Source organism: Eurosta solidaginis, chromosome X (genome assembly GCF_040869045.1).
Source record: "Eurosta solidaginis isolate ZX-2024a chromosome X, ASM4086904v1, whole genome shotgun sequence".
Classification (NCBI taxonomy): domain Eukaryota; kingdom Metazoa; phylum Arthropoda; class Insecta; order Diptera; family Tephritidae; genus Eurosta; species Eurosta solidaginis.
Window position 1 is genome coordinate 176,252,558 of NC_090324.1, and position 72,089 is coordinate 176,324,646.

Here is a 72,089-nt window from a genome sequence, read left to right on the forward strand (position 1 = left end):
AGGCGGCAACCCTAAATGGCAACCTTACACAAAAATGTCCCTATTGTAATGCGGAGTGAAATACCTTTCGTTTGATACCCATGCAATTTTTTTTTATTTCGAATAGGTGGCAACCCTAAATGGCAACCCTAATCAAAAATGTCCCTATTTTAATGCGGAGTGAAATACTTTTCGTTTGATACCCATATCGGCATATGTCATGCAATTTTTTTTGTTTCGAATAGGTGGCAACCCTACTCAAAAATGTTCCTATTGTAATGCAGAGTGAAATACCTTTCGTTTGATACCCATATCGGCATATCTCATGCAATTTTTTTATTTCGGATAGGTGGCAACCCTAAGTGGCAACCCTACTCAAAGATGCCCCTATTGTAATGCGAAGTGAAATACCTTTCCTTTGATACCCATATCGGTATATACCATGCAATTTTTTTTTAATTTCGAATAGGTGGCAACCCTAAATGGCAACCTTACACAAAAATGTCACTATTGTAATGCGAACTGAAATACCTTTCATTTGATACCCATATCGGCATATATCATACAATTTTTTTTTATTTCGAATAGGTGGCAACCTTAAATGGCAACCCTACTCAAAAATGTCCTTATTGTAATGCTTAGAGAAATACATTTCGTTTGATACAAATATCGGCATATCTCATGCAATTTTTGTTTAATTTCGAATAATGGAAACCCTACTCAAAATGTCACTAATGTAATGCGGGGTGAAAAACCCTTCCGTTTTTAATTCGAATAGGAGGCAACCCTAAATGCCAACCCTACTCAAAAATGTCCCTATTGTGCGGAGTGAAATACCTTTCGTTTGATACCCATATCGGTATATATCATGCAATTTTTTTTTAATTCGAATAGAAGGAACCTTAAATGCCAACCCTACTCAAGAATGTCCCTATTGTGCGGAGTGAAATACCTTTCGTTTGATACCCATATCGGCATATCTCATGGAATTTTTTTTAATTCGAATAGAAGGCAACCCTAAATGCCAACCCTACTCAAAAATGTCCCTATTGTGCAGAGTGAAATACCTTTCATTTGATACCAATATCGGCATATCTCATGCAATTTTTTTTAATTTCGAATGGGTGGTAACCCAAGATGGCATCGCTACTCAAAAATGTCCGCGGAGTGAAATACCTTTCGTTTGATACCCATATCGGCATATATCATGCAATTTTTTTTATTTCGAAAAGGTGGCAACCCTAAATGGCAACCCTACTCAAAAATATCCTTATTGTAATGCTTATAGAAATACCTTTCGTTTGATACAAATATCGGCATATCTCATGCAATTTTTGTTTAATTTCGAATAATGGAAACCCTACTCAAAATGTCACTAATGTAATGCGGAGTGAAATACCTTTCGTTTGATACCCATATCGGCATATCTCATGCAATTTTTTTTTAATTCAAATAGAAGGCAACCCTAAATGCCAACCCCACTCAAAAATGTCCCTATTGTGCGGAGTGAAATACCTTTCGTTTGATACCCATATCGGTATATATCATGCAATTTTTTTTAATTTCGAATGGGTGGCAACCCTAAATGGCAACCCTATTCAAAAATGTTCTTATTGTAATGCGAAGTGAAATACCTTTCGTTTGATACCCATATTGGCATATCTCATGGAATTTTTTTTTTAATTTGGAATCGGTGGCAACCCTAAATGGCAACCCTATTCAAAAATGTCCCTACTATAATGCGGGGTGAAACACCATTCATTTGATATCCATATCGGCATATCTCATGCAATTTTTTTTAATTTCGAATGGGTGGCAACCCAAGATGGCATCCCTACTCAAAAATGTCCGCGGAGTGAAATACCTTTCGTTTGATATCCATATCGGCATATATCCTGCAATTTTTTTATTTCGAATAGGCGGCAACCCTACTCAAAGATGCCCCTATTGTAATGCGGAGTGAAATAGCTTTCGTTTGATACCCACATCGGCATATACCATGCAATTTTTTTTTTTAATTTCGAACAGGCGGCAACCCGAAATGGCAACCTTACACAAAAATGTCGGAGTGAAATACCTTTCGTTTGATACCCATGCAATTTTTTTTAATTTCGAATAGGTGGCAACCCTAAATGGCAACCCTAATCAAAAATGTCCCTATTGTAATGCGGAGTGAAATATTTTTCGTTTGATACCCATATCGGCATATTTCATGCAATTTTTTTTATTTCGAATAGGTGGCAACCCTAAATGACAACCTTACCCAAAAATGTCCCTATTGTAAAGCAGAGTGAAATATATTTCGTTTGATACCCATATCGGCATATCTCATGCGATTTTTTTTTATTTCTAATAGGTGGCAACCCTAAATGGCAACCCTACTCAAAGATGCCCCTATTGTAATTCGGAGTGAAATACCTTTCGTTTGATACCCATAACGGTATATATCATGCCATTTTTTTTTAATTTCGAATAGGTGGCAACCCTAAATGACAACCTTACCCAAAAATGTCCCTATTGTAAAGCAGAGTGAAATATCTTTCGTTTGATACCCATATCGGCATATCTCATGCGATTTTTTTTTATTTCTAATAGGTGGCAACCCTAAATGGCAACCCTACTCAAAGATGCCCCTATTGTAATTCGGAGTGAAATACCTTTCGTTTGATACCCATAACGGTATATATCATGCCATTTTTTTTTAATTTCGAATAGGTGGCAACCCTAAATGGCAACCTTACCCAAAAATGTCCCTATTGTAAAGCAGAGTGAAATACCTTTCGTTTGATACAAATACCGGCATATCTCATGCAATTTTTTTTCAATTTCGAATAGGTGGGAACCCTACTCAAAAATGTCACTATTGTAATGCGGAGTGAAATACCTTACGTTTGATACCCATATCGGCATATATCATGCAATTTTTTTTTAATTTCGAATAGGTGGGAACCCTACTCAAAAATGTCACTGTTGTAATGCGGAGTGAAATACCTTTCGTTAGATACCCATATCGGCATATATCATGCAATTTTTTTTTTATTTCGATAGGTGGCAACCCTAAATTGCAACCCTACTCAAAAATGTCCTTATTGTAATGCGGAGAGAAATACCTTTCGTTTGATACAAATATCGCCATATCTTATGCAATTTTTTTTGAATTTCGAATAGGTGGCCACCCTACTCAAAAATGTCACTATTGTAATGCAGAGTGAAATACCTTTCGTTGGTACAAATATCGGCATATCTCATGCAATTTTTTTTAAATTTCGAATAGGTGGGAACCCTACTCAAAAATGTCACTATTGTAATGCGGAGTGAAATACCTTACGTTTGATACCCATATCGACATATCTCATGCAATTTTTTTTATTTCGAATAGGTGGCAACCCTACTCAAAGATGCCCCTATTGTAATGCGGAGTGAAATACCATTCGTTTGATATCCATATCGGCATATATCCTGCAATTTTTTTATTTCGAATAGGCGGCAAGCCTACTCAAAGATGCCCCTATTGTAATGCGGAGTGAAATACCTTTCGTTTGATACCCACATCGGCATATACCATGCAATTTTTTTTTTTAATTTCGAACAGGCGGCAACCCGAAATGGCAACCTTACACAAAAATGTCGGAGTGAAATACCTTTCGTTTGATACCCATGCAATTTTTTTTAATTTCGAATAGGTGGCAACCCTAAATGGCAACCCTAATCAAAATTGTCCCTATTGTAATGCGGAGTGAAATATTTTTCGTTTGATACCCATATCGGCATATGTCATGCAATTTTTTTTATTTCGAATAGGTGGCAACCCTAAATGGCAACCCTACTCAAAAATGTTCCTATTGTAATGCGGAGTGAAATACCTTTCGTTTGATACCCATATCGGCATATCTCATGCAATTTTTTGTGAAGTGAAATACCTTGCGTTTGATTACAATATCAGCATATATCATGCAATTTTTTTTAATTTCGAATAGGTGGGAACCCTACTCAAAAATGTCACTAATGTAATGCGGAGTGAAATACCTTTCGTTTGATACCCATGAAATACCTTTCGTTAGATACCCATATCGGCATATATCATGCAATTTTTTTTTATTTCGATAGGTGGCAACCCTAAATCGCAACCCTACTCAAAAATGTCCTTATTGTAATGCAGAGAGAAATACCTTTCGTTTGATACAAATATCGCCATATCTCATGCAATTTTTTTTGAATTTCGAATAGGTGGCCACCCTACTCAAAAATGACACTATTGTAACGCAGAGTGAAATACCTTTCATTTGATACAAATATCGGCATATCTCATGCAATTTTTTTAATTTCGAATAGGTGGAAACCCTACTCAAAAATGTCACTATTGTAATGCGGAGTGAATTACCATACGTTTGATACCCATATCGACATATCTCATGCAATTTTTTTATTTCGAATAGGTGGCAACCCTACTCAAAGATGTCCATATTGTAATGCGGAGTGAAATACCTTTCGTTTGATATCCATATCGGCATATATCATGCAATTTTTTTAATTTCGAATAGGTGGCAACCCTAAATGGCAACCCTACTCAAAGATGCCCCTATTGTAATGCGGAGTGAAATACCTTTCGTTTGATACCCACATCGGTATATACCATGCAATTTTTTTTAAATTTCGAACAGGCGGCAACCCTAAATGGCAACCTTACACAAAAATGTCCCTATTGTAATGCGGAGTGAAATACCTTTCGTTTGATACCCATGCAATTTTTTTTTATTTCGAATAGGTGGCAACCCTAAATGGCAACCCTAATCAAAAATGTCCCTATTTTAATGCGGAGTGAAATACTTTTCGTTTGATACCCATATCGGCATATGTCATGCAATTTTTTTTGTTTCGAATAGGTGGCAACCCTACTCAAAAATGTTCCTATTGTAATGCAGAGTGAAATACCTTTCGTTTGATACCCATATCGGCATATCTCATGCAATTTTTTTATTTCGGATAGGTGGCAACCCTAAGTGGCAACCCTACTCAAAGATGCCCCTATTGTAATGCGAAGTGAAATACCTTTCCTTTGATACCCATATCGGTATATACCATGCAATTTTTTTTTAATTTCGAATAGGTGGCAACCCTAAATGGCAACCTTACACAAAAATGTCACTATTGTAATGCGAACTGAAATACCTTTCATTTGATACCCATATCGGCATATATCATACAATTTTTTTTTATTTCGAATAGGTGGCAACCTTAAATGGCAACCCTACTCAAAAATGTCCTTATTGTAATGCTTAGAGAAATACATTTCGTTTGATACAAATATCGGCATATCTCATGCAATTTTTGTTTAATTTCGAATAATGGAAACCCTACTCAAAATGTCACTAATGTAATGCGGGGTGAAAAACCCTTCCGTTTTTAATTCGAATAGGAGGCAACCCTAAATGCCAACCCTACTCAAAAATGTCCCTATTGTGCGGAGTGAAATACCTTTCGTTTGATACCCATATCGGTATATATCATGCAATTTTTTTTTAATTCGAATAGAAGGAACCTTAAATGCCAACCCTACTCAAGAATGTCCCTATTGTGCGGAGTGAAATACCTTTCGTTTGATACCCATATCGGCATATCTCATGGAATTTTTTTTAATTCGAATAGAAGGCAACCCTAAATGCCAACCCTACTCAAAAATGTCCCTATTGTGCAGAGTGAAATACCTTTCATTTGATACCAATATCGGCATATCTCATGCAATTTTTTTTAATTTCGAATGGGTGGTAACCCAAGATGGCATCGCTACTCAAAAATGTCCGCGGAGTGAAATACCTTTCGTTTGATACCCATATCGGCATATATCATGCAATTTTTTTTATTTCGAAAAGGTGGCAACCCTAAATGGCAACCCTACTCAAAAATATCCTTATTGTAATGCTTATAGAAATACCTTTCGTTTGATACAAATATCGGCATATCTCATGCAATTTTTGTTTAATTTCGAATAATGGAAACCCTACTCAAAATGTCACTAATGTAATGCGGAGTGAAATACCTTTCGTTTGATACCCATATCGGCATATCTCATGCAATTTTTTTTTAATTCAAATAGAAGGCAACCCTAAATGCCAACCCCACTCAAAAATGTCCCTATTGTGCGGAGTGAAATACCTTTCGTTTGATACCCATATCGGTATATATCATGCAATTTTTTTTAATTTCGAATGGGTGGCAACCCTAAATGGCAACCCTATTCAAAAATGTTCTTATTGTAATGCGAAGTGAAATACCTTTCGTTTGATACCCATATTGGCATATCTCATGGAATTTTTTTTTTAATTTGGAATCGGTGGCAACCCTAAATGGCAACCCTATTCAAAAATGTCCCTACTATAATGCGGGGTGAAACACCATTCATTTGATATCCATATCGGCATATCTCATGCAATTTTTTTTAATTTCGAATGGGTGGCAACCCAAGATGGCATCCCTACTCAAAAATGTCCGCGGAGTGAAATACCTTTCGTTTGATATCCATATCGGCATATATCCTGCAATTTTTTTATTTCGAATAGGCGGCAACCCTACTCAAAGATGCCCCTATTGTAATGCGGAGTGAAATAGCTTTCGTTTGATACCCACATCGGCATATACCATGCAATTTTTTTTTTTAATTTCGAACAGGCGGCAACCCGAAATGGCAACCTTACACAAAAATGTCGGAGTGAAATACCTTTCGTTTGATACCCATGCAATTTTTTTTAATTTCGAATAGGTGGCAACCCTAAATGGCAACCCTAATCAAAAATGTCCCTATTGTAATGCGGAGTGAAATATTTTTCGTTTGATACCCATATCGGCATATTTCATGCAATTTTTTTTATTTCGAATAGGTGGCAACCCTACTCAAAAATGTTCCTATTGTAATGCGGAGTGAAATACCTTTCGTTTGATACCCATATCGGCATATCTCATGCAATTTTTTGTGAAGTGAAATACCTTGCGTTTGATTACAATATCAGCATATATCATGCAATTTTTTTTAATTTCGAATAGGTGGGAACCCTACTCAAAACTGTCACTAATGTAATGCGGAGTGAAATACCTTTCGTTTGATACCCATGAAATACCTTTCGTTAGATACCCATATCGGCATATATCATGCAATTTTTTTTTTATTTCGATAGGTGGCAACCCTTAATCGCAACCCTACTCAAAAATGTCCTTATTGTAATGCAGAGAGAAATACCTTTCGTTTGATACAAATATCGCCATATCTCATGCAATTTTTTTTGAATTTCGAATAGGTGGCCACCCTACTCAAAAATTACACTATTGTAACGCAGAGTGAAATACCTTTCATTTGATACAAATATCGGCATATCTCATGCAATTTTTTTTAATTTCGAATAGGTGGGAACCCTACTCAAAAATGTCACTATTGTAATGCGGAGTGAAATACCATACGTTTGAAACCCATATCGACATATCTCATGCAATTTTTTTATTTCGAATAGGTGGCAACCCTACTCAAAGATGTCCATATTGTAATGCGGAGTGAAATACCTTTCGTTTGATATCCATATCGGCATATATCATGCAATTTTTTTTATTTCGAATAGGTGGCAACTCTAAATGGCAACCCTACTCAAAGATGCCCCTATTGTAATGCGGAGTGAAATACCTTTCGTTTGATACCCACATCGGTATATACCATGCAATTTTTTTTTAATTTCGAACAGGCGGCAACCCTAAATGGCAACCTTACACAAAAATGTCCCTATTGTAATGCGGAGTGAAATACCTTTCGTTTGATACCCATGCAATTTTTTTTTATTTCGAATAGGTGGCAACCCTAAATGGCTACCCTAATCAAAAATGTCCCTATTGTAATGCGGAGTGAAATACTTTTCGTTTGATACCCATATCGGCATATGTCATGCAATTTTTTTTATTTCGAATAGGTGGCAACCCTAAATGGCAACCCTACTCAAAAATGTTCCTATTGTAATGCGGAGTGAAATACCTTTCGTTTGATACCCATATCGGCATATCTCATGCAATTTTTTGTGAAGTGAAATACCTTGCGTTTGATTACAATATCAGCATATATCATGCAATTTTTTTTAATTTCGAATAGGTGGGAACCCTACTCAAAAATGTCACTAATGTAATGCGGAGTGAAATACCTTTCGTTTGATACCCATGAAATACCTTTCGTTAGATATCCATATCGGCATATATCATGCAATTTTTTTTTCGATAGGTGGCAACCCTAAATCGCAGACCTACTCAAAAATGTCCTTATTGTAATGCGGAGAGAAATACCTTTCGTTTGATACAAATATCGCCATATCTCATGCAATTTTTTTTGAATTTCGAATAGGTGGCCACCCTACTCAAAAATGACACTATTGTAACGCAGAGTGAAACACCTTTCATTTGATACAAATATCGGCATATCTCATGTAATTTTTTTTAATTTCGAATAGGTGGGAACCCTACTCAAAAATGTCACTATTGTAATGCGGAGTGAAATACCATACGTTTGATACCCATATCGACATATCTCATGCAATGTTTTTATTTGGAATAGGTGGCAACCCTACTCAAAGATGTCCCTATTGTAATGCGGAGTGTAATACCTTTCGTTTGATACCCATATCGGTATATATCATGCAATTTTTTTAAATTTCGAATAGGTGGCAACCAAAAATGGCAACCTTACACAAAAATGTCCCTATTGTAATGCGTAGTGAAATACCTTTCGTTTGATACCCATATCGGCATATATCATGCAATTTTTTTTTTATTTAGAATAGGTGGCAATCCTAAATCGCAACCCTACTCAAAAATGTCCTTATTGTAATGCGGAGAGAAATACCTTTCGTTTGATACAAATATCTGCATATCTCATGCAATTTTTTTTGAATTTCGAATAGGTGGCCACCCTACTCAAAAATGTCAATATTGTAATGCAGAGTGAAATACCTTTCGTTTGATACTAATATAGGCATATCATGCAATTTTTTTTAAATTTGGAATAGGTTGCAACCCTAAATGGCAACCCTACTCAAAAATTTCCCTATTGTAATGCGGAGTGGAATACCCTTCGTTTGATACCCATATCGGCATATCTCATGCAATTTTTTTTACTTCGAATAGGTGGCAACCCTAAATGACAACCCCACTCAAAGATGTCCCTGTTGTAATGAGGAGTGAAATATCTTTAGTTAGATACCCATATTGGCATATATCATGCAATTTTTTTATTTCGAATAGGTGGCAACCCTAAATGGCAACCCTACCCAAAAATATCCTTTTTGTAATGTTATAGAAATACCTTTCGTTTGATACAAATATCGGCATATCTCATGCAATTTTTTTTTTAATTTCGAATAGGTGGAAACCCTACTCAAAAATGTCACTATTGTAATGCGGGGTGAAATACCTTTCGCTTGATATCCATATCGGCATATTTATTTTATTTTTTATTTATTTATTTATTATTTAAAGTCGACGACAAACTATGGTCGACTGCATAATATAAAAGATATATAAATATACAACTCAAAAGATAAAATTTAAGATATATCGAGCTTTCAACAATGTTATATTACAAACAAAGAAATATTAATGAACATTACTATTTAATTTCAGAATATAATAATAATAAGAAATATGAGCAGAAATAAGATCTTATGCCGAAATCTTATACTGGCGGAATGCATCAGATTCCGCTCAGCATGATTTCGGAATGCAGTGGATTCCAATCTCCCTGTTGGAATGCAACAAGGTTCCAATCAGCATGTCATGGGAATCCGGCAGTGCTAAGAGTAGTGTAATGAGGATACGCCATCACAAGGCATAAAAAAGTAACATGACCTGTGTTGTTGGAATGCACCGGATTCCAATCAGCTCGATGCCTGACCCATAAGATTATACTGCCGGAATGCATACGATTCCGGTCAGTGACTCTTGAAAAAGCATGTTTTTTACGTTGTTGGAATGCACCAGATTCCAATCAACACAGTACTGTCTTGTTCCTTCATAATGAGACATGTTGATAAATGTTCCTCCATCCTTAAGCGAGATAGTTCCTGTTTTTTTATCGAAGAATAAAATGCCGGCAAATTAAATTAGCTTGTATCTCTTAAATTAGATAGGCAAGTATTGCATTACGTATAGTGGGAAAAGTACATTCAAGACTGATGCAGCTATACAAGTCATTGTAGTGCGCGCACCAGATAAGAAGAGGATTATTTTTAGCAAAGTTTCGTCGACAAAGGGGTAAATAGAAAGGAACGTAGTGTCTGGATACTCTAGGGGGAACCGCAAAAAACAAGCGGCTGAGGAGGTCCGCGGAATCAATTTCTCCAATAATGAGCTTATGGATGAACAATACCCCCAGTAATATTCTCCGATTTTCCAGAGTGGGCAAGTTAATAAGAAGAAGTCTACTTCTGTATGGAGGAAGGTGGAGACTTGAGTCCCAATTAAGGCCGCGCAATGCAAATATCAAAAATTGCTTTTGAACTGACTCAAGACGCTTTATATGCTTTTGAGAAACAGGGGACCAAACGCATGAGCAATACTCGAGTAATGGACGAACCAGCGATGTGTAAAGAACCTTAGTGAGGTACGGATCATCGAACTCTTTAGCCAACGCTTTGTTGGCTATAGATGAAATATGCATGTTAAAATTCAATTTCGGATCAAAAAGGACACCTAGATCATTTGCAATAGATATACGCTCCAAAGGCGTACCATCTATTACATAAGATTTCAATGCTGGCTTCACTCGGTGAAATGTCATATGCTTACATTTAGAGCAATTTAAAGCTAATAAATTTGTTGTGCACCAACATTGGAACGAGTCCAAGTCGGCCTGAAGAAGATCCAAGGAACTCAAATCGGTGGGACAGTAAGTGAAGCAAAGTTTTACATCATCCGCATACATTATAGTATGGGAATATAATATTGTCTGTGGCAAGTCATTAATGAAAAGGGCAAAGAGCAAAGGGCCTAGATGACTTCCCTGGGGTACGCCGGAGGAAACTCCGAACGATTCCGACAGATTCCACTTAAACAGGACTTTTTGGGTCCGGTTAGAAAGATAGCTTTTCAGCCACATTAATAGGTGAAACGGAAAGCCCAGTAAATCAAGCTTATGAATAAGCAACTCGTGGTTGACGGTATCAAATGCTTTGCTGAAGTCCGTGTAGATGACATCCGTTTGCTTGTTCGCTAAAAACCCTTCCATAACTATAGAGGTGAATACAAGCAAATTTGTAGTGGTTGACCTTTGACGAATAAAACCGTGTTGGCATGGAGATAAAAGACTAGAACACTGATATTGCAGTTGATTGGTGACAATCTGTTCAAAGACTTTAGGAATGACTGAAAGTTTAGCAATACCCCTGTAGTTTTCAACTTTTGACCTACTACCTTTTTTATGCAGGGGTATAATAAAAGACTGTTTCCAAAGTGCCGGGAATGACGCAGATCCCAGAGATAGCTCAAATAATTTTAAAATAGGCTCATACATGTTTTCGGCGCAGTACCTAAGCACGCAGCTAGGAACACCGTCCGGTCCCGGAGAAAAGGTGGGCTTCAAAGATTGAAGACTCTGAAGAACAATATTACCATCAATAGCAGGATTCCTAATGTAATTCGAGCTATCTAAGCGATAGGGATATTGTCCAGAATGAAAACCACAGGATGAATACGTGGACTTAAAGAACTCAGAAAATAGTTCAGCAACGTCGTCATCAGTGCAAGCTTTTTTACCTCCAAAGGTTAATGAAGAAGGATACCCAGAAGTTTTCCGCTTTGAATTTACGAAACTGTAAAACTTTTTTGGATTTCTAAAAAAATGGGCTTTACAACAACTCAAGTAATTTTTATAACAAAGCTGATTAAGGCGGTGAAATTTAGAACGAGCTATTAGATATTTAGAGAGGTCAGCAGATGCTCCAGATTTCTTGAACCTCTTATAAAGCCTAGATTTGATGTTATTAAGTCTGATGAGTTGCCTTGAAAACCAAGGGGGCTTATTCGAACATAGGGTATAGCGAGTAGGAATGCAGGTATCAAAGAAGCTATCAAGCGTACTGTAAAATATAGAGATAGCCGAATCGACATCAGTGCAAGCATAGAGATCCGACCAATCATGGGAAGCCAACAGATCATTGAGCATAATGAAATTCGCTTTGTAGAAGCATCTAGATCGGGGACGAGACTGTACTTGAATCCTACGGGGTAGGCTGATGTCAAGTGATATCTCTAGCGTAGGGTGAAGAGGGTCTTCTGGAAGGGATAAAGGTGGTATTTGCGTAAGGGCAGTACCCACCGAGCCATCCACAAATACTAAATCCAGCATTTTATTTCCACTATTTGGAACATTGTTAATCTGTAAAAGAGATGAGTCTAACAAGCAATTGAGAAACTCATGTTGAGCAGTGGGAGTTAAAAAGTTTGAATCACTTATATTAACCCAACTAACTTTTGGCAAGTTAAAGTCACCAACAACAACAAGTCGATCGTTATCTCCCAACTGCGAATGCAAATCACAGATGGCCGAGCTATGACTAGCATAAACATCCATATCCGAACGAGGTGGTATATACGAACAGCAAACAATTACGCTATAGCTACCGAATGAAAGCCTAACTGCTATGAATTCGATATGGGATATATTGTCCAGCGAAATCAACTCAGACGATAGGTTAGATTCAACAGCAATAAGGACACCTCCCGCTCTAGAGATGCGATCACGCCGATAAACAGCATATTTATTTGAAAAAACCTCAGAATTGTAATTATCAGGCTTTAGCCAGGTCTCCGTAAAAGCTACAACTTGTGCAGAAAAGTTGAAAGAATTAAGGAAGAATGGAACAAGTTTTGATCGTAAACCACGAACATTTTGATAATTAATGAGAAGACGGGACAGATCAGCAATTACCTTTGTGTTGTTATTACTGTGTTCGTCAAACCGTTTTTTGGCTGTAATAAAACAGGTTCGGCCCTCGCCTTTCTGGTGAACAAGTGAACCACAGTATGCTTGGGCCAAAAAGAGGAATCAAGTACCTTATCGAAATATTCATCTGAAAGGGATATTTTAAATGAGGAGATGTCTCTCTCATATTTAAAGTTAAATTTATACACATTGATGTTACTAGTGGGTGCAACACCAAGTTTAGAGCAAACGTAATGAGCAATGTCATTTTCGGTAAGCGAGGCGTGTAATCGGGACACAAATACAGCCCTACGAGGTGGCACGGCAGTCACCTGCAAAGGAGTAGCGGATAGCGCACCAGAGAGCTGGGAAGGTGCGGCCGTTATAGCGTTGGTTATCGAGCCCGTACTATTTTTTTCAGGTACACTTGTATCGCTAGCAACAACCCCAGTATCGGTAACTGTTATTGTTGGAGCTAAAAATACCGGTGGAGGTGTAGGATGAATTGGGGAGTCCAGCGAAATCAACATTGGTGACGTAGAACAAACAGCCGCAAAGGTACCACTATTAGTTCGTGCATCGTTTAATTTGCCAGAGATCGTCTCACTGGAAGTCTCGACACAACCTTCTGGAGATTCTTGTGGAGATTTCTGAGCTGCATTGTTCATAACGTCTTTGGTTAGCCTGTTCGTATTAGTCAACGCGGTTGAAGGGACATTCGTAGGAGGACAGCTTTGCCCCTGACTCGAAGACAAGTTGGAGTCATTGTTGGTCATACATTTCTTTCGTTTTGGGGATTCAGATATCACTTTCAATTTTTTAAAGTGAGCTTCCATCGTTTTGAATCTTTCGTTAAGGTCACGAAACCCAATAAAAATGTTGTTGAACTCTTTCTGAGTTTGCCTCACAAAAGCTCGCATGTCATTTTCTACGGAACGACAATCATGACATGTCCAGTTCAGTCCAATTTTGCTGGATATTAGGTCAACCACCCGACCACCTATGTGAGAGAAACCGGCACAGATAACATGAGCCATATTATCACAGAGCCAACAACAAACATAAGTATCACCACGGGCAATTTTCTTTTGATTGGTGCACTTCTTGACACAGCAATCCAACATAATTGCAAAGTTAAACAAACCCAAAAGAAAAATAGGCAAAAGAAACTATAAGTATAAGATAAATTGAACAGCTGTTCAAAAATTATGGGCAAGAGTTATTTTGGAGCACTGGATGCAAATCGCAAGACAGCGTATAGCTAGCAGCGAACACAACACAAAGCAAAAAGGGCACACAATGACTTGCTAATAGCAGCTACCAACAAAAAGGTATGCAGTTATCACAAATTTTTGTGAAAATCTATGATATATGAACACACAGACTGAATGTTTAAATTGCACAAAAAGCCACTATGTATATTGCACTGTGTAAAGATTTAATACGAAATTAAACTTTTAAACTGTTTTCTATTCTATGAATAAATATTTATAAAAGATAAAACTTGTTTACAAAGTAAAAAGAATAACAATTCGAAGAGCGATCAAAAACACGTCCGCGCACGGCAAGGTTACCAGATCAAATAAAATATGCATACCTCATGCAATTTTTTTTTAATTCCGATAGAAGGCAACCCTAAATGCCAACCCTACTCAAAAATGTCCCTATTGTAATGCGGAGTGAAATACCTTTCGTTTGATACCCATATCGACATACATATCTCATGCAATTTTTTTATTTCGAAAAGGTGGCAACCCTAAATGGCAACCCTGCTCGAAGATGTCCCTATTGTAATGCGGAGTGAAATACCTTTCGTTTGATACCCATATCGGCATATATCATGCAATTTTTTTAAATTTCGAATAAGTGGTAACCCTAAATGGCAACCCTACTCAAAAATGTCCCTATTGTAATGCGGAGTGAAATACTTTTCGTTTGATACCTATATCGGCACATCTCATGCATTTTTTTTTAATTTCGAATAGGTGGCAACTCTAAATGGCAACCGTACTCAAAAATATCCTTATTGTAATGCGGAGTGAAATATCTTTCGTTTCATACCCATATCGGTATATCTCATGCGATTTTTTTTATTTCAAATAGGTGGCAACCCTAAATGGCAACCCTACTCAAAGATGCCCATATTGTAATTCGAAGTGAAATACCTTTCGTTTGATACAAATATCAGCATATCTCATGCAATTTTTTCTCAATTTCGAATAGGTGGGAACCCTATTCAAAAATGTCACTATTGTAATGCGAAGTGAAATACCTTGCGTTTGATAACAATATCAGCATATATCATGCAATTTTTTTTTAATTTCGAATAGGTGGGAACCCTACTCAAAAATGTAACTATTGTAATGCGGAGTGAAATACATTTCGTTTGATACCCATGAAATACCTTTCGTTAGATACCCATATCGGCATATATCATGCAATTTTTTTTTATTTCGATAGGTGGCAAGCCTAAATCGCAACCCTACTCAAAAATGTCTTTATTTTAATGCGGAGAGAAATACCTTTCGTTTGATACAAATATCGCCATATCTCATGCAATTTTTTTTGAATTTCGAATAGGTGGCCACCCTACTCAAACATGACACTATTGTAACGCAGAGTGAAATACCTTTCATTTGATGCAAATATCGGCATATCTCATATAATTTTTTTTTAATTTCGAATAGGTGGGAACCCTACTCAAAAATGTCACTATTGTAATGCGGAGTGAAATACCATACGTTTAATACCCATATCGACATATCTCATGCAATTTTTTTATTTCGAATAGGTGGCAATCCTACTCAAAGATGTCCCTATAGTAATGCGGAGTGAAATACCTTTCGTTTGATATCCATATCGGCATATATCATGCAATTTTTTTTATTTCGAATAGGTGGCAACCCTAAATGGCAACCCTACTCAAAGATGCCCCTATTGTAATGCGGAGTGAAATACCTTTCGTTTGATACCCACATCGGTATATACCATGCAATTTTTTTTTTAATTTCGAACAGGTGGCAACCCTAAATAGCAACCTTACACAAAAATGTCCCTATTGTAATGCGGAGTGAAATACCTTTCGTTTGATACCCATGCAATTTTTTTTTATTTCGAATAGGTGGCAACCCTAAATGGCAACCCTAATAAAAAATGTCCCTATTGTAATGCGGAGTGAATTATTTTTCGTTTGATACCCATATGTCATGCAATTTTTTTTATTTAGAATAGGTGGCAACCCTAAATGGCAACCCTACTCAAAAATGTTCCTATTGTAATGCGGAGTGAAATACCTTTCGTTTGATACCCATATCGGCATATCTCATGCAAAATTTTTTTATTTCGAATAGGTGGCAACCCTAAGTGGCAACCGTACTCAAAGATGCCCCTATTGTAATGCGAAGTGAAATACCTTTCCTTTGATACCTATATCGGTATATATCATACAATTTTTTTTAATTTCGAATAGGTGGCAACCCTAAATGGCAACCTTACACAAAAATGTCACTATTGTAATGCGAACTGAAATACCTTTCATTTGATACCCATATCGGCATATCTCATGCAATTTTTTTTTAATTTCGAATCGGTGGCAATCCTAAATGGCAACCCTACTCAAAAATGTCCCTATTGTAATGTGAAGTGAAATACCTTTCCTTTGATACCCATATCGACATATCTCATGCAATTTTTTTATTTCGAATAGGTGGCAACCCTAAATGGCAACCCTACCCAAAGATGTCCCTATTGTAATGCGGACTGAAATACTTTTCGTTTGATACCCATATCGGCATATATCATGCAATTTTTTTTAATTTCGAATAGGTGGTAACCCTAAATGGCAACCCTACTCAAAGATGCCCCTATTTTAATGCGGAGTGAAATACCTTTCGTTTGATACCCATATCGACATATATCATGCAATTTTTTTTATTTCGAATAGGTGGCAACCCTAAATGGCAACCCTGCTCAAAGATATCCCTATTGTAATGCGGAGTGAAATACCTTTCGTTTGATACCCATATCGGCAAATCTCATGCAATTTTTTTTTCATTTCGAATATTTGGCAACCCTAAATGGCAACCCTACTCAAAAATTTCCCTAATGCAATGCGGAGTGAAATACTTTTCGTTTGATACCTATATCGGCATATCTCATGCAATTTTTTTTTATTTCGAATAGGTGGCAACTCTAAATGGCAACCGTACTTAAAAATATCCCTGTTGTAATGCGGAGTGAAATAACTTTCGTTTGATACCCATATCGGCATATCTCATGCGATTTTTTTTTATTTCGAATAGGTGGCAACCCTAAATAGCAACCCTACTCAAAGATGCCCCTAATGTAATGCGGAGTGAAATACCTTTCGTTTGATACCCATATCGGTATATATCATGCAATTTTTTAAAATTTCGAATAGGTGGCAACCCTAAATGGCAACCTTACACAAAAATGTCCCTATTGTAATGCGGAGTGAAATACCTTTCGTTTGATACCCATATCAGCATTTATCATGCAATTTTTTTTTATTTAGAATAGGTGGCAACCCTAAATCGCAACCCTACTCAAAAATGTCCTTATTGTAATGCAGAGAGAAATACCTTTCGTTTGATACAAATATCGGCATATCTCATGCAATTTTTTTTGAATTTCGAATAGGTTGTCACCCTACTCAAAAATGTCAATATTGTAATGCAGAGTGAAATACATTTCGTTTGATACTAATATAGGCATATCATGGAATTTTTTTTAAATTTGGAATAGGTTGCAACCCTAAACGGCAACCCTATTCAAAAATTTCCCTATTGTAATGCGGAGTGAAATACCTTTCGTTTGATACCCATATTGGCATATATCATGCAATTTTTTTATTTCGAATAGGTGGCAACCCTAAATTGCAACCCTACTCAAAAATGTCCTTATTGTAATACGGAGAGAAATACCTTTCGTTTGATACACATGTCGGCATATCTCATGCATTTTTTTTTAATTTCGAATAGGTTGAAACCCTACTCAAAAATGTCACTATTGTAATGCGGTGTGAAATACCTTTCGCTTGATACCCATATCGGCATATCTCATGCAATTTTTTTTTAATTCGAATAGAGGGCAACCCTAAATGCCAACCCTACTCAAAAATATCCCTATTGTAATGCGGAGTGAAATACCTTTCGTTTGATACCCATATCGACATACATATCTCATGCAATTTTTTTTATTTCGAATAGGTGGGAACCCTAAATGGTAACCCTGCTCGAAGATGTCCCTATTGTAATGCGGAGTGAAATACCTTTCGTTTGATATCCATATCGGCATATATCATGCAATTTTTTTATTTCGAATAGGTGGCAACCCTAAATGGCAACCCTACTCAAAAATGTCCTTATTGTAATACGGAGAGAAATACCTTTCGTTTGATACACATGTCGGCATATCTAATGCAATTTTTTTTTAACTTCGAATAGGTCGCAAATGTCACTATTGTAATGCGGAGTGAAATACCTCTTGTTTGACACCCATATCGCATATCTCATGCAACTTTTTTTTAATTTCGAGGTGGTGGCAACCCTAAAAGGCAACCCTATTCAAAAATGTCCCTATTGTAATTCGGAGTGAAACACCTTTCGTTTGATACCCATATCGGCATATATCATGCAATTTTTTTTTATTTGGAATATTTGGCAACCCTACTCCAAAATGTCCTTATTGTAATGCTTAGAGAAATACATTTCGTTTGATACAAATATCGGCATATCTCATGCAATTTTTGTTTAATTTCGAATAATGGAAACCCTACTCAAAATATCACTAATGTAATGCGGAGTGAAATACCTTTCGTTTGATACCCATATCGGCATATCTCATGCAATTTTTTTTTAATTCGAATAGGAGGCAACCCTAAATGCCAACCCTACTCAAAAATGTCCCTATTGTGCGGAGTGAAATACCTTTCGTTTGATACCCATATCGGTATATATCATGCAATTTTTTTTAATTCGAATAGAAGGAACCCTAAATGCCAACCCTACTCAAGAATGTCCCTATTGTGCGGAGTGAAATACCTTTCGTTTGATACCCATATCGGCATATCTCATGCAATTTTTTTTTAATTCGAATAGAAGGCAACCCTAAATGCCAACCCTACTCAAAAATGTTCCTATTGTGCGGAGTGAAATACCTTTCATTTGATACCCATATCGGCATATCTCATGCAATTTTTTTTAAATTCGAATAGAAGGCAACCCTAAATGCCAACCCTACTCAAAAATGTTCCTATTGTGCGGAGTGAAATACCTTTCATTTGATACCCATATCGGCATATCTCATGCAATTTTTTTTAATTTCGAATGGGTGGTAACCCAAGATGGCATCCCTACTCAAAAATGTCCGCGGAGTGAAATACCTTTCGTTTGGTACCTATATCGGCATATCTCATGCAATTTTTTTTAATTTCGAATCGGTGGCAATCCTAAATGGCAACCCTACTCAAAAATGTCCCTATTGGAATGCGAAGTGAAAACTTTTCGTTTGATACCCATATCGAAATATATTATGCAATTGTTTTATTTCGAATAGGTGGCAACCCTAAATGGCAACCCTACTCAAAGATGTCCCTATTGTAATGAAGAGTGAAATACCTTTCGTTTGATACCCATATCGGCATATATCATGCAATTTTTTAAATTTCGAATAGGTGGCAACCCTAAATGGCAACCATACTCAAAAATGTCCCTATTGAAATGCGATGTGAAATACCTTCCGTTTGATACCCATATCGGCATTTCTCATGCAATTTTGTTTTTCATTTCGAATAGGTGGCAACTCTAAATGGCACCCGTACTCAAAAATATCCCTATTGTAATGTGGAGTGAAATATCTTTCGTTTGATACCCATATCGGCATATCTCATGCGATTTTTTTTATTTCGAATAGGTGGCAACCCTAAATGGCAACCCTACTCAAAGATGCCCCTATTGTAATTCGGAGTGAAATACCTTTCGTTTGATACCCATAATGGTATATATCATGGCATTTTTTTAATTTCGAATAGGTGGCAATCCTAAATGGCAACCTTACACAAAAATGTCCCTATTGTAATGCAGAGTGAAATAACTTTCGTTTGATACCCATGAAATACCTTTCGTTAGATACCCATATCGGCATATATCATGCAATTTTTTTTTATTTCGAATAGGTGGCAACCCTAAATCGCAACCCTACTCAAAAATGTCCTTATTGTAATGCGGAGAGAAATACCTTTCGTTTGATACCTATGAAATACCTTTCGTTAGATACCCATATCGCCATATCTCATGCAATTTTTTTTGAATTTCGAATAGGTGGCCACCCTACTCAAAAATGTCCCTATTGTAATGCGGAGTGAAATACCTTTCATTTGATACCCATATCGGCATATCTCATGCAATTTTTTTTTAATTTCGAATGGGTGGCAACCCAAGATGGCATCCCTCCTCAAAAATGTCCGCGGAGTGCAATACCTTCCGTTTGATACCCATATCGGCATATCTCATGCAATTTTTTTTAATTTCCGATGGGTCTAACCCTACTCAAAAATGTCACTATTGTAATGCAGAGTGAAACACCTTTCGTTTGATACAAATATCGGCATATCTCATGCAATTTTTTTAAATTTCGAATAGGTGGGAACCCTACTCAAAAATGTCACTATTGTAATGCGGAGTGGAATACCTTACGTTTGATACCCATATCGACATATCTCATGCAATTTTTTTTTAATTTCGAATGGGTGGCAACCCAAGATGGCATCCCTACTCAAAAATGTCCGCGGAGTGAAATACCTTTCGTTTGATACCCATATCGGCATATCTCATGCAATTTTTTTTAATTTCGAATGGGTCTAACCCTACTCAAAAATGTCCCTATTGTAATGCGGAGTGAAACACCTTTCGCTTGATACCCCTATCGGCATATCTCATGCAACTTTTTTTATTTCGAATGGGTGGCAACCCCAAATGGCAACCCTATTCAAAAATGTCCCTATTGTAATGCGGAGTGAAACACCTTTCATTTGATACCCATATCGGCATATCTCATGCAATTTTTTTAAATTTCGAATAGGTGGGAACCCTAAATGGCAACCCTACACAAAAATGTCCCTATTGTAATGCGGAGTGAAATACTTTTCGTTTGATACCTATAACGGCACATCTCATACAATTTTTTTAAATTTAATTTCGAATAGGTGGCAACTCTAAATGGCAACCGTACTCAAAAATATCCCTATTGTAATGCGGAGTGAAATATCTTTCGTTTGATACCTATAACGGTATATATCATGGCATTTTTTTAATTTCGAATAGGTGGCAATCCTAAATGGCAACCTTACACAAAAATGTCCCTATTGTAATGCAGAGTGAAATGCCTTTCGTTTGATACAAATATCGGCATATCTCATGCAATTTTTTTCAATTTCGAATGGGTGGGAACCCTACTCAAAAATGACACTATTGTAATGCGGAGTGAAATACCTTACGTTTGATACCCATATCGGCATATATCATGCAATTTTTTTTTTAATTTCGAATAGGTGGGAACCCTACTCAAAAATGTCACTATTGTAATGCGGAGTGAAATAACTTTCGTTTGATACCCATGAAATACCTTTCGTTAGATACCCATATCGCCATATCTCATGCAATTTTTTTTGAATTTCGAATAGGTGGCCACCCTATTCAAAAATGTCCCTATTGTAATGCGGAGTGAAACACCATTCGCTTGATACCCCTATCGGCATATCTCATGGAATTTTTTTTTAATTTCGAATCGGTGGCAATCCTAAATGGCAACCCTACTCAAAAATGTCCCTATTGTAATGCGGAGTGAAATACCTTTCATTTGATACCCATGAAATACCTTTCGTTAGATACCCATATCGGCATATATCATGCAATTTTTTTTTTATTTCGAATAGGTGGCAACCCTAAATCGCAACCCTACTCAAAAATGTCCTTATTGTAATGCGGAGAGAAATACCTTTCGTTTGATACCTATGAAATACCTTTCGTTAGATACCCATATCGCCATATCTCATGCAATTTTTTTTGAATTTCGAATAGGTGGCCACCCTATTCAAAAATGTCCCTATTGTAATGCGGAGTGAAACACCATTCGCTTGATACCCCTATCGGCATATCTCATGCAATTTTTTTTTAATTTCGAATCGGTGGCAATCCTAAATGGCAACCCTACTCAAAAATGTCCCTATTGTAATGCGGAGTGAAATACCTTTCATTTGATACCCATATCGGCATATCTCATGCAATTTTTTATTAATTTCGAATGGGTGGCAACCCAAAATGGCATCCCTACTCAAAAAGGTCCGCGGAGTGAAATACCTTTCGTTTGATACCCATATCGGCATATATCATGCAATTTTTTTTAATTTCGAATGGGTCTAACCCTACTCAAAAATGTCCCTATTGTAATGCGGAGTGAAACACCTTTCATTTGATACCCATATCGGCATATCTCATGCAACTTTTTTTATTTCGAATGGGTGGCAACCCTAAATGGCAACCCTATTCAAAAATGTCCCTATTGTAATGCGGAGTGAAACACCTTTCATTTGATACCCATATCGGCATATCTCATGCAATTTTTTTAAATTTCGAATAGGTGGGAACCCTAAATGGCAACCCTACACAAAAATGTCCCTATTGTAATGCGGAGTGAAATACTTTTCGTTTGATACCTATATCGGCACATCTCATACAATTTTTTTTAAATTTCGAATAGGTGGCAACTCTAAATGGCAACCGTACTCAAAAATATCCCTATTGTAATGCGGGGTGAAATATCTTTCGTTTGATACCCATATCGGCATATCTCATGCGATTTTTTTTATTTCGAATTGGTGGCAACCCTAAATGGCAACCCTACTCAAAGATGCCCCTATGGTAATTCGTAGTGAAATACCTTTCGTTTGATACCCAAACGGTATGTATCATGCCATTTTTTTTTAATTTCGAATAGGTGGCAACCCTAAATGGCAACCTTACCCAAAAATGTCCCTATTGTAATGCAGAGTGAAATACCTTTCGTTTGATACAAATATCGGCATATCTCATTTAATTTTTTCTCAATTTCGAATAGGTGGGAACCCTATTCTAAAATGTCACTATTTTAATGCGGAGTGAAATACCTTTCATTTGATACCCATATCGGCATATCTCATGCAATTTTTTTAATTTCGAATAGGTGGGAACCCTAAATCGTAACCCTACTCAAAAATGTCCTTATTGTAATGCGGAGAGAAATACCTTTCGTTTGATACAAATATCGCCATATCTCATGCAATTTTTTTTGAATTTCGAATAGGTGGGCACCCTACTCAAAAATGTCACTATTGTAATGCAGAGTGAAATACCTTTCGTTTGATACAAATATCGGCATATCTCATGCAATTTTTTTTTAATTTCGAATAGGTGGGAACCCTATTCAAAAATGTCACTATTGTAATGCGGAGTGAAATATCTTACGTTTGATACCCATATCGACATATCTCATGCAATTTTTTTTATTTCGAATAGGTGGCAACCCTACTCAAAGATGTCCCTATTGTAATGCGGAGTGAAATACCTTTCGTTTGATATCCATATCGGTATATATCATGCAATTTTTTTTTTATTTCGAATAGGTGGCAACCCTAAATGGCAACCCTACTCAAAGATGCCCCTATTGTAATGCGGAGTGAAATACTTTTCGTTCGATACCCACATCGGTATATACCATGCAATTTTTTTTTATTTCGAATAGGTGGCAACCCTAAGTGGCAACCCTAACCAAAAATGTCCCTATTGTAATGCGGAGTGAAATATTTTTCATTTGATACCCATATCGGCATATGTCATGCAATTTTTATACTCAGTTGAGCAGAGCTCACAGAGTATATTAAGTTTGATTGGATAACGGTTGGTTGTACATATATAAAGGAATCGAGATAGATATAGACTTCCATATATCAAAATAATCAGGATCGAAAAAAAATTTGATTGAGCCATGTCCGTCCGTCCGTCCGTCCGTCCGTCCGTCCGTTAACACGATAACTTGAGTAAATTTTGAGGTATCTTGATGAAATTTGGTATGTAGGTTCCTGAGCGCTCATCTCAGATCGCTATTTAAAATGAACGATATCGGACTATAACCACGCCCACTTTTTCGATATCGAAAATTTCGAAAAACCGAAAAAGTGCGATAATTCATTACAAAAGACAGATAAAGAGACGAAACTTGGTAGATGGGTTGAGGTTATGACGCAGAATAGAAAATTAGTAAGATGTTGGACAATGGGCGTGGCACCGCCCACTTTAACAAGAAGGTAATTTAAAAGTTTTGCAAGCTGTAATTTGGCAGTCGTTGAAGATATCATGATGAAATTTGGCAGGAACGTTACTACTATTACTGTATATGTGCTAAATAAAAATTACCAAAATTGGATGAAGAACACGCCCACTTTTTAAAAAAAAATTTTTTTAAATTCAAATTTTAACAAAAAATTTAATATCTTTACTGTATATAAGTAAATTAAGTCAAAATTCAACTCCAGTAATGATATGATGCAACAAAATACAAAAATAAAAGAAAATTTCAAAATGGGCGTGGCTCCGCCCATTTTCATTTAGTTTGTCTAGAATACTTTTATTGCCATAAGTCGAACAAAAATTTACCAATTCTTCTCAAATTTGGTAGGAGCATAGATTCTATCACGGTAACTGTTCTCTGTGAAAATGGGCGAAATCGGTGGAAGCCACGCCCAGTTTTTATACACAGTCCACCGTCTGTCCTTCCGCTCGACCGTTAACACAATAACTTGAGCAAAATCCGATATATCTTTACTAAACTTAGCCCACGTACTTATCTGAACTCACTTTATCTTGGTATAAAAAATGGCCGAAATCCGACCATAACCACGCCCACTTTATCGATATCGAAAATTACGAAAAATGAAAAAAATGCCATAATTCTATACCAAATACAAAAAAAGGGATGAAACATGGTAACTGGATTGGTTTATTGACGCAAAATATAACTTTGGAAAAAACTTTGTAAAATGGGTGTGACACCTACCATATTAAGTAGAAGGAAATGAAAAAGTTCTACAAGGCGAAATCAACAGCCCTTGGACTATTGGCAGGAATACTGTTAGTGGTATTGCATAGATAAATAAATTAAGAGTCCCGACAGATGTATTTCTGGATCACCTGGTAAAAATTTGGTCGATATCGCGAGAACGCCTTCACATATACATCTAAGGGCCACTCGCTTTTAAAACCCTCATTAATACCTTTAATTTGATATCCATATCGTACAAACACATACTAGAGTCACCCTGTCCCACCCTAATGGCGATATCTCGAAAAGCCGTCCACCTATAGACCTAATGCCCACTCCCTCTTAAAATGCTCAGTAACACCTTTCGTTTGATACCCATATCGTACAAACATTCTAGAGTCACCCCTGGCCCACCCTAATGGCGATATCTCGAAAAGGCGTCCACCTATAGACCTAATGTCCACTCCCTCTTAAAATGCTCAGTAACACCTTTCGTTTGATACCCATATCGTACAAACATTCTAGAGTCACCCCTGGCCCACCCTAATGGCGATATCTCGAAAAGGCGTCCACCTATAGACCTAATGCCCACTCCCTCTTAAAATGCTCAGTAACACCTTTCGTTTGATACCCATATCGTACAAACATTCTAGAGTCACACCTGGCCCACCCTAATGGCGATATCTCGAAAAGGCGTCCACCTATAGACCTAATGCCCACTCCCTCTTAAAATGCTCAGTAACACCTTTCGTTTGATACCCATATCGTAAAAACATTCTAGAGTCACCCCTGGCCCACCCTAATGGCGATATCTCGAAAGGGCGTCCACCTATAGACCTAATGCCCACTCCCTCTTAAAATGCTCAGTAACACCTTTCGTTTGATGCCCATATCGTACAAACACATTCTAGAGTCACCCCTGGCCCACCCTAATGACGATATCTCGAAAAGGCGTCCACCTATAGACCTCATGCCCACTCCCTCTTAAAATGCTCAGTAACACCCTTCGTTTGATACCTATATCGTACAAATATTCTAGAGTGTCCCTTGGTCCACCTTTATGGCGATATCTCGAAAAGCGTCCACCTATAGAACTAAGGATTACTCCCTTTTAAAATACTCATTACCATCTTTCATTTGATACCCATATCATACAAACACATTCTAGAGTCACCCCTGGCCCACCCTAATGGCAACATTTCGAAAAGGCGTCCACCTATAGACCTAATGCCCACTCCCTCTTAAAATGCTCAGTAACACTTTTCGTTTGATACCCATATCGTACAAACATTCTAGAGTCACCCCTGGCCCACCCTAATGGCGATATCTCGAAAAGGCGTCCACCTATAGACCTAATGCCCACTCTAAAATGCTCAACAACACCTTTCATTTGATTTCCATATCGTACAAACACATTCTAGAGACACCCCTGGTCCACCTTTATGGCGATATCTCGATACGGCGTCCACCTATGGAACTAAGGATCACTCCTTTTCAAAATACTCATTAACAGCTTTCATTTGATACCCATATCTTACAAACATATTCTGGAGTCACCCCTGGTCCACCTTTATGGCGATTTCTCGAAAAGGCGTTCACCTATAGAACTAAAGCCCATTCCCTTTTAAAATACTCATTACCACCTTTCATTTGATACCCATATCGTACAAACACATTCTAGAGTCACCCCTGGTCCACCTTAATTGGGACATCTCGAAAAGGCGTCCACCGATAGACCTAAGGCCCACTCCCTCTTAAAATGCTCAGTAGCACCTTTCATTTGATACCCATATCGTACAAACAAATTCTAGAGTCAGCCCTGGTCCACCTTTATGGCGATATCCCTAAATGGCGTCCATACATAGAACTATGGCCTACTCTCTCTTAAAATACTCTTTAATACCTTTCATTTGATACACATGTCATACAACCACATTCCAGGGTTACCCCAGGTTCATTTTCCTTATTTTGTCTCCATAGCTCTCAACTGAGTATGTAATGTTCGGTTACACCCGAACTTAGCCTTCTTTACTTGTTTTATTTCGAATAGGTTGCAACCCTAAATGGCAACGCTACTCAAAAATGTTCCTATTGTAATGCGGAGTGAAATACCTTTCGTTTGATACCCATATCGGCATATCTCATGCAATTTTTTTTTATTTCGAATAGGTGGCAACCCTAAGTGGCAACCCTACTCAAAGATGCCCCTATTGTAATGCGAAGTGAAATACCTTTCCTTTGCTACCCATATCGGTATATATCATGCAAATTTTTTTTTATTTCGAATAGGTGGCAACCTTAAATGGCAACCTTACACAAAGTGTCACTATTGTAATGCGAAGTGAAATACCTTTCATTTGATACCCATATCGGCATATCTCATGCAATTTGTTTAATTTCCAATCGGTGTCAACCCTAAATGGCAGCCCTACTCAAAAATATCCCTATTGTAATGCGGAGTGAAATACCTTTCGTTAGATACCCATATCGGTATATCTCATGCAATTTTTTTTAATTTCGAATGGGTCTAACCCTACTCAAAAATTTCCTTATTGTAATGCGGAGTGAAACACCTTTCGCTTGATACCCCTATCGGCATATCTCATGCAACTTTTTTTAATTTCGAATGGGTGGCAACCCTAAATGGCAACCCTATTCAAAAATGTCCCTATTGTAATGCGGAGTGAAACACCTTACGTTTGATACCCATATCGACATATCTCATGCAATTTTTTTTATTTCGAATAGGTGGCAACCCTACTCAAAGATGTCCCTATTGTAATGCGGAGTGAAATACCTTTCGTTTGATATCCATATCGGCATATATCATGCAATTTTTTTTATTTCGAATAGGTAGCAACCCTAAATGGCAACCCTACTCAAAGATGCCCCTATTGTAATGCGGAGTGAAATACCTTTCGTTTGATACCCACATCGGTATATACCGTGCAATTATAGGTGGCAACCCTAAATGGCAACCCTAATCAAAAATGTCCCTATTGTAATGCGGAGTGAAATATTTTTCGTTTGATACCCATATCGGCATATGTCATGCAATTTTTTTTATTTCGAATAGGTGGCAACCCTAAATGGCAACCCAACTCAAAAATGTTCCTATTGTAATGCGGAGTGAAATACCTTTCGTTTGATACCCATATCGGCATATCTCATGCAATTTTTTTTATTTCGAATAGGTGGCAACCCTAAGTGGCAACCCTACTCAAAGATGCCCCTATTGTAATGCGAAGTGAAATACCTTTCCTTTGATACCCATATCGGTATATATCATGCAATTTTTTTTTTATTTCGAATAGGTGGCAACCCTAAATGGCAACCTTACACAAAAATGTCACTATTGCAATGTGAACTGAAATACCTTTCATTTGATACCCATATCGGCATATCTCATGCAATTTTGTTTAATTTCCAATCGGTGTCAACCCTAAATGGCAGCCCTACTCAAAAATGTCCTTATTGTAATGCGGAGTGAAATACCTTTCATTTGATACCCATATCGGCATATCTCATGCAATTTTTTTTTTAATTTCGAATGGGTGGCAACCCAAAATGGCATCCCTACTCACAGATGTCCGCGGAGTGAAATACCTTTCGTTTGATACCCATATCGGCATATCTCATGCAATTTTTTTAAATTTCGAATGGGTGCTAACCCTACTCAAAAATGTCCCTATTGTAATGCGGAGTGAAACACCTTTCGCTTGATACCCCTATTGGCACATCTCATGAAATTGTTTTTTAATTTCGAATCGGTGGCAATCCTAAATGGCAACCCTACTCAAAAATGTTCGTATTGTAATGCGAAGTGAAATACCTTTCGTTTGATACCCATATCGACATATCTCATGCAATTTTTTTATTTCGAATAGGTGGCAACCCTAAATGGCAACCCTACCCAAAGATGTCCCTATTGTAATGCGGAGTGAAATACCTTTCGTTTGATACCCATATCGGCATATATCATGCAATTTTTTTAAATTTCGAATAGCTGGTAACCCTAAATGGCAACCCTACTCAAAGATGCCCCTATTGTAATGCGGAGTGAAATACCTTTCGTTTGGTACCCATATCGACATATCTCATGCAATTTTTTTTATTTCGAATAGGTAACAACCCTAAATGGCAACCCTACTCAAAGATGTCCCATTGTAATGCGGAGTGAAATACCTTCCGTTTGATACCCATATCGGCATATCTCATGCAATTTTTTTTTCATTTCGAATATTGGCAACCCTAAACGGCAACTCTACTCAAAAATGTCCCTATTGTAATGCGGAGTGAAATACTTTTCGTTTGATACCTATATCGGCATATCTCAAGCAATTTTTTTTTAATTTCGAATAGGTGGCAACTCTAAATGGCAACCGTACATAAAAATATCCCTGTTGTAATGCGGAGTGAAATACCTTTCGTTTGATACCCATATCGGCATATCTCATGCGATTTTTTTTATTTCGAATAGGTGGCAACCCTAAATGGCAACCCTACTCAAAGATGCCCCTATTGTAATGCGGAGTGAAATACCTTTCGTTTGATACCCATATCGGAATATATCATGCAATTTTTTTAAATTTCGAATAGGTGGCAACCCTAAATGACAACCTTACACAAAAATGTCCCTATTGTAATGCGGAGTGAAATGCCTTTCGTTTGATAACCATATCGGCATATATCATGCAATTTTTATTTTATTTAGAATAGGTGGCAACCCTAAATCGCAACCCTACTCAAAAATGTCCTTATTGTAATGCGGAGAGAAATACCTTTCGTTTGATACAAATATCCGCATATCTCATGCAATTTTTTTTGAATTTCGAATAGGTGGCCACCCTACTCAAAAATGTCAATATTGTAATGCAGAGTGAAATATCTTTCGTTTGATACTAATATAGGCATATCATGCAATTTTTTTTAAACTTGGAATATGTTGCAACCCTAAACGGCAACCCTATTCAAAAATTTCCCTATTGTAATGCGGAGTGAAATACCTTTCGTTTGATACCCATATCGGCATATCTCATTAAATTTTTTTTACTTCGAATAGGTGGCAATCCTAAATGACAACCCCATTCAAAGATGTCCCTATTGTAATGCGGAGTGAAATACCTTTAGTTAGATACCCATATCGGCATATATCATGAAATTTTTTTTATTTCGAATAGGTGGCAACCCTAAATGGCAACCCTACTCAAAAATGTCCTTATTGTGATGTTAGAGAAATACCTTTCGTTTGATACAAATATCGGCATATCTCATGCAATTTTTTTTAATTTCGAATAGGTGGAAACCCTACTAAAAATGTCGCTATTGTAATGCGGAGTGAAATACCTTTCGCTTGATACCCATATCGGCATATCTCATGCAATTTTTTTTTAATTCGAATAGAAGGCCAACCCTAAATGCCAACCCTACTCAAAAATTTCCCTATTGTAATGCGGAGTGAAATACCTTTCGTTTGAACCCATATCGACATACATATCTCATGCAATTTTTTTATTTAGAATAGGTGGCAACCCTAAATGGCAACCCTGCTCGAAGATGTCCCTATTGTAATGCGGAGTAAAATACCTTTCGTTTGATATCCATATCGGCATATAACATGCAATTTTTTTTATTTCGAATAGGTGGCAACCCTAAATGGCAACCCTACTCAAAAATGTCCTTATTGTAATACGGAGAGAAATACCTTTCGTTTGATACATATATCGGCATATCTAATGCAATTTTTTTTAATTTCGAATAGGTCGCAATCCTATTCAAAAATGTCACTATAGTAATGCGGAGTGAAATACCTCTTGTTTGATACCCATATGGCATATCTCATGCAACTTTTTTTAAATTTCGAATGGGTGGCAACCCTAAATGACAACCCTATTCAAAAATGTCCCTATTGTAATGCGGAGTGAAACACTTTTCATTTGATACCCATATCGGCATATCTCATGCAATTTTTTTTAATTTAGAATAGGTGGCAACCCTAAACGGCAACCCTACCCAAAAATGCCCCTATTGTAATGCGGAGTGAAATACCTTTCGTTTGATAACCATATCGGTAAATATCATGCAATTTTTTTTTATTTCGAATATGTGGCAACCCTAAATGGCAAGCTTACTCAAAAATGTTCCTATTGTAATGCGCGGTGAAATACCTTTCATTTGATACCCATATTGGCATATCTCATGCAATTTTTTTTAAATTTGGAATCGGTGGCAACCCAAAATGGCAACCCTATTCAAAAATGTCCCTACTATAATGCGGAGTGAAACACCTTCCATTTGATATCCATATCGGCATAACTCATGCAATTTTTTTTAATTTCGAATGAGTGGCAACCCAAGATGGCATCCCTACTCAAAAATTTCCGCGGAGTGAAATACCTTTCGTTTGATACCCATATCGGCATATATCATGCAATTTTTTTTAATTCGAATAGGTGGCAACCCTAAATGGCAACCCTACTCAAAAATTTCCTTATTGTAATGCTTAGAGAAATACCTTTCGTTTGATACAAATATCGGCATATCTCATGCAATTTTTGTTTAATTTCGAATAATGGAAACCCTACTCAAAATGTCACTAATGTAATGCGGAGTGAAATACCTTTCGTTTGATACCCATATCGGCATATCTCATGCAATTTTTTTTTAATTCGAATAGAAGGCAACCCTAAATGCCAACCCTACTCAAAAATGTCCCTATTGTGCGGTGTGAAATACCTTTCGTTTGATACCCATATCGGTATATATCATGCAAGTTTTTTTTAATTCGAATAGAAGGCAACCCTAAATGCCAACCCTACTCAAGAATGTCCCTATTGTGCGGAATGAAATACCTTTCGTTTGATACCCATATCGGCATATCTCATGCAATTTTTTTAAATTTCGAATGGGTGGTAACCCTACTCAAAAATGTCCCTGTCGTAATTCGGAGTGGAACACCTTTCGCTTGATACCCCTATCGGCATATCTTATGCAATTTTTTTTTAAATTTCGAATCGGTGGCAACCCTAAATGGCAACCCTACTCAAAGATGTCCCTATTGTAATGCGGAGTGAAATACCTTTCGTTTGATACCCATATCGGCATATATCATGCAATTTTTTTAAATTTCGAATAGGTGGTAACCCTAAATGGCAACCCTACTCAAAAATGTCCCTATTGTAATGCGGTGTGAAATACCTTCCGTTTGATACCCATATCGGCATATCTCATGCAATTTTTTTCTCATTTCGAATAGGTGGCAACTCTAAATGACAACCTTACTCTAAAATATCCCTAATGTAATGCGGAGTGAAATATCTTTCGTTTGATACCCATATCGGCATATCTCATGCGATTTTTTTTATTTCGAATAGGTGGCAACCCTAAATAGCAACCCTACTCAAAGATGCCCCTATTGTAATTCGGAGTGAAATACCTTTCGTTTCATACCAATAACGGTATATATCATGCCATTTTTTTAATTTCGAATAGGTGGCAACCCTAAATGGCAACCTTACACAAAAATGTCCCTATTGTAATGCAGAGTGAAATGCCTTTCGTTTGATACAAATATCGGCATATCTCATGTAATTTTTTTTCAATTTCGAATAGGTGGGAACCCTACTCAAAAATGTCACTATTGTAATGCGGAGTGAAATACCTTACGTTTGGTACCCATATCGGCATATATCATGCAATTTTTTTTTAATTTCGAATAGGTGGGAACCCTACTCAAAAATGTCACTATTGTAATGCGGAGTGAAATACCTTACGTTTGATACCCATATCGACATATCTCATGGAATTTTTTTTTATTTCGAATAGGTGGCAACCCCAATCAAAGATGTCCCTATTGTAATGCGGAGTGAAATACCTTTCGTTTGATATCCACATCGGCATATATCATGCCATTTTTTTAATTTCGAATAGGTGGCAACCCTAAATGGCAACCTTACACAAAAATGTCCCTATTGTAATGCAGAGTGAAATGCCTTTCGTTTGATACAAATATCGGCATATCTCATGTAATTTTTTTTCAATTTCGAATAGGTGGGAACCCTACTCAAAAATGTCACTATTGTAATGCGGAGTGAAATACCTTACGTTTGGTACCCATATCGGCATATATCATGCAATTTTTTTTTAATTTCGAATAGGTGGGAACCCTACTCAAAAATGTCACTATTGTAATGCGGAGTGAAATACCTTACGTTTGATACCCATATCGACATATCTCATGGAATTTTTTTATTTCGAATAGGTGGCAACCCCAATCAAAGATGTCCCTATTGTAATGCGGAGTGAAATACCTTTCGTTTGATATCCACATCGGCATATATCATGCCATTTTTTTAATTTCGAATAGGTGGCAACCCTAAATGGCAACCTTACACAAAAATGTCCCTATTGTAATGCAGAGTGAAATGCCTTTCGTTTGATACAAATATCGGCATATCTCATGTAATTTTTTTTCAATTTCGAATAGGTGGGAACCCTACTCAAAAATGTCACTATTGTAATGCGGAGTGAAACACCTTTCATTTGATACCCATATCGGCATATCTCATGCAATTTTTTTAAATTTCGAATAGGTGGGAACCCTAAATGGCAACCCTACACAAAAATGTTCCTATTGTAATGCGGAGTGAAATACTTTTCGTTTGATACCTATATCGGCACATCTCATACAATTTTTTTAAATTTCGAATAGGTGGCAACTCTAAATGGCAACCGTACTCAAAAATATCCCTATTGTAATGCGGAGTGAAATATCTTTCGTTTGATACCCATATCGGCATATCTCATGCGATTTTTTTTATTTCGAATAGGTGGCAACCCTAAATGGCAACCCTACTCAAAGATGCCCCTATGGTAATTCGTAGTGAAATACCTTTCGTTTGATACCCAAACGGTATGTATCATGCCATTTTTTTTTAATTTCGAATAGGTGGCAACCCTAAATGGCAACCTTACCCAAAAATGTCCCTATTGTAATGCAGAGTGAAATACCTTTCGTTTGATACAAATATCGGCATATCTCATTTAATTTTTTCTCAATTTCGAATAGGTGGGAACCCTATTCTAAAATGTCACTATTTTAATGCGGAGTGAAATATCTTACGTTTGATACCCATATCGACATATCTCATGCAATTTTTTTTATTTCGAATAGGTGGCAACCCTACTCAAAAATTTCCCTATTGTAATGCGGAGTGAAATACCTTTCATTTGATACCCATATCGGCATATCTCATGCAATTTTTTTAATTTCGGATAGGTGGGAACCCTAAATCGCAACCCTACTCAAAAATGTCCTTATTGTAATGCGGAGAGAAATACCTTTCGTTTGATACAAATATCGCCATATCTCATGCAATTTTTTTTTGAATTTCGAATAGGTGGGCACCCTACTCAAAAATGTCACTATTGTAATGCAGAGTGAAATACCTTTCGTTTGATACAAATATCGGCATATCTCATGCAATTTTTTTTTAATTTCGAATAGGTGGGAACCCTATTCAAAAATGTCACTATTGTAATGCGGAGTGAAATATCTTACGTTTGATACCCATATCGACATATCTTATGCAATTTTTTTTATTTCGAATAGGTGGCAACCCTACTCAAAGATGTCCCAATTGTAATGCGGAGTGAAATACCTTTCGTTTGATATCCATATCGGTATATATCATGCAATTTTTTTTTTATTTCGAATAGGTGGCAACCCTAAATGGCAACCCTACTCAAAGATGCCCCTATTGTAATGCGGAGTGAAATACTTTTCGTTCGATACCCACGTCGGTATATACCATGGAATTTTTTTTTATTTCGAATAGGTGGCAACCCTAAGTGGCAACCCTAACCAAAAATGTCCCTATTGTAATGCGGAGTGAAATATTTTTCATTTGATACCCATATCGGCATATGTCATGCAATTTTTTTATTTCGAATAGGTTGCAACCCTAAATGGCAACGCTACTCAAAAATGTTCCTATTGTAATGCGGAGTGAAATACCTTTCGTTTGATACCCATATCGGCATATCTCATGCAATTTTTTTTTATTTCGAATAGGTGGCAACCCTAAGTGGCAACCCTACTCAAAGATGCCCCTATTGTAATGCGAAGTGAAATACCTTTCCTTTGATACCCATATCGGTATATATCATGCAAATTTTTTTTTATTTCGAATAGGTGGCAACCCTAAATGGCAACCTTACACAAAAATTTCACTATTGTAATGCGAACTGAAATACCTTTCATTTGATACCCATATCGGCATATCTCATGCAATTTGTTTAATTTCCAATCGGTGTCAACCCTAAATGGCAGCCCTACTCAAAAATATCCCTATTGTAATGCGGAGTGAAATACCTTTCGTTAGATACCCATATCGGCATATCTCATGCAATTTTTTTTAATTTCGAATGGGTCTAACCCTACTCAAAAATTTCCTTATTGTAATTCGGAGTGAAACACCTTTCGCTTGATACCCCTATCGGCATATCTCATGCAACTTTTTTTAATTTCGAATGGGTGGCAACCCTAAATGGCAACCCTATTCAAAAATGTCCCTATTGTAATGCGGAGTGAAACACCTTACGTTTGATACCCATATCGACATATCTCATGCAATTTTTTTTATTTCCCCTAAATGGCAACCCTACCCAAAAATGCCCCTATTGTAATGCGGAGTGAAATACCTTTCGTTTGATAACCATATCGGTAAATATCATGCAATTTTTTTTTATTTCGAATATGTGGCAACCCTAAATGGCAAGCTTACTCAAAAATGTTCCTATTATAATCCGCAGTGAAATACCTTTCGTTTGATATCCATATTGGCATATCTCATGCAATTTTTTTTAAATTTGGAATCGGTGGCAGCCCAAAATGGCAACCCTATTCAAAAATGTCCCTACTATAATGCGGAGTGAAACACCTTCCATTTGATATCCATATCGGCATAACTCATGCAATTTTTTTTAATTTCGAATGAGTGGCAACCCAAGATGGCATCCCTACTCAAAAATGTCCGCGGAGTGAAATACCTTTCGTTTGATACCCATATCGGCATATATCATGCAATTTTTTTTAATTCGAATAGGTGGCAACCCTAAATGGCAACCCTACTCAAAAATGTCCTTATTGTAATGCTTAGAGAAATACCTTTCGTTTGATACAAATATCGGCATATCTCATGCAATTTTTGTTTAATTTCGAATAATGGAAACCCTACTCAAAATGTCACTAATGTAATGCGGAGTGAAATACCTTTCGTTTGATACCCATATCGGCATATCTCATGCAATTTTTTTTTAATTCGAATAGAAGGCAACCCTAAATGCCAACCCTACTCAAAAATGTCCCTATTGTGCGGTGTGAAATACCTTTCGTTTGATACCCATATCGGCATATCTCATGCAATTTTTTTAAATTTCGAATGGGTGGTAACCCTACTCAAAAATGTCCCTGTCGTAATGCGGAGTGGAACACCTTTCGCTTGATACCCCTATCGGCATATCTCATGCAATTTTTTTTTAATTTCGAATCGGTGGCAACCCTAATTGGCAACCCTACTCAAAGATGTCCCTATTGTAATGCGGAGTGAAATACCTTTCGTTTGATACCCATATCGGCATATATCATGCATTTTTTTTTTAATTTCGAATAGGTGGTAACCCTAAATGGCAACCCTACTCATAAATGTCCCTATTGTAATGCGGTGTGAAATACCTTCCGTTTGATACCCATATCGGCATATCTCATGCAATTTTTTTTTCATTTCGAATAGGTGGCAACTCTAAATGACAACCGTACTCTAAAATATCCCTAATGTAATGCGGAGTGAAATATCTTTCGTTTGATACCCATATCGGCATATCTCATGCGATTTTTTTCATTTCGAATAGGTGGCAACCCTAAATAGCAACCCTACTCAAAGATGCCCCTATTGTAATTCGGAGTGAAATACCTTTCGTTTCATACCCATAACGGTATATATCATGCCATTTTTTTAATTTCGAATAGGTGGCAACCCTAAATGGCAACCTTACACAAAAATGTCCCTATTGTAATGCAGAGTGAAATGCCTTTCGTTTGATACAAATATCGGCATATCTCATGTAATTTTTTTTCAATTTCGAATAGGTGGGAACCCTACTCAAAAATGTCACTATTGTAATGCGGAGTGAAATACCTTATGTTTGGTACCCATATCGGCATATATCATGCAATTTTTTTTTAATTTCGAATAGGTGGGAACCCTACTCAAAAATGTCACTATTGTAATGCGGAGTGAAATACCTTTCGTTTGATACCCATGAAATACCTTTCGTTAGATACCCATATCGGCATATATCATGCAATTTTTTTTTGTATTTCGAATAGGTGGCAACCCTACTCAAAAATGTCCTTATTGTAATGCGGAGAGAAATACCTTTCGTTTGATACCCATGAAATACCTTTCGTTAGATACCCATATCGCCATATCTCATGCAATTTTTTTTGAATTTCGAATAGGTGGCCACCCTAAATGGCAACCTTACACAAAAATGTCACTATTGTAATGCGAACTGAAATACCTTTCATTTGATACCCATATCGGCATATCTCATGCAATTTTTTTTATTTCCAATCGGTGTCAACCCTAAATGGCAGCCCTTCTCAAAAATGTCCCTATTGTAATGCGAAGTGAAACACCTTTCGTTTGATACTCATATCGACATATCTCATGCAATTTTTTTTATTTCGAATAGGTAGCAACCCTACCCAAGGATGTCCCTATTGTAATGCGGAGTGAAATACCTTTCGTTTGACACCCATATCGGCATATATCATGCAATTTTTTTAAATTTCGAATAGGTGGTAACCCTAAATGGCAACCCTACTCAAAGATGCCCCTATTGTAATGCGGAGTGAAATACCTTTCGTTTGACACCCATATCGGCATATATCATGCAATTTTTTTTAATTTCGAATATTTGGCAACCCTAAATGGCAACCCTACTCAAGAATGTCCATATTGTAATGCGGAGTGAAATACTTTTCATTTGGTACCCATATCGGCATATATCATGCAATTTTTTTTTATTTAGAATAGGTGGCAACCCTACTCAAAGATGCCCCTATTGTAATGCGAAGTGAAATACATTTCCTTTGATACCTATATCGGTATATATCATGCAATTTTTTTTTAATTTCGAATAGGTGGCAACCCTAAATGGCAACCTTACACAAAAATGTCACTATTGTAATGCGAACTGAAATACCTTTCATTTGATACCCATATCGGCATATCTCATGCAATTTTTTTTTATTTCCAATCGGTGTCAACCCTAAATGGCAGCCCTTCTCAAAAATGTCCGTATTGTAATGCGGAGTGAAATACCTTTCATTTGATACCCATATCGGCATATCTCATGCAATTTTTTTTAAATTTCGAATGGGTCTAACCCTACTCAAAAATGTCCCTATTGTAATGCGGAGTGAAACACCTTTCGCTTGATACCCCTCTCGGCATATCTCATGCAATTTTTTTTTAATTTCGAATCGGTGGCAATCCCAAATGGCAACCCTACTCAAAGATACCCCTATTGTAATGCGGAGTGAAATACCTTTCGTTTGATACCCATATCGACATATCTCATGGAATTTTTTTTATTTCGAATAGGTGGCAACCCTAAATGGCAACCTTACTCAAAGATGTCCCTATTGTAATGCGGAGTGAAATACCTTTTGTTTGATACCCATATCGGCATATCTCATGCAATTTTTTTTTCATTTCGAATATTTGGCAACCCTAAATGGCAACCCTACTCAAGAATGTCCATATTGTAATGCGGAGTGAAATACTTTTCGTTTGATACCTATATCGGCATATCTCATGCAATTTTTTTTTAATTTCGAATAGGTGGCAACCCTAAATGGCAACCGTACTTAAAAATATCCCTGTTGTAATGCGGAGTGAAATACCTTTCGTTTGATACCCACATCGGCATATCTCATGCGATTTTTTTTATTTCGAATAGGTGGCAACCCTAAATGGCAACACTACTCACAGATGCCCCTATTGTAATGCGGAGTGGAATACCTTTCGTTTGATACCCATAACGGTATATATCATGCAATTTTTTTTAATTTCGAATAGGTGGCAACCCTAAATGGCAACCTTAACTAAAAATGTCCCTATTGTAATGCGGAGTGAAATACCTTTCGTTTGATACCCATATCGGCATATCTCATGCAATTTTTTTTACTTCGAATAGGTGGCAACCCTAAATGACAACCCCACCCAAAGATGTCCCTATTGTAATGCGGAGTGAAATACTTTTAGTTAGATACCCATATCGGCATATATCATGCAATTTTTTTTATTTCAAATAGGTGGCAACCCTAAATGGCAACCCTACTCAAAAATGTCCTTATTGTAATGTTAGAGAAATACCTTTCGTTTGATACAAATATCGGCATATCTCATGCAATTTTTTTTAAATTTCGAATAGGTGGAAATCCTAATCAAAAATGTCACTATTGTAATGCGGAGTGAAATACCTTTCGCTTGATACTCATATCGACATACATATCTCATGCAATTTTTTTTATTTCGAATATGTGGCAACCCTAAATGGCAAAACTGCTCGAAGATGTCCCTATTGTAATGCGGAGTGAAATACCTTTCGTTTGATATCCACATCGGCATATCTCATGCAATTTTTTTTTAATTCGAATAGAAGGCAACCCTAAATGCCAACCCTACTCAAAATGTCCCTATTGTAATGCGGAGTGAAATACCTTTCGTTTGATACCCATATCGACATACATATCTCATGCAATTTTTTTTATTTCTAATAGGTGGCAACCCTAAATGGATAAATTGCGGTTTGAATCAATACCCCCACCATAGAACAGTACTCGTAGCGCTAGACCTATCAAAAGCCTGTGATACGGTCAACCATGGCTCATTACTGCAAGACCTGGAAGGGTCTACCCTTCCCCCATGTCTTCCCCATGTCTTAAAAGGTGGACCGCAAATTATCTGGGTGGTCGGCAGGCATCGGTGCAATTCAGAAACGAAACATCAAAACCAAGGAGAATTAAACAAGGGGTGCCACAGGGTGGTGTCCTATCCCCACTTTTGTTTAATTTCTACATATCTAAGCTACCTTCACCACCGGAAGGAGTCACAATCGTTTCCTACGCCGATGACTGCACAATAATGGCCACAGGCCCAGGGCCAGAGATAGATGAGCTATGCAATAAAATAAACGGCTATCTCCCTGATCTCTCCAGTTTTTTCGCCTCGCGAAACCTGGCATTGTCACGGACTAAATCTTCCGCGACCTTATTTACAACATGGACGCCCCAAATGTCGACCATATTGAACATCCACGTCGATTGCACTACGCTACCGACTGTCCTACACCCCAAAATCTTTGGTGTGACGTTTGATCAGGATCTACATTTTGGTGCGCACGCAACCGCAATTGTTCCGAGAATTCAGAGCCGTAATAAAATCCTCAAATCCCTTGCTGGCAGGACCTGGGGAAAAGATAAAGGAACGCTCACGACCACATACAAAGCAATTAGCCAGCCGATTACGTGCTACGCGTCACCCATATGGTCGCCAAGCCTAAAAACTACCCACTGGAAGAAACTACAGGCCTGCCAAAATACTGCTCTCAGAATCGCCACGGGCTGTCTTCTTATGTCCCCAGAACACCATCTGCATAATGAGGCGAGAATACTCCCCATCAGGGAGAGAAATGAGATGCTGACCAAACAGTTTCTGTCCAGAAACCTGGGCATCCCAACAGACATCTGATTGACGAACCAGCACCGCCTAGGGGCCTAAGGAGTCATCTCCGTAAGCATTTTGAGGAAATACGGCACCTGAGAACCCAGCCGTATGAAGCGAAAAAACACAAGCAGGTCCTTGGTGAACTCCATAGACAGGCGTCGGACTTTATGTCGGGTATTGCCCGGTGAATCCAGTACTTGAAGAAAAATATCCAGAACTCGCGGAAGAGGAACGCATACTCCCCAGGGAAACGCGTGTCACTCTTGCTCAACTTCGTTCTGGATACTGTAACAGGTTAAACTCTTACATATCCAGAATCAACCCCGACATACAAAATGTATGCCCCGCTTGCAATGTGTCCCACATGACACCAACCATCTCTTTAATTGTAATGTGGAACCAACGCGTCTAACACCCCTTTCCTTATGGTCCACCCCTGTTGAAACGGCAAGTTTCCTTGGACTCCCGTTAGAGGATATTGATGACAATTTGTGATCGGTCGCGGCTATTAGGTGGGCCGAGCATTGCTACAACAACAACAACAACAACAAGATGTCCCTATTGTAATGCGGAGTGAAATACTTTCGTTTGATATCCATATCGGCATATATCATGCAATTTTTTTTATTTCGAATAGGTGGCAACCCTAAATGGCAACCCTACTCAAAAATGTCCTTATTGTAATACGGAGAGAAATACCTTTCGTTTGATATACATATCGGCATATCTAATGCAATTTTTTTTTTAATTTCGAATAGGTCGCAATCCTATTCAAAAATGTCACTTTTGTAATGCGGAGTGAAATACCTTTCATTTGATACCCATATCGGCATATCTCATGCAATTTTTTTAATTTCGAATAGGTGGCAACCCTAAATGGCAACCCTATTCAAAAATGTCCCTATTGTAATGCGGAATGAAACACCTTTCATTTGATACCCATATCGGCATATCTCATGTAATTTTTTTAATTTCGAATAGGTGGCAACCCTAAATGGCAACCCTGCCCAAAAATGCTCTATTGTAATGCGGAGTGAAATACCTTTCGTTTGATACCCATATCGGTAAATATCATGCATTTTTTTTAAATTTCGGATAGGTGGCATTCCTAAATGGCAACCCTACTCAAAAATGTCCTTATTGTAATGCTTAGAGAAATACCTTTCGTTTGATACAAATATCGGCATATCTCATGCAATTTTTTTTTTATTTCGAATAGGTGGAAACCCTACTCAAAAATGTCACTATTGTAATGCGGAGTGAAATACCTTTCGTTTGATACCCATATCGGCATATCTCATGCAATTTTTTTTTAATTCGAATAGAAGGCAACCCTAAATGCCAACCCTACTCAAAGATGCCCCTATTGTAATTCGGAGTGAAATACCTTTCGTTTGATACCCATATCGACATACATATCTCATGCAATTTTTTTTATTTCGAATAGGTGGCAACCCTAAATGGCAACCCTGCTCTAAGATCTCCCTATTGTAATGCGGAGTGAAATACCTTTCGTTTGCTATCCATATCGGCATATACCATGCAATTTTTTTTATTTCGAATAGGTGGCAACCCTAAATGGCAACCCTACTCAAAAATGTCCTTATTGTAATACGGAGAGAAATACCTTTTGTTTGATACACATATCGGCATATCTAATGCAATTTTTTTTTAATTTCGAATAGGTGGGAACCCTACTCAAAAATGTCACTATTGTAATGCGGAGTGAAATACCTTACGTTTGGTACCCATATCGGCATATATCATGCAATTTTTTTTTAATTTCGAATAGGTGGGAACCCTACTCAAAAATGTCACTATTGTAATGCGGAGTGAAATACCTTTCGTTTGATACCCATGAAATACCTTTCGTTAGATACCCATATCGGCATATATCATGCAATTTTTTTTTGTATTTGGAATAGGTGGCAACCCTACTCAAAAATATCCTTATTGTAATGCGGAGAGAAATACCTTTCGTTTGGTACCCAAGAAATACCTTTCGTTAGATACCCATATCGCCATATCTCATGCAATTTTTTTTGAATTTCGAATAGGTGGCCACCCTACTCAAAAATGTCACTATTGTAATGCAGAGTGAAACACCTTTCGTTTGATACAAATATCGGCATATCTCGTGCAATTTTTTTTTAATTTCGAATAGGTGGGAACCCTACTCAAAAATGTCACTATTGTAATGCGGAGTGAAATACCTTACGTTTGATACCCATATCGACATATCTCATGCAATTTTTTTTATTTCGAATAGGTGGCAACCCTAATCAAAGATGTCCCTATTGTAATGCGGAGTGAAATACCTTTCGTTTGATACCAACATCGGTATATACCATGCAATTTTTTTTAAATTTCGAACAGGCGGCAACCCTAAATGGCAACCTTACACAAAAATATCCCTATTGTAATGCGGAGTGAAATACCTTTCGTTTGATACCCATGCAATTTTTTTTTAATTTCGAATAGGTGGCAACCCTAAATGGTAACTCTAATCAAAAATGTCCCTATTGTAATGCGGAGTGAAATATTTTTCGTTTGATACCCATATCGGCATATCTCATGAAATTTTTTTTATTTCGAATAGGTGGCAACCCTAAATGGCAACCCTACTCAAAAATGTTCCTGTTGTAATGCGGAGTGAAATACCTTTCGTTTGATACCCATATCGGCATATCTCATGCAATTTTTTTTATTTAGAATAGGTGGCAACCCTACTCAAAGATGCCCCTATTGTAATGCGAAGTGAAATGCATTTCCTTTGATACCTATATCGGTATATATCATGCAATTTTTTTTAATTTCGAATAGGTGGCAACCCTTAATGGCAACCTTACACAAAAATGTCACTATTGTAATGCGAACTGAAATACCTTTCATTTGATACCCATATCGGCATATCTCATGCAATTTTTTTTAATTTCCAATCGGTGTCAACCCTAAATGGCAGCCCTTCTCAAAAATGTCCCTATTGTAATGCGGAGTGAAATACCTTTCATTTGATACCCATATCGGCATATCTCATGCAATTTTTTTTTAATTTCGAATGGGTGGCAACCCAAAATGGCATCCCTACTCAAAAATGTCCGCGGAGTGAAATACCTTTCGTTTGATACCCATATCGGCATATCTCATGCCATTTTTTTAAATTTCGAATGGGTCTAACCCTACTCAAAAATGTCCCTATTGTAATGCGGAGTGAAACACCTTTCGCTTGATACCCCTATCGGCATATCTCATGCAATTTTTTTTTAATTTCGAATCGGTGGCAATCCTAAATGGCAACCCTACTCAAAAATGTCCCTAGTGTAATGCGAAGTGAAACACCTTTCGTTTGATACTCATATCGACATATCTCATGCAATTTTTTTTATTTCGAATAGGTAGCAACCCTACCCAAAGATGTCCCTATTGTAATGCGGAGTGAAATACCTTTCGTTTGGCACCCATATCGGCATATATCATGCAATTTTTTTAAATTTCGAATAGGTGGTAACCCTCAATGGCAACCCTACTCAAAGATGCCCCTATTGTAATGCAGAGTGAAATACCTTTCGTTTGATACCCATATCGACATATCTCATGGAAATTTTTTTATTTCGAATGTATATTAATGGTTGTTCTTGTTGTATGAAAATGCACTGAATATACTTTTAAAATTTATATTAAACAGCATTCAAGGATGTGATGATTCGGAGCAGGACCGTGTGTACATTTGCTGAAACCGGTAGATAGCTTGTAATTGGTCCAGGTAACTTTAAACAAATTTTCTTTGGTAGCACGTCACTTAGTTGCACTTTTATTTGCGGTATTTTATTGGTCAATAGCTTTGTGATACGTAAAGCGTGACATTCAGTGATTGTATCACATATAGACTTATATAAACATTTAGGTTTAAGAAGAGATTTTGAATTTCCATTCATTATTGCGAACATTGATACACCCATTTTAGGAGCAAACTTTTTAGAAAAATTCGGAATTATTGTCAATATTAAAAATAAAGAAATAATGGATTCTACTACAAAAATTAAAGTTACTGGATCTTCTGGATTTTCTGATATTTTCTCACTCAAAATTCCTATTGTCGAAAATAAGTTTTCAAAATTACTTAATGAATTTCCATCTATTACCTGTGAACCAGATTATACTAAAAAAGTTAAACACCATACGGTTCACAGGATAGAAACAAAAGGTATTTTACCATTTTCGAAACCCAGACGTCTTGATCCAATCAAACTTAAAATTGCTAAAGCTGAATTTGAATTTTTAGTTAAAACGGGTATATGCAGACCCTCAAATTCTCCTATTGCATCTCCACATCATCTCGTTCCTAAAAAAGAACCAAATGATTGGAGACCTTGCGGAGACTATCGAAGACTTAATTTTATTACTACACCAGATCGGTATCCTTTACCACATATTCACGATTTAACAATTGATTTAAAAAACAAACAATTTTTTTCCAAAATTGATCTTGTACGTGCCTACCACCAAATTCCAATGGCAGAAGAAGACATTCATAAAACTGCAATAACTACCCCTTTTGGAATGTTTGAATTCGTAAGAATGCCTTTCGGTTTACGAAACAGTGCTCAAACTTTCCAACGCTTTATTAATGAAGTATTTTCTGATTTCGATTTTGTATTTACATACATTGATGACATTCTTATTGCCAGTGATAATGAAGATCAACATATAAATCATTTAAAATCAATTTTCAAAAGACTTGAAGAATATAATTTAAATATCAAACCTTCAAAATGTACTCTCGGTGTAAATAAATTAAATTTTTTAAGTTACGAAATTTCAGGCGAAGGTATTAAACCATCTTTAGATAGAATTGAAATTATAACAAATTTTGAAAAACCAATTTCTATAAATAAATTACAAAAATTTTTAGGTATGATAAATTACTATCACAGATATATAAAAATGTTAGCAACAGAACTTAGTCCTCTGCATGAAATATTAACACATGCAATTAAAAACAAACTCAAACAATTAAATTGGACAAATGAAACCACAACAGCTTTCGAAAATGTTAAAAAACTTTTTGCTAAAAATACCTTACTTACACATTTCGACAAAAATGGTACTTTATCATTAGCAGTAGATGCATCAAATGTTGCTATTGGAGCAGTTCTTCAACAAACTAGCAATAATATACTAGAACCTTTAGCTTATTTTTCAAGAAAATTAACTACAACAGAAACTAAATATTCAACATTTGATCGTGAACTTTTGGCAATTTATAATTCAATTAAACATTTTAAACATTTTCTTGAAGGTAGAACTTTTACAATTTATACTGATCATAAACCTTTAATTCATGTTCTAAATTCTAAAGTAGATAGATCTCCTCGTCAACTACGTCATCTTGAATATATTGCTCAATTTACAAATGATATTCAATATATACGTGGAAAAGACAACATAGTTGCCGACACACTTTCCCGTATTCCAGAAATAAATGCAATTTCAACTCAAGATATAAATTTAGAAACTTTATATAAAGAACAGCAAACTGATACATTTTTACAAAAAACCATTTCTGATCCAAATTCTAAAAATAATTTAAAAGAAATTCATATTCCAATTATTAATTTAAACATATGGTGTGATGTTTCTCTACAACCTTTTCGACCTTATGTTCCACATTCTATGAGAAGAATTATATTTGACAAAATTCACTCATTATCTCATCCAAGTATAAGAACAACTAGAAAATTAATTCAAAATAAATATTATTGGCCTAACATGCGTAAAGAGATTAACGATTGGACTTCATCTTGCATCAATTGTCAAAAATCCAAAATTTCAAGACATACTAAATCTCCTATCCAAAAAATTCAAATACCATCAGGCCGTTTTGAACATATTCATATGGATATTGTTGGACCTCTTCCAGTTTCAAATGGAAATTGTTATATTTTAACAATTATTGACAGATTTTCACGTTGGCCTGAAGCTTATCCGCTTAAAGATATTTCAACAAATACTATAGTAAAAACTTTTATTCAAAATTATATACCACGATTTGGTATACCATTAAATATTACAGTAGATCAAGGTTCACAATTCACCTCAAAATTTTTTACAGAATTAACTAAACTTTTAGGTTCTCATAAAATTCATACATCTCCTTACCATCCCCAAGCAAATGGCATGATAGAGAGATTTCATCGAACTTTAAAAGCAGCAATTATAGCATCAAACGACTCGGTTCATTGGTCTGACATTTTACCATTCATTCTACTTGGTTTACGAACTTCTATTAAAGAAGATTTAAAATGTTCATCTGCTGAACTTGTTTATGGCCAAACACTTAGAATACCTGATGAATTAATTATTTCAAATAGTAATAAAGAACATGATTTTTCTAATGACGCTCTTCATAAAATAAGAGAATATTTTTCACTTGTTCGTTCTAAAGTTTTTCATCATAACAAAGAAAATGTTTTCGTTCCTAAACAATTAGAAAATTGTGAGTATGTTTTTGTTAAAGTTCTTCGTAAATCTAATTTAGAATCACCTTATGAAGGACCTTTTAAAGTTATATCTAAGAAACATAAAACATTTACAATTCAATACAATAATACTATTAAAAATATTTCAATTGATTTACTTAAACCAGCAAACATACTTATTAACACTAATTTAAATACAAATACATTAAACAACAAAAAACAAAAAAAGGTTACATTTAATATTAATTAATAATTTGTTTGTTTCAAATTTTCTTGGAGGAGGAGTAAATATAGTGTTAACTACTCTGTACTCTTTACTTTAATTTTTAAAATAATTTTAATTGAGTTTTCGTGTTAACTTAAAATTTTGAATAACTTCAAAAAAAGAAAATTCTAATTAGTTTGAAAATATTTAAACTCAAAAATAAACAAAAATAAATTTTATATTACAAACCAAAATAAAAGTTTTTTAAAATATCAACTTGAATGTTGATATAGTGGCAACCCTAAATGGCAACCTTACTCAAAGATGTCCCTATTGTAATGCGGAGTGAAATACCTTTTGTTTGATACCCATATCGGCATATCTCATGCAATTTTTTTTTCATTTCGAATATTTGGCAACCCTAAATGGCAACCCTACTCAAAAATGTCCCTATTGTAATGCGGAGTGAAATACTTTTCGTTTGATACCTATATCGGTACATCTCATGCAATTTTTTTTGAATTTCGAATAGGTGGCCACCCTACTCAAAAATGTCACTATTGTAATGCTGAGTGAAATACCTTTCGTTTGATACTAATATAGGCATATCATGCATTTTTTTTTTAAATTTTGAATAGATTGCAACCCTAAATGGCAACCCTACTCAAAAATGTCCCTATTGTAATGCGGAGTGAAATACCTTTCGTTTGATACCCATATCGGCATATATCATGCAATTTTTTTTTATTTCGAATAGGTGGCAACCCTAAATGGCAACCCTACTCAAAAATGTCCTTATTGTAATACGGAGAGAAATACCTTTCGTTTGATACACATATCGGCATATCTAATGCAATTTTTTTTAATTTCGAATAGGTCGCAATCCTATTCAAAAATGTCACTATTGTAATGCGGAGTGAAATACCTTTCATTTGATACCCATATCGGCATATCTCATGCAATTTTTTTAATTTCGAATAGGTGGCAACCCTAAATGGCAACCCTATTCAAAAATGTCCCTATTGTAATGCGGAGTGAAACACCTTTCATTTGATACCCATATCGGCATATGTCATGCAATTTTTTTAATTTCGAATAGGTGGCAACCCTAAATGGCAACCCTATTCAAAAATGTCCCTATTGTAATGCGGAGTGAAATACCTTTCGTTTGATACAAATATCGGCATATCTCATGCAATTTTTTTTTATTTCGAATAGGTGGAAACCCTACTCAAAAATGTCACTATTGTAATGCGGAGTGAAATACCTTTCGTTTGATACCCATATCGGCATATCTCATGCAATTTTTTTTTAATTCGAATAGAAGGCAACCCTAAATGCCAACCCTACTCAAAGATGCCCCTATTGTAATTCGGAGTGAAATACCTTTCGTTTGATACCCATATCGACATACATATCTCATGCAATTTTTTTTATTTCGAATAGGTGGCAACCCTAAATGGCAACCCTGCTCAAAGATCTCCCTATTGTAATGCGGAGTGAAATACCTTTCGTTTGCTCTCCATATCGGCATATACCATGAAATTTTTTTTATTTCGAATAGGTGGCAACCCTAAATGGCAACCCTACTCAAAAATGTCCTTATTGTAATACGGAGAGAAATACCTTTCGTTTGATACACATATCGGCATATCTAATGCAATTTTTTTTTAATTTCGAATAGGTGGGAACCCTACTCAAAAATGTCACTATTGTAATGCGGAGTGAAATACCTTACGTTTGGTACCCATATCGGCATATATCATGCAATTTTTTTTTAATTTCGTATAGGTGGGAACCCTACTCAAAAATGTCACTATTGTAATGCGGAGTGAAATACCTTTCGTTTGATACCCATGAAATACCTTTCGTTAGATACCCATATCGGCATATATCATGCAATTTTTTTTTGTATTTCGAATAGGTTGCAACCCTACTCAAAAATGTCCTTATTGTAATGCGGAGAGAAATACCTTTCGTTTGGTACCCATGAAATACCTTTCGTTAGATACCCATATCGCCATATCTCATGCATTTTTTTTTGAATTTCGAATAGGTGGCCACCCTACTCAAAAATGTCACTATTGTAATGCAGAGTGAAACACCTTTCGTTTGATACAAATATCGGCATATCTCGTGCAATTTTTTTTTAATTTCGAATAGGTGGGAACCCTACTCAAAAATGTCACTATTGTAATGCGGAGTGAAATACCTTACGTTTGATACCCATATCGACATATCTCATGCAATTTTTTTTATTTCGAATAGGTGGCAACCCTAATCAAAGATGTCCCTATTGTAATGCGGAGTGAAATACCTTTCGTTTGATATCCACATCGGCATATATCATGCAATTTTTTTTTATTTCGAATAGGTGGCAACCCTAAATGGCAACCCTACTCAAAGATGCCCCTATTGTAATGCGGAGTGAAATACCTTTCGTTTGATACCAACATCGGTATATACCATGCAATTTTTTTTAAATTTCGAACAGGCGGCAACCCTAAATGGCAACCTTACACAAAAATATCCCTATTGTAATGCGGAGTGAAATACCTTTCGTTTGATACCCATGCAATTTTTTTTAATTTCGAATAGGTGGCAACCCTAAATGGCAACTCTAATCAAAAATGTCCCTATTGTAATGCGGAGTGAAATATTTTTCGTTTGATACCCATATCGGCATATCTCATGAAATTTTTTTTATTTCGAATAGGTGGCAACCCTAAATGGCAACCCTACTCAAAAATGTTCCTATTGTAATGCGGAGTGAAATACCTTTCGTTTGATACCCATATCGGCATATCTCATGCAATTTTTTTTTATTTAGAATAGGTGGCAACCCTACTCAAAGATGCCCCTATTGTAATGCGAAGTGAAATAAATTTCCTTTGATACCTATATCGGTATATATCATGCAATTTTTTTTAATTTCGAATAGGTGGCAACCCTTAATGGCAACCTTACACAAAAATGTCACTATTGTAATGCGAACTGAAATACCTTTCATTTGATACCCATATCGGCATATCTCATGCAATTTTTTTTAATTTCCAATCGGTGTCAACCCTAAATGGCAGCCCTTCTCAAAAATGTCCCTATTGTAATGCGGAGTGAAATACCTTTCATTTGATACCCATATCGGCATATCTCATGCAATTTTTTTTTAATTTCGAATGGGTGGCAACCCAAAATGGCATCCCTACTCAAAAATGTCCGCGGAGTGAAATACCTTTCGTTTGATACCCATATCGGCATATCTCATGCCATTTTTTTAAATTTCGAATGGGTCTAACCCTACTCAAAAATGTCCCTATTGTAATGCGGAGTGAAACACCTTTCGCTTGATACCCCTATCGGCATATCTCATGCAATTTTTTTTTAATTTCGAATCGGTGGCAATCCTAAATGGCAACCCTACTCAAAAATGTCCCTAGTGTAATGCGAAGTGAAACACCTTTCGTTTGATACTCATATCGACATATCTCATGCAATTTTTTTTATTTCGAATAGGTAGCAACCCTACCCAAAGATGTCCCTATTGTAATGCGGAGTGAAATACCTTTCGTTTGGCACCCATATCGGCATATATCATGCAATTTTTTTAAATTTCGAATAGGTGGTAACCCTCAATGGCAACCCTACTCAAAGATGCCCCTATTGTAATGCAGAGTGAAATACCTTTCGTTTGATACCCATATCGACATATCTCATGGAAATTTTTTTATTTCGAATGTATATTAATGGTTGTTCTTGTTGTATGAAAATGCACTGAATATACTTTTAAAATTTATATTAAACAGCATTCAAGGATGTGATGATTCGGAGCAGGACCGTGTGTACATTTGCTGAAACCGGTAGATAGCTTGTAATTGGTCCAGGTAACTTTAAACAAATTTTCTTTGGTAGCACGTCACTTAGTTGCACTTTTATTTGCGGTATTTTATTGGTCAATAGCTTTGTGATACGTAAAGCGTGACATTCAGTGATTGTATCACATATAGACTTATATAAACATTTAGGTTTAAGAAGAGATTTTGAATTTCCATTCATTATTGCGAACATTGATACACCCATTTTAGGAGCAAACTTTTTAGAAAAATTCGGAATTATTGTCAATATTAAAAATAAAGAAATAATGGATTCTACTACAAAAATTAAAGTTACTGGATCTTCTGGATTTTCTGATATTTTCTCACTCAAAATTCCTATTGTCGAAAATAAGTTTTCAAAATTACTTAATGAATTTCCATCTATTACCTGTGAACCAGATTATACTAAAAAAGTTAAACACCATACGGTTCACAGGATAGAAACAAAAGGTATTTTACCATTTTCGAAACCCAGACGTCTTGATCCAATCAAACTTAAAATTGCTAAAGCTGAATTTGAATTTTTAGTTAAAACGGGTATATGCAGACCCTCAAATTCTCCTATTGCATCTCCACATCATCTCGTTCCTAAAAAAGAACCAAATGATTGGAGACCTTGCGGAGACTATCGAAGACTTAATTTTATTACTACACCAGATCGGTATCCTTTACCACATATTCACGATTTAACAATTGATTTAAAAAACAAACAATTTTTTTCCAAAATTGATCTTGTACGTGCCTACCACCAAATTCCAATGGCAGAAGAAGACATTCATAAAACTGCAATAACTACCCCTTTTGGAATGTTTGAATTCGTAAGAATGCCTTTCGGTTTACGAAACAGTGCTCAAACTTTCCAACGCTTTATTAATGAAGTATTTTCTGATTTCGATTTTGTATTTACATACATTGATGACATTCTTATTGCCAGTGATAATGAAGATCAACATATAAATCATTTAAAATCAATTTTCAAAAGACTTGAAGAATATAATTTAAATATCAAACCTTCAAAATGTACTCTCGGTGTAAATAAATTAAATTTTTTAAGTTACGAAATTTCAGGCGAAGGTATTAAACCATCTTTAGATAGAATTGAAATTATAACAAATTTTGAAAAACCAATTTCTATAAATAAATTACAAAAATTTTTAGGTATGATAAATTACTATCACAGATATATAAAAATGTTAGCAACAGAACTTAGTCCTCTGCATGAAATATTAACACATGCAATTAAAAACAAACTCAAACAATTAAATTGGACAAATGAAACCACAACAGCTTTCGAAAATGTTAAAAAACTTTTTGCTAAAAATACCTTACTTACACATTTCGACAAAAATGGTACTTTATCATTAGCAGTAGATGCATCAAATGTTGCTATTGGAGCAGTTCTTCAACAAACTAGCAATAATATACTAGAACCTTTAGCTTATTTTTCAAGAAAATTAACTACAACAGAAACTAAATATTCAACATTTGATCGTGAACTTTTGGCAATTTATAATTCAATTAAACATTTTAAACATTTTCTTGAAGGTAGAACTTTTACAATTTATACTGATCATAAACCTTTAATTCATGTTCTAAATTCTAAAGTAGATAGATCTCCTCGTCAACTACGTCATCTTGAATATATTGCTCAATTTACAAATGATATTCAATATATACGTGGAAAAGACAACATAGTTGCCGACACACTTTCCCGTATTCCAGAAATAAATGCAATTTCAACTCAAGATATAAATTTAGAAACTTTATATAAAGAACAGCAAACTGATACATTTTTACAAAAAACCATTTCTGATCCAAATTCTAAAAATAATTTAAAAGAAATTCATATTCCAATTATTAATTTAAACATATGGTGTGATGTTTCTCTACAACCTTTTCGACCTTATGTTCCACATTCTATGAGAAGAATTATATTTGACAAAATTCACTCATTATCTCATCCAAGTATAAGAACAACTAGAAAATTAATTCAAAATAAATATTATTGGCCTAACATGCGTAAAGAGATTAACGATTGGACTTCATCTTGCATCAATTGTCAAAAATCCAAAATTTCAAGACATACTAAATCTCCTATCCAAAAAATTCAAATACCATCAGGCCGTTTTGAACATATTCATATGGATATTGTTGGACCTCTTCCAGTTTCAAATGGAAATTGTTATATTTTAACAATTATTGACAGATTTTCACGTTGGCCTGAAGCTTATCCGCTTAAAGATATTTCAACAAATACTATAGTAAAAACTTTTATTCAAAATTATATACCACGATTTGGTATACCATTAAATATTACAGTAGATCAAGGTTCACAATTCACCTCAAAATTTTTTACAGAATTAACTAAACTTTTAGGTTCTCATAAAATTCATACATCTCCTTACCATCCCCAAGCAAATGGCATGATAGAGAGATTTCATCGAACTTTAAAAGCAGCAATTATAGCATCAAACGACTCGGTTCATTGGTCTGACATTTTACCATTCATTCTACTTGGTTTACGAACTTCTATTAAAGAAGATTTAAAATGTTCATCTGCTGAACTTGTTTATGGCCAAACACTTAGAATACCTGATGAATTAATTATTTCAAATAGTAATAAAGAACATGATTTTTCTAATGACGCTCTTCATAAAATAAGAGAATATTTTTCACTTGTTCGTTCTAAAGTTTTTCATCATAACAAAGAAAATGTTTTCGTTCCTAAACAATTAGAAAATTGTGAGTATGTTTTTGTTAAAGTTCTTCGTAAATCTAATTTAGAATCACCTTATGAAGGACCTTTTAAAGTTATATCTAAGAAACATAAAACATTTACAATTCAATACAATAATACTATTAAAAATATTTCAATTGATTTACTTAAACCAGCAAACATACTTATTAACACTAATTTAAATACAAATACATTAAACAACAAAAAACAAAAAAAGGTTACATTTAATATTAATTAATAATTTGTTTGTTTCAAATTTTCTTGGAGGAGGAGTAAATATAGTGTTAACTACTCTGTACTCTTTACTTTAATTTTTAAAATAATTTTAATTGAGTTTTCGTGTTAACTTAAAATTTTGAATAACTTCAAAAAAAGAAAATTCTAATTAGTTTGAAAATATTTAAACTCAAAAATAAACAAAAATAAATTTTATATTACAAACCAAAATAAAAGTTTTTTAAAATATCAACTTGAATGTTGATATAGTGGCAACCCTAAATGGCAACCTTACTCAAAGATGTCCCTATTGTAATGCGGAGTGAAATACCTTTTGTTTGATACCCATATCGGCATATCTCATGCAATTTTTTTTTCATTTCGAATATTTGGCAACCCTAAATGGCAACCCTACTCAAAAATGTCCCTATTGTAATGCGGAGTGAAATACTTTTCGTTTGATACCTATATCGGTACATCTCATGCAATTTTTTTTGAATTTCGAATAGGTGGCCACCCTACTCAAAAATGTCACTATTGTAATGCTGAGTGAAATACCTTTCGTTTGATACTAATATAGGCATATCATGCATTTTTTTTTTAAATTTTGAATAGATTGCAACCCTAAATGGCAACCCTACTCAAAAATGTCCCTATTGTAATGCGGAGTGAAATACCTTTCGTTTGATACCCATATCGGCATATATCATGCAATTTTTTTTTATTTCGAATAGGTGGCAACCCTAAATGGCAACCCTACTCAAAAATGTCCTTATTGTAATACGGAGAGAAATACCTTTCGTTTGATACACATATCGGCATATCTAATGCAATTTTTTTTAATTTCGAATAGGTCGCAATCCTATTCAAAAATGTCACTATTGTAATGCGGAGTGAAATACCTTTCATTTGATACCCATATCGGCATATCTCATGCAATTTTTTTAATTTCGAATAGGTGGCAACCCTAAATGGCAACCCTATTCAAAAATGTCCCTATTGTAATGCGGAGTGAAACACCTTTCATTTGATACCCATATCGGCATATGTCATGCAATTTTTTTAATTTCGAATAGGTGGCAACCCTAAATGGCAACCCTATTCAAAAATGTCCCTATTGTAATGCGGAGTGAAATACCTTTCGTTTGATACAAATATCGGCATATCTCATGCAATTTTTTTTTATTTCGAATAGGTGGAAACCCTACTCAAAAATGTCACTATTGTAATGCGGAGTGAAATACCTTTCGTTTGATACCCATATCGGCATATCTCATGCAATTTTTTTTTAATTCGAATAGAAGGCAACCCTAAATGCCAACCCTACTCAAAGATGCCCCTATTGTAATTCGGAGTGAAATACCTTTCGTTTGATACCCATATCGACATACATATCTCATGCAATTTTTTTTATTTCGAATAGGTGGCAACCCTAAATGGCAACCCTGCTCAAAGATCTCCCTATTGTAATGCGGAGTGAAATACCTTTCGTTTGCTCTCCATATCGGCATATACCATGAAATTTTTTTTATTTCGAATAGGTGGCAACCCTAAATGGCAACCCTACTCAAAAATGTCCTTATTGTAATACGGAGAGAAATACCTTTCGTTTGATACACATATCGGCATATCTAATGCAATTTTTTTTTAATTTCGAATAGGTGGGAACCCTACTCAAAAATGTCACTATTGTAATGCGGAGTGAAATACCTTACGTTTGGTACCCATATCGGCATATATCATGCAATTTTTTTTTAATTTCGTATAGGTGGGAACCCTACTCAAAAATGTCACTATTGTAATGCGGAGTGAAATACCTTTCGTTTGATACCCATGAAATACCTTTCGTTAGATACCCATATCGGCATATATCATGCAATTTTTTTTTGTATTTCGAATAGGTTGCAACCCTACTCAAAAATGTCCTTATTGTAATGCGGAGAGAAATACCTTTCGTTTGGTACCCATGAAATACCTTTCGTTAGATACCCATATCGCCATATCTCATGCATTTTTTTTTGAATTTCGAATAGGTGGCCACCCTACTCAAAAATGTCACTATTGTAATGCAGAGTGAAACACCTTTCGTTTGATACAAATATCGGCATATCTCGTGCAATTTTTTTTTAATTTCGAATAGGTGGGAACCCTACTCAAAAATGTCACTATTGTAATGCGGAGTGAAATACCTTACGTTTGATACCCATATCGACATATCTCATGCAATTTTTTTTATTTCGAATAGGTGGCAACCCTAATCAAAGATGTCCCTATTGTAATGCGGAGTGAAATACCTTTCGTTTGATATCCACATCGGCATATATCATGCAATTTTTTTTTATTTCGAATAGGTGGCAACCCTAAATGGCAACCCTACTCAAAGATGCCCCTATTGTAATGCGGAGTGAAATACCTTTCGTTTGATACCAACATCGGTATATACCATGCAATTTTTTTTAAATTTCGAACAGGCGGCAACCCTAAATGGCAACCTTACACAAAAATATCCCTATTGTAATGCGGAGTGAAATACCTTTCGTTTGATACCCATGCAATTTTTTTTAATTTCGAATAGGTGGCAACCCTAAATGGCAACTCTAATCAAAAATGTCCCTATTGTAATGCGGAGTGAAATATTTTTCGTTTGATACCCATATCGGCATATCTCATGAAATTTTTTTTATTTCGAATAGGTGGCAACCCTAAATGGCAACCCTACTCAAAAATGTTCCTATTGTAATGCGGAGTGAAATACCTTTCGTTTGATACCCATATCGGCATATCTCATGCAATTTTTTTTTATTTAGAATAGGTGGCAACCCTACTCAAAGATGCCCCTATTGTAATGCGAAGTGAAATAAATTTCCTTTGATACCTATATCGGTATATATCATGCAATTTTTTTTAATTTCGAATAGGTGGCAACCCTTAATGGCAACCTTACACAAAAATGTCACTATTGTAATGCGAACTGAAATACCTTTCATTTGATACCCATATCGGCATATCTCATGCAATTTTTTTTAATTTCCAATCGGTGTCAACCCTAAATGGCAGCCCTTCTCAAAAATGTCCCTATTGTAATGCGGAGTGAAATACCTTTCATTTGATACCCATATCGGCATATCTCATGCAATTTTTTTTTAATTTCGAATGGGTGGCAACCCAAAATGGCATCCCTACTCAAAAATATCCGCGGAGTGAAATACCTTTCGTTTGATACCCATATCGGCATATCTCATGCCATTTTTTTTAATTTCGAATGGGTCTAACCCTACTCAAAAATGTCCCTATTGTAATGCGGAGTGAAACACCTTTCGCTTGATACCCCTATCGGCATATCTCATGCAATTTTTTTTTTAATTTAGAATCGGTGGTAATCCAAAATGGCAACCCTACTCAAAAATGTCCCTATTGTAATGCGAAGTGAAACACCTTTCGTTTGATACTCATATCGACATATCTCATGCAATTTATTTTATTTCGAATAGGTGGCAACCCTACCCAAAGATGTCCCTATTGTAATGCGGAGTGAAATACCTTTCGTTTGACACCCATATCGGCATATATCATGCAATTTTTTTAAATTTCGAATAGGTGGTAACCCTCAATGGCAACCCTACTCAAAGATGCCCCTATTGTAATGCGGAGTGAAATACCTTTCGTTTGATACCCATATCGACATATCTCATGGAATTTTTTTTATTTCGAATAGGTGGCAACCCTAAATGGCAACCTTACTCAAAGATGTCCCTATTGTAATGCGGAGTGAAATACCTTTTGTTTGATACCCATATCGGCATATCTCATGCAATTTTTTTTTCATTTCGAATATTTGGCAACCCTAAATGGCAACCCTACTCAAAAATGTCCCTATTGTAATGCGGAGTGAAATACTTTTCGTTTGATACCTATATCGGCACATCTCATGCAATTTTTTTTGAATTTCGAATAGGTGGCCACCCTACTCAAAAATGTCACTATTGTAATTCTGAAAGAAATACCTTTCGTTTGATACTAATATAGGCATATCATGCATTTTTTTTTTTAATTTTGAATAGGTTGCAACCCTAAATGGCATCCCTACTCAAAAATGTCCCTATTGTAATGCGGAGTGAAATACCTTTCGTTTGATACCCATATCGGCATATATCATGCAATTTTTTTTTATTTCGAATAGGTGGCAACCCTAAATGGCAACCCTACTCAAAAATGTCCTTATTGTAATGCTTAGAGAAATACCTTTCGTTTGGTACAAAAATCGGCATATCTCATGCAATTTTTGTTTAATTTCGAATAATGGAAACCCTACTCAAAATGTCACTATTGTAATGCGGAGTGAAATACCTTTCGTTTGATACCCATATCGGCATATCTCATGCTATTTTTTTTAATTCGAATAGAAGGCAACCCTAAATGCCAACCCTACTCAAAAATGTCCCTATTGTAGTGCGGAGTGAAATACCTTTCGTTTGATACACATATTGGTATATATCATGCAATTTTTTTTAAATTTCGAATAGGTGGCAACCCTAGATGGGAACCTTACACAAAAATGTCCCAATTGTAATGCGGAGTGAAATACCTTTCGTTTGATACCCATGCAATTTTTTTTTAATTTCGAGTAGGTGGCAACCCTAAATGGCAACCCTACTCAAAAATGTCCCTATTGTAATGCGGAGTGAAATATTTTTCTTTTGATACCCATATCGGCATATCTCATGCAATTTTTTTTATTTCGAATAGGTGGCAACCCTAAGTGGCAACCCTACTCAAAAACGTCCCTATTGTAATGCGTAGTGAAATACCTTTCGTTTGATACCCATATCAGCATATCTCAGGCAATTTTTTTATTTCGAATAGGTGGCAACCCTAAGTGGCAACCCTACTCAAATATGCCCCTATTGTAATGCGGAGTGAAATACCTTTCCTTTGATACCCATATCGGTATGTATCATGCAATTTTTTTTTTAATTTCGAATAGTTGGCAACCCTAAATGGCAACCTTACACAAAAATGTCCCTATTGTAATGCGAACTGAAATACCTTTCATTTGATACCCATGTCGGCATATCTCATGCAATTTTTTTTAATTTCCAATTGGTGGCAACCCCAAATGGCAACCCTACTCAAAAATGTCCCTTTTGTAATGCGGAGTGAAATACCTTGCATTTGATACCCATATCGGCATATCTCATGATAATTTTTTTTAAATTTCGAATGGGTGGCAACCCAAAATGGCATCCCTACTCAAAAATGTCCGCGGAGTGAAATACCCTTCGTTTGATACCCATATCGGCATATCTCATGCAATTTCTTTTAATTTCGAATGGGTGGTAACCCTACACAAAAATGTCCCTATTGTAATGCGGAGTGAAACACCTTTCGCTTGATACCCCTATCGGCATATCTCATGCATATTTTTTTTAATTTCGAATTGGTGGCAATCCTAAATGGCAACCTTACACAAAAATGTCCCTATTGGAATGCGAAGTTAAATACCTTTCGTTTGATACCCATATCGACATATACTGTGGATTTTTTTTATTTCGAATAGGTGGCAACCCTAAATGGCAACCCTACTCAAAGATGTCCCTATTGTAATGCGGAGTGAAATACCTTTGATTTGATACCCATATCGGCATATATCATGCAATTTTTTTTAATTTCGAATAGGTGGTAACCCTAAATGGCAACCCTACTCAAAGATGTCCCTATTGTAATGCGGAGTGAAATACCTTTGATTTGATACCCATATCGGCATATCTCATGCAATTTTTTTTTCATTTCGAATAGGTGGCAACCCTAAATGGCAACTCCATTCAAAAAAGTCCCTATTATAATGCGGAGTGAAACACCTTTCATTTGATATCCGTAAATAATATAGGACAGATAATCAATACAGTAAATAATATACTCACTAAAGAACACCAAGCAGAAGCTTACTAATTCTTTTCCCACGTACGCGACAAATTAGTATCCTCTTTAGCAAGATACAACATAGGAAAATCTTCAAATTGAGTTTAACTCCGTTCTAACCGAACCTTCACGAAACCGCACCCCTTCACCAGCATCGAGTCAAACCTCATCAGTGGAAGAACAGAAACCAGTCATAAACATCACAATGGCACAAACAGTTGTAGAATTCATCAAAACTGCCTCATTAGTGCTACCAGAATTTGATGGAAAGCCTGAAAATTTGCGCAGTTTCTTAGATGCCATTGATATTCTCGACCAAATCAAGGATAATCATGAAGCCTTAGCTATAACCATGATAAAGACCAAGCTTAAAGGTACTGCAAGAAACTTTATTACCAACGAAACTACTATCTCACAAATAAAATTAAAATTGAGAACGGCAATAAAAGGCGAGTCAGTGGAGGTTTTGACAGCAAAACTCCTAAATATCCAACAGCGCAGCAAAACTGCAAATCAGTACACAGCGGACATAGAAAAAATAACTAGGTCCCTGGAGGAAGCGTATATCTCGGATGGCTTAAATCCAGACTTGGCAACCAGATATGTAACCCAAGCAGCAGTCAAAGCGATATGTAAGAACTGCTCGAATGAGAAAGTAAAAATGATTACGCAGGCAGGAACGTTCACAACAATGAATGATGCGATTTCAAAATTTACAAATAGCTGTACCGAAATAACGGGTAGCTCAAATTTAATCTTAAATATACGGCAACAAATTCAATACCGGAGTAATTTCCGTGGGGGTTACCGAAGTAACAACTATAGGAATTACCGAGGTAGAAGGGGCCGCAACAGAGATACAATAACAACCTTGGAACAAACAGCAATAATAGTAATAATCCCCGACGAGGGTCATAAACCCAAAACAATAACAGACCTTACAATCAGACTCGCAACGTGCGAAGCTTAAATCAGCAGGAAAACCAGGAAACTCCACTTCAAGATCAATAGCAAAATATATGTACTAAACTTACATTTAAACAGTTATATATCTACAAGAACATCATTAAATAACTCAATTTCCAATTTTTTAGTAGATACAGGAGCAATTATTAAAAAGAATCAAATAGGTAATCATGCAAAAATAAATACAACTTAAATAATAGGGTTAAAGGGCATAGGTCAAGATATAACCAACACAATAGGCACAATAAAATCGGATTTAAAAGGTGATGACCTTCTAATTTATCATAAATTTCACGTTGTAGCAGACGACTTCCCAATACCATGCGATGGAATCATAGGATTAGACTTTATTAAAAAATATAATTGTATTTTAGACTATGGAAACACAGAGGATAAACTAATCCTAAGACCATACGATTTTCCCCAATCCATCACAATGTATCTAACAAATTACCTGACCGCCAACACAATTACAATCCCTGCTAGATCTGAAGTCATTAGACAGGTAACAGTAAACACTGATAATAAAAACACCTTCATACCCCACCAAGAACTCGCGGAAGGCATTTTTGTATCAAACACAATCACAAACAACGATTAAAATTTTGTCAGAATTATTAGCACCACACATAAAAACACAACTATTCAAAATTACAAAATACACACTGAAAACTTAGATGACTATAATTTAATTAAAACAACCACACACAGTAAACAGAGTAATGATACAGAAAAATTAAAAAGATTAACCAAAAAGTTCCCAAAATTTTTCAACTCACAATTAACTTCATTATGCACAGAATTCATAGACATTTTTGCACTAGAAACAGAGCCAATTTCCACTAAAATTTTTACAAGCAAAAACTACACATGAAACACGACACACCAGTCTACATAAAAAACTATTGATTGCCCGAGACACAAAAAGGGGAAATAAGTAAACAGGTTAATAAATTGATCGAAGACGACATTGTAGAACCTTCAATATCAGAGTATAACAGTCCAATTTTACTGGTACCCAAAAAATCACTACCAAATAATACAGAAAAAAGATGGAGGCTGGTAGTTGACTACAGACAAGTAAACAAAAAACTAGCAGCGGACAAATTCCCACTTCCAAGAATCGATGATATTCTAGACCAACTTGGAAGAGCAAAATATTTTTCATGCCTAGATCTTATGTCAGGCTTTCATCAAATAGAATTACACCCACATTCGAGAGATATAACCTCATTCACAGCGGAAAACGGCACATATAGATTCAAAAGACTAAAAGTATTAAAAGACAAAGGATTAAAAGTTGCACCAAACTCATTTCAAAGAATGATGACATTGGCATTCGCAGGCCTCAAACCATCTCAAGCATTTCTCTATATGGATGATTTAGTCGTACTAGGGTGTTCAGAAAAACACATGCTGAAAAATTTAAGAGATGTTTTCTCCACGTGTAGGAAATACAACTTAAAATTACATGCAGATAAATGTCTATTCTTCAGCAAAGAGGTAACTTATTTAGGACATAAATTTACAAGCAAGGGAATACTACCCGATCCAAGCAAGTTTGAAACAGTTCAAAACTACCCAGCACCAAAAACAGCAGATGAAGTCAAAAGATTCGTAGCGTTCTGCAATTATTACAGAAGGTTTGTACCGAATTTCGCGGAATACTCAGGAAAACTAACTCGGCTTTGTAAAAAGAATGTCTCCTTCGACTGGACACAAGAATGTCAAAAAGCTTTTGCCTGCTTAAAGGAAGCATTAATTAGCCCAAAACTTTTGCAATACCCCGACTTAAATAAACAATTCTGCATAACAACAGATGCTAGCAGGTATGCTTGCGGAGCAGTCCTTAGCCAAGAACACGATGGCAAACAGTTACCAATTGCTTACGCCTCTAGATCCTTCACAAAAGGTGAAAATAACAAAGCTACAATAAAAAAAGAACTAGCAGCAATCCATTGGGCCATAACCTTCTTCAGACCATACGTCTATGGAAGAAAACTCCTAACTAAGACCGACCATCGCCCTTTAACATACCTTTTCTCGATGAAGAGTCCTTCATCTAAGTTAACACGAGTAAGGTTCGATTTAGAAGAATACGATTTTGAAGTGGAGTACATTGCCGGAAAAGAAAATCATGTAGCGGACGCATTGTCTCGCATTAACATTACAAATTTAAAAGAAATGTCAGTGGAAGTATGCAAAATAATGAAAGTCACAACTAGATCAGCAGCTAAAGATATCAAAAATAATGTAAAAACTGAAGAAAGTCACACGGAGAAACCCAAAATATATGAAGCGCTAAATAAATTTGAAGTAATAAGACATGTCAGGCTCACTTTCAATCCTTCGAAATTATATTTCAAAAAGGGAAAGAAAATTTGTAGCACTATGAATACAAGCAACCTAATTGTAGATGATAAAATTGACTTAGGACAATTCTTTATCAGGCTTGAAAAAGAAGCCGCCCCTTAAGGGACAAATTGTTTAAAAGTAATTATACTCGAGTAGGCAAATTTATTGAAATAGGAAATAGGGTTCTCAAAAAACTAACAATTGCACTAACCCCAGAGGTTACGTACGTGACTAGTCCCGGGAAAATGAAAGAAATTCTGCAGAAATATCATGACGATCCTATTAGTGGTGGCCACCCAGGAATAAATCGCATGATAAAGAAAACCAAAGCTGTAGCTGGAAAAATATGCGAAGTGACATAAAGAAATACGTAAATAACTGCATCCACTGCAAGAAAAATAAAATAAATAAGCATATAAAGGAACCAATGACAATAATGGAGATACCTCCGAAGGATTTTGATATAGTACAAATCGATACGGTCGGACCATTACCGAAATCAATAAACGGAAACGAATACGCAGTTACCATCATATGCGATCTAACCAAATATTTGGTAGCAATTCCAGTTCCGAGCAAACACGCGATAACAGATGCTAAAGTTGTATTCGAACACTTCATTCTGATTTATGGGTGCATGAAAACAATCCTAACAGACATGGGAACCGAATACAAAAATTCCTTTTTCGAAAAACTATGCAAACTGTCAAAATTTAAGCATAAAACCTCAACACCATACCATCATCAAACTTTGGGCACTGTAGAACGTAGTCATAGGACGTTTAGCGAATATGTACGTTCATACATATCCAGTGATAAAAATGATTGGGACGAATACCACAGGTATTTCGCGAACTGCTACAACTCGACCCCATCGACCGTACACGGGGACTGCCCTTACGATCTTATATTTGCAAAAAAAATATAAAGGATGGTATAAGGTAAAGAAAATTTACAAAAATAACAATTTTACTTTAATACCATATAGAGAAGAAACTAGTAATAGAAGCAATAAGGTAAGGAATTAGTAGTCCATAAGAATAGGCTTAAACACATTTAGGATACCTCTTGATAAAGGAATAATCTAAAAATAAACATTCCAATTTACTCAGTATCTAAGCAATTGAAAACAAATTTTTTTTTTCTCAGCTTCTTATTTGTATATAAATATTAGAAAATAATTTCTAGAATGCACTTAATGTGTGCACCCACTTAAAATCCGACTGTGTAATAAGTCAAATAAGTAAAATAAGTAAATAAATAAAATACCACTTAATATAAGAAAAAATTGTTGAGTACAAATAATAACGAAAAGCAAAAAAAAAAGGGAGAATCAGCATAATGTGTTCTTCGCAAAGCAATGTGAAGAAATAAAAGCAAAGAATACATAAGCAAACAATTCATTACTTATAGACCAAGTTACCACTATGACATAAATTACAATTGAATGTAAAAAAGAAAAAACAGAATGTGAAGTTTGGTAGCACCAAGCGAGTTTACTGAATCATGAAAAGTAAAATGAAATCGCATGGCAATAATTTGACCGTATGTAGTTAAGGGCTCGAATTATATACACACGTTCCGAACTTAAAAGCATATAAAAAGTGTGCACATGAGCAAAAGAAAAAAAAATACAACAACATGTTAGATTGAAAAATTTCAGCACAAAATCACACATGTAAAGCAAATGCAAACAGATATAAGACTAGCTAAACAAACCCTTCAATCGCAATAAAATTACAATAGAGAAAAAAAGGGAAATAAAATTTTATAAGCTCAAACAAAGAGTCTTACACAATTGTCCACACAATTATATAAGCCTCTTTTCAAAGGCGGATGGTGTAGCATGATACAGTATGCCTTTACGCCAATGCATTTCTTCTGAGTCAAATAACCACTTGAGTTCATTCGCATTGACCAAACCATTCAATATGTATGAATCATACATTGAGTTCATTTGCATTTACCAAATCATTCAATATACCGATCAACCATCTTATGCATTAATCACATTAACGGTATGTAGTTCACTACACATTATACTGACTAACCATTATTTATTATGAAACTATGTACATTGTAGTATGTAAGCATTAATGTAATTATATATGTATAGGTTAAGAACCTTTGTATAAATAGGAAAGAATTTGTTTAATAAAGGAGGAATATCATTCTGACGCTAAACTTCAGCGCGTAAATTTTATTATTATTCGGAAATATTACACTACCACACCGAATGCCCTGGGTTCACAACCCGGGAACATTTTAGAAATAAGGTTTTTCAATTAGAAGAAAATTTTTCTAAGCGGGGTCGCCCCTCGGCAGTGTTTGCCAAGCACTCCGTGTGTACTTCTGCCATGAAAAGGTTTCAGTGAAAACTCGTCTGCCTCGCAGTTGCCGTTCGGAGTCGGCATAAAACAAGTAGGTCCCGTCCAGCCAATTTGTAGGAAAAATTAAAAAGGAGCACGACGCAAATTGGAATAGAAGCTCGGCCGCAAGTCTCTTCGGTCTTCGTGTCACATTTATGATGGCTAGATGAAGATTATCAGAGTAAGGCAAAGCAACTGCTCCTAAAGTACGCAAACATATTTGACCAGGATGGTTCCAAACCAAGCCGCACCAATGTTGTGAAACATCAAATTGACACTGGAGATGCGAGGCCGATACGTCAAGCTCCTCGTAGTGTTCCACTGGCGAAGCGAGAAGTTGTGAGTCAAATCGTACAAGAAATGAGCGGCAGCGACGTCATCGAACCATCAGGTAGTCGATGGAGCTCACCGGTGGTACTTGTGAAGAAGAATGATGGGAAAATAGGGTTTTGTGTAGACTACGGCAAGTTGAACGACGTCACGAAAAAGGATAGCTACCCACTGCCAAGTATTGACGACACTCTGGACTCGCTCTCTGGTACGAAATGGTTTTTCACACTGGACTTGAAAAGTGGCTACTGGCAAGTGGAGGTGAAGGAGGAAGACAAAGAGAAAACAGCCTTCAGCGTCGGAGATGTTCTTTGGCAATTTACAGTAATGCCTTTTGGACTTTGTAATGCACCAGCTACTTTTGAGAGACTCATGGATCAGGTATTGAAGAGACTACATTGGAAAACATGCTTGGTGTACCTGGACGACACCAACGTATTGGGCAAGAACTTTGATGAACATCTTAAGAACTTGGAGGAAGTTTTCCAGAGAATAGCTGGCGCTGGTCTGAAACTAAGTCCCAAAAAGTGTGCGCTGTTGAAAAAGAAAGTAAATTATTTGTGTCACAAGGTAACGACAGAGGGCATCTGCACTGCGAACGAAAAGATAGAGGCTGTAAAGGATTTGCCAAGACTACAGAACCTACATAAGTTGAGAAGTTTCCATGGGCTTTGCACATATTACCGCCGATTTGTACCAAATTTTGCCAGAGTAGCCCATAGCCTCCACGAGCTTACCAGAAAAAATAAAGCTTTTGAATGGAAGAAGGAGCAAGATATGGCTTTCCAAACATTGAAAAAGCGTTTGTGCACTGCCCCAATGTTGGCATATCCGCGGAAACAAATACGTACTGGTGGTTATGGATTATTTCAGTAAATGGCCAGCGGTATACCCAATCCCAAATCAAGAAGCGGAAACAGTAACAGATGTGTTTATAAACGATAGGGTTGCAAGGTATGGTGTACCAATGGATTTACATTATGACCAAGGCAGGAATTTCGAATCAGCGGTGTTTCAAGAAATGTATAAGAAATTGGGCATTCGAAAAACACGGACAACTGCATTACATTCTCAGTCCGATGGTATGGTGGAACGATTCAATAGAACCTTGGAGGAGCACTTAAGGGAACTAGTCGACAAGTACCATAAAGAGTGGGATACACACATATCATTATTATTGATGGCTTACCGATCGGCAGTGCATGAGACAACGGGCCGAACTCCCGCAAAGGTAATTTTTGGCAATGACCTTCGACTGCCAGCTGATTTAATGTTTGGGATAGATGCCGATGCGGAGAGAAATACCATGAAATCCACTGCTGTCTTGGAAGAAGAGATGAGAGAAATACACGATCTTGAAAGGCAACGAACGAAGATTATGAGTGACAAGATGAAAGCCAGACACGATAAAGCACTTAATTCGGAAGACTTTCGGTAAGGTGATTTTGGTGCTGTTATACAACCCACAACGGAAAAAAGGTCCCCGAAATTGCAGTGTAATTGGGAAGGCTCATACAAAGTTGTAAAACGGATCAATGATGTAGTTTACCGCATACAAACCATTGGCAAACCACGAACTAAAATGAAAGTGGCTCTTTTGGAAAGGCTGGGAGCGTGTAGATCGGAAAATTTGTCTGATCGGGACGATCAGACTTAGGTGGAGGGCAGTGTGACGAATATTGCCATCTCTAAGTGTTTACTAAGTAAATAATCACGCAACAACAGAAAAAACATTGAAGCGAGCCACACATTTACTCACACATACACGCGCATATGGCTATGCGAGAGGCTATAAACTACAGATACACACGCGACGTGTATAGCTGGTAACCAAGTAGAAAATTCTAGCAGAAGAAACGTCTAGAAGTATGCGAACGAGACAGCAGAGAGTATAAAAGGAGCGAAAGCTGAGAAGGCAGTAATCTGTTTGATTTAAGCACGCTATCAGTTGCGAAGCATAAGTGTGATAGTGAAGTATTTTCAAAGTAGTCTGATAAAGACCATTTTGCATTATTGAATATTGGAGTTATTTATTCAACAGTTTAGCGATACGAACGGTAATAGAAGGTTGCAAATAAGCGGAACTTCCCTAAATACGTTACAATATTTGAAAATATTATCATTTTTTTGCAATTCAATTATATTAATATTGCGCTTGCCAGCTTCGTTTTGGAGCTTCAAAAGTAATTCATCTAAATGTATTATTTTGTTAGCACACGCAACCTTAATTAACTCAATTTTTTGTGTTTTAAATGCGCATTTATCTCAAAATTTGTAATTTTACCACATTTATCATAACTTATTTGGGATTTTACTCTGGGTATTTTCTTTGAAAATTTGTTTGAAAAATTGTCATAAACTTGTAATTTTATGTTTTCCTTTACTTTTTCTTCTTTGCCTATTTGTTGTTGCCTTAATTGTTCTTGTTTCACCTGTGATCTAGTCTGTACTGCTAAAATAGATTTTCCTGAATTTTTAATATCTTCTATTGTGATGCGAGAGAGTGCATCTGCGCCTACGGTCGTTTTACTTTTGTGTATTCAATAGTGAAGTTGTATTCTGATAGTTCAAGCCTAATACGTGAAAGTTTTGAAGAGGGGTCCTTCATATTAAACAAGTAAACTAATGGACGATGATCGAACTTAAGGGTAAAGTGTGTGCCATAAACCAATGGTCTGAATTGTTTGATTGCAAAAAATATAGCCAAAAGTTCTAACTCAATTATTGATTTCTTTTGTTCTGAATTACTAAATGATTTAGATTCGAAGCAGATTGGTAAGTCAATGCCATCTTTATTTTGACTTAAAATGGCACACCTAATTCTTGAAGCGTCGACAGTAATTACAAATTCCTTTTTGAAGTCTGGGTATTGGAGAATTTGAGGAGAAATTAAAGATTTTCGAAGTTTTTCAAATGCTATATCGCACGACTCATCCCATTTAAATTCCACTCTTTTCCTGCTAAGTTTATTTAAAGGTGCTGCTATTGAAGCAAAATTTGGTATGAACCTTCGATAGTAATTGGCGAATGCCACGAGTCGTTTTACTGCATCTTTATCACAAGGCTTCGGATATTTCTTTATCGCAATTATTTTGGTATCGTCGAGAAGTAGACCTTTTGATGAACATTTGTGTCCTAGGAAAGTGGCTTCTGAACGCATGAAGTTGCTTTTTTCGAGATTTAGACGCAAATTAAATTTTTTGCATGTTTGAAAGACTTGTTCTAAATTTTTAAGATGGTGAGCTTCGCTACACCCAATGACTATTAGATCATCGACATAAGCTTGGTTGGGAAAAATTCCTGAAACGGCTATTGACATCCTTCTTGAGAATGAATTTGGAGCTACGTTTAAGCCGAATGGTAAAACTTCCCATCGAAAAGCACCACGATCAGTGCTGAATGAGGTTATGTCTCTAGAATCTTTTTTAATGGAATTTGGAGAAAACCTGAATACAAATCCAATGTAGAAAAATATTTGGCTCTATCGTCTATTCGTGCAAGTTGGAATTTGTCTGCTATCAATTTTTTGTTTACGGCTGTAAAGTCGACACAAATGCGGTATGATTTCTCTCCATTTGGGTTTTTCTTTGGCACAAGTATCAATGGGCTATTATAGTTAGAATAACTGTGTTCTATAAGATCCTTTTGTAAAAAATAATCAACTTGTCTATTAATTTCCTCTCTCTGACAATATGGTAAACGGTAATTTTTTATGTAAACGGGATTTTTATCTGTCAATCGTAATTTCTGTTCATGAAAGTTGTTAAGCGTCATACGGTCGGTCTTTAGTGCAAACACGTCGTTATATTTTAGACATAAATCGAGAAGTGTTGGTTTGACATAATTTGGCATTTGGTTTTCTTAGATTGATTTTAGTTCCTCTGACCTTTTCAAATCTTTTTAAATATCGTTGTGTTTATAGAAATTATAGTTGGTGATTTCATCCGTAACTATGTTACAATTTCTAATGTATTTTACCTCATCGGTGACGTTTAAAACTTGTATTATCGGATTGTTAGCGTCAACGATACACTTTGCGGTGACGACACCACTACAAATTTCCTGTGCGTCTATAAAAACTGGATATTTAGATTTTTTCAGCTTGAATAAGCGATAAACTTCCCACCTAGGATGAATTACCAAGGTGTTATCGCTTGTATTATGTAAAATTGAAATTTTATGAATAATTTTGCCAATGCCATTTGTCATGCTTCGTTTGCATAGTCTATTACGCAATTGTATTTTTTCAAAAAGTCTTTGCCTAAAATACCATCAGATGGTATGTTGAATTTGTCATTTACTACATTTAGAGTATGTGGAATTGAAAAATTTGAATAAAAAATTTCTGCGTAGTGCCAATGTTGAAACTGTATCTGTCGTAACGCCCGTTATATTTATTATATTGTGGTTATTTATGGAAATATTTTGTTTTAAACTTGAAAGTTTTATAAGTGAAATATCAGCCTGTGTATCTACTAAGAAAGTGCATGTTTTAAAAGAGTCATTGGAATTCAATTCGATAAAGCCTGAGAAGTTCAGATTTAGACAATAAATTGATTTATTTTGAAAAGCGTTATTTAATTCAGATTCTGGTCACCCAGTATTCGCTCCTGAGGACCGCTGGCGTTTAAAGTCCGAACACTAGCGTTATTTGCTGTATTTGAACGTCGATTGTTGTTGTTACCGTTGTTTCTGTTTGCGGGTCTGCTATTGATATTACGAAAATTCCCATTGCCTCGAGAGCCATAATTATTGTTGTTATTGTGCCTATAATTGTTAAGTTTATTTCTGCTAAAATTGTTGTTGTACCTCGAAAAGTTGTTCCTGTTATACTGACTTGATCTTAGAGGAAATATAAAACTATTATTTTGCCTGCTATACCGCGATCTAAACGCTAACACTTGCATTTCACTAGCTTGGTTATTCTGTTCTACGATAATTTTCGCAACTACATCCTTAGAGTCAGTAAATGTAGTTGACGCTAAAATTGGTTTTACTAGGTCTCAGCGAGTGTTAAGACGACAAACGTTGACGGTTTGTTCGACTGACGTCTCGTGCGCTTTTCTTAGTCGTGCGCTTTTCTCAGTCATTCCTTTTATAACTAATGATCGTTCTAAAGCATCGGAAAGTTCCTCTGCACGTTTGGCAAATTCCGAGTAATTATTATTGAAAACTTTTAAAGATGCAATTTTTCCTGCAACAACTTTCGAGTTTTCAAGTTTTATTCTACCTTTTAACGCATCTTTTATTTGTTGAATTGTTGTTACTTCAGTTGGAATTGCCTCACGCTCTTTCCCTTCTAGCTTGGATTTTATAAACGAAATGAAAGTATTTGTCAAATTTTGTTCTATCAAATCTTCGATCAAAATAATTCCATCTATAAAGGATGCAAGTGAAAGCGGATCGCCACTGTAGTTTTCTCTGATTGTAGAGGCACACATAGTAATAAAGTTTTTCTTTTCCATTGTTGATTGTTCTTCGCTAATTGTTTCTAAATTATTAATGTTAGCTGAATTGTTGAATCCAAAACTTTCTACTTACTATTCCAAAAACAAAATACAATTTTTCAATTATAGAAAAATTAAAAAAACAATAATCATTACAAAAAATTATTGTTCTGGCCTTGTGCTCGTTCCGAACCTTGAATCCTTTATCAATAGGTCGATTAAACAAAAACAATTGTTAATAAAACAAGAGCACTTGGGAAATGTCAAACAAACTAATTGACAATAAACAGATCCAACATTATCAGTGTCTTGCAACAGATGGCGAACGCTGATCAAATAATGTTGGTAAAGAAGAATAGAAGTAGCATATTTATCAGTCATACCA